The sequence below is a fragment of the Ornithorhynchus anatinus genome, chromosome 2 (genome assembly GCF_004115215.2).
Source record: "Ornithorhynchus anatinus isolate Pmale09 chromosome 2, mOrnAna1.pri.v4, whole genome shotgun sequence".
Classification (NCBI taxonomy): Eukaryota; Metazoa; Chordata; class Mammalia; order Monotremata; family Ornithorhynchidae; genus Ornithorhynchus; species Ornithorhynchus anatinus.
Window position 1 is genome coordinate 43,404,484 of NC_041729.1, and position 72,089 is coordinate 43,476,572.

General features: G+C 40.8%; 1 long non-coding RNA gene across 1 annotated transcript; it reads right to left on the reverse strand.

Moving 5' to 3' along the window:
• Nucleotides 1-7,754: 7,754 nt before the first annotated feature.
• LOC114817893 lies at nt 7,755-25,897 on the reverse strand. The gene is made up of 2 exons (XR_003765741.2): nt 25,764-25,897; nt 7,755-8,155 (listed from the first exon to the last, which is right to left on the reverse strand). It is a non-coding gene; the product is annotated as an uncharacterized LOC114817893 (long non-coding RNA).
• Between the last annotated feature and the right edge of the window lie 46,192 nt (nt 25,898-72,089).

Here is a 72,089-nt window from a genome sequence, read left to right on the forward strand (position 1 = left end):
AGGAAAGATTAGAAAGCCAGTTTTAGACTGAGTCTCACACCCCATAGCACTTAATCTGTATTTCATTTGATTGAATGTCTCCATTTTTAAATGTAAGCTCCTTATGACCAGAGGTCCTGCCCAATCTGAATTGCTTGTATCCACCCCAGAGTTTAGTACAGAAAAGCAGCATGGCTCAGTGGAAAGAGCACAGGCTTGGGAGTCAGAGGTCATGAGTTCGAATCCTGCCTCTGCCACTTGGTCAGCTGTGTGACTGCGGGCAAGTCATTTAACTGAGGCACAGAGAAGTTACCTTATCCGTAAAATGGGGATTAACTGTGAGCCTCACGTGGGACAACCTGATTGCCCTGTATCTACCCCAGCGCTTAGAACAGTGTTCTGCACATAGTAAGCGCTTAAGAAATACCAACATTATTATTATTATTATTACAGTGCTTGGCACATAGTAAGCACTTAGATACCATTATTATCTAACAATAATAATGGTGGTATTTAAGCCCTTACTATGTGACAAGCACTGTTCTAAGTGCTGGGGTAGATACAAGGTAATCAGGGTGTCCCATGTGGGGCTCACAGTCATAATCCCCATTTTACAGATGAGGTAACTGAGGCACAGAGAAATGAAGTGATTTGCCCAAAGTCACAGAGCTGATGAGTGGCAGAGCCGGGATTAGAACTCATGACCTCTGACTCCCAGGTCCGTGCTCTTTCCACTAAGCCCCGCTGGTTCTGTTCAATTATCTACTTAATTGTATTCAGCCAAGCATAGTGCTCTGCCTCCTAAGTGCTCAATAATACCATTGTTTGGCACCTGTGGAGCTATCTTGGAGGCAAGAGGAAATGCAACATTGTAAAGGAGGTGAGAGAGACTTTGGGGTTACAGGTTCAGATTTGGGAGTCATCGGCATCCATGAGAAAATGAACCATATAAACGGAGAGAGTCCAAGATCACTGGAAGAAGAGAGTGACTAGTTAAGAGGCAGAGAGAAGGGGTGGGGGTCATGGGAAACTGGAACGAGCTCTTCAAAGGAGTGAGACGAGAAAGGGACTCAATTCAGCCTTGAGCCACCTCTTCAACTAGAGGGTGGGAGAGAGACGAACCAGCAAAATAGATTGAGGAGCAACCAGAGAGGTATGAGGGGAAACTAGGTTAGCAAGTGCGCCTAGGAGGAAGGGATGATCCATGGTGTCGAAACTGAGAGAGCTCTCCCATATTACATCCATAAAAAGGTTGCCTTTGGCTGCACCACTGCACGTTACCTACAGTGCCACAGTTTTCAATCTTAACAACAAACGTGCTGCAAAACAGTGACTCTCTCTTTTAATAGCCAGAGGCTAGGGTCATCTTTCTCCTGCAGTTGTCTCCCAGCCATACACTGTATCTATCTATACACTCTATCTTCAAGTGTTTCTTCTGTCCACCTTTTCTATAATTGCTCCGATTCAGCTCACCATACAGCAGGTGTTTGGGAATGCAGCTGTTGTCCATTCTCTTTAGAGGTCCCAGCCGAAGAAAACGAGAAATGACAAGCATTGTGTTGTTGCTGACAGCCTGACTATACTCCAGGTCCTTATTGCTCATAATCCAATCTTGTTAGTTGATATTAAGTATTGATGTTGGTGAAACATGATTATTCATCCAGTTTTATACCAGACAACCTGATTTTCAACAAATACCATTGTTATGTGGCAAAGGTATTTTCTGAAGTCACGAGTTGGGTAGTAATAGTATTTAAGTACTTAGAGTGAGCAAAGCACTGAGAAAGAGTATGCCGACAGGAATTAGACATATAGAGTTTGACCAGAGATTTTCTAGGCTCTGAAGATTTCTGTAGAAAGTTCTTTGATACTATTACTTCATGATGCTAACAAAACATGCATCTATTGCTTCCAGCTGACAGTGTATTCAGTGGTCGCTCTATAGTAATATTTGTGGTATTTGTTAAGTGGTTACTATGTTCTGAATACTATGTTCTGAACAGTTTACTGTGCACTGGGAATGCAACACAACCAGATTAAACACAGTCTGTCCCATTTGGCACTCACAGTCTAAGGGGAAAGGGAAAACAGGTATTGAATCTTCATTTTACAGGGAAGGTCACACTGCAAGCAAGTGGCAGAGCTGGGTTTAGAACTCAGGTCTGACTCCGAGGCCCCTGCTCTTTCCCTATCTCTTGGTAGCTCCAGATCTTGCATCCATAAAGAAGACTGGGCTTGACAGCTGCCCATCTACCCGCAGTTTGGGCTGAATCTTTATACATTGTTAGTGCCATACTCTATCTTGGAGACTCTCAAAAGAACACAGTGGCCTTGTTTTAGTTTTCCAATTGCCCGACAATCCCTAGAGCCAGAAGACCCGAGTTCTAATCCCAGTTCTGCTGCTTGCCTGCAAGTGTCATCTTGAACAGGTCACTTTACTTCTGTCTCATTATCTGAGGATTCAATACATGTTCTCCCCTTCCGCCAAGCCCCCAGTTGCCAAGCATTATTCTACATGTGGCAACAGTTACATGTTAATCGGGTTGGACAAGGTGCCTGTACCACATGGGCCTCACTATCATAACAAGAGGGAAAACAGGTATTGAATCTTCATTTTACAGTTGAGGAAAGTGAGGTACAGAGCAGTTAAGTTACTTGCCCAAGATCACACAGCAGGCAAGTGACAGAGCCAGGAAAAGAAGCCAGGTTCTCTGACTCTCAGACCTAGCCTGCATTGCTTCCCGTTGATTAACTGAGTGTCACAAAGCCTTCAGAGAGGAGAGGGAGATGGTCAGTGCTGTATTCCAGAGGCTGGCATAGAGCAGAATCCCAAATCTAATATGGCTGGATAGGTGAAGTTAAACAAATGTGAAGCAAACCAAAGACTATTTTGTACAATACATGCCACAAGAGCACAGGCTTTGGAGTCAGAGGACATGGAGTCTAATCCCAGCTCTGCCTCTTGTCTGCTGTGTGACCGTGGGCAAGTCACTTGGCTTCTCTGGGCCTTAGTACCTCATATGTAAAATGGGGATAAGATTGCGATCCTCCTGTGGAACAGACTGTATCCAACCTGATTACCTTGTATCTACCCTAGGCATTAGAACAGTGCTTGGCACAGAGTAAGTACTTAATAAATGCCATAATTATTTTCTATTACAAAATGAAAAAAAAATACAGAGGGAAGGTGTTTCTCAAGCTGCCTAGGAAATTATCTGCCAACTTATTTCATTGTCAAGTCTTGAATTTTATCCAGCTTCTATTAGCAAGGACTATAAGATTTGTGGTTCTGTTTATCTTTGGAGTTGGTGATTAAAAAAAATAAACAAGAAATTGCTCATCAAAGACACAGCTGCTGGATAAAACGTTCCTCAACCACTGATTCACATGCCAGGAGCAAAGATGTTTCAGTTCTTACATTTGCATCTTCTCTTAACCCCTTAGAGAAGACATATGAATACAGAAGTAGCTGATGAATGTATAGGGTTCTTTTAAAATGTCAGGATCTCTTCTGTTGCATCCTCTCTCCGATGAAATCTGTCCTCCTTCAGTCTTTTTCCAATCACATCAACAAGGTCAAGTATATTGCTATGGGCCACTGAGACTTAGTCACGGTAGTCCTCACTGTCGTCCTCACTGTCCTCTTTAAGGACCTAAAGATGCAGACATTATGCCCTGGATTCTATTGCTTGCATACTGAAGGGCTATGAAGGTCTTTAAAGCCACAGTAAATCAATGGGGGAAATTATAGCCTTAGAAGACACAAAGAGAGTAAGGAAGGAAATAGAAGGTTAGATGTTCCTGTAAATGGTGGTTCATTAAAAAAAAATAAATAGACCCTCTTCCTGAGCATTTTACACCTGTCGGGGGCAGCCTTTTTGAGTTGTTCCATGCAAATTTTACATTCATGTCCAGACCTTTCCCTAATTGCTGTGCAGGCAAATTAATGTCTTCCTTTGTAAGTGATTTTTCTGGCCTACTGGGTACTGATGTCAATAGAAATTCTGTAGGTTGGGGGGTGGGGTGGGGTGGAGAGAGAGAGGGGGGCCGGGGGGAGACTGAGAATAAGAAGGAAATTGCTGACATCATTAGGAGACTCAAAAGAACAATTCTGGTCTTTTGTAATGATAATCTGAAAAGAATAGAGTGGAGATTTCACTATTGATTATTCCAAAGCAAAAGTTCCTGATTTTCTTGCTAGTCACAAAACTAGCATGGTGTAGTGGACAGAGCATGGTCCTGGGAATCAGGGGGCCATAGGTTCTAATCTCTGCTCTGCCACTTACCTGCTGTGTGACCTTAGGGAAGTCATTTCTCCGTGTCTGTTACCTCATCTATAAAATGGGGATTGAGACTGATCCCCAAGTGGAAGAGGGACTGTATCCAACTTAATATCTACCCCAGTGTATAGGACAGTGCCTGGCACATAAGTGATTAATAAATACCATAATTATTATAAATAGGGTAAATTGGGGCTCCCAATCTAAGGGGAGGGAAGAACAAGTATTGATTTCCTATTTACAGATAAGGAAGCACAGAAGTGAGGTGATTTACTGAAGATGACCCAGCAAGCAAGTGGCAGATCAGAGATTAGAATTTAGCACCTCTGACTCCCTGGCCTGCGTTCTTTCCACTAGGTCATGCTACTAACATTCTTTTGCTGGCTCTATTCTGAGTTGAGTTTATCTTTGAAGGAAAGTTGGAGGTTCCTTCTGAATGTAGTGCCATCTATCATTCAATCACATTTATTGAATGCTTACTGCATCCACAGCACTGTACTAAGTGCTTGGAAGAGAACAACAATAAACAGACACATTCCCTGTCCACAGTGAGCTTACAGTCTAAAGCACGGGGGAAGACAGATATTAATATAAATAATAGATATAATATAAACCACTCTCCCTTCTAGTTAGTGTGTTCAACTCTGCGGCTGCTTTGTCCTCATCCCAAGCCTCTTCCTCTTGAAATCTTCTCCCTACAAGAATCCTAATTGCTCACCTAAATCATTCAGACAACCATACTCAAACCCTGGGGGACTGATGGGATGGGCCTTTTGAGACTTAGGTAGTTTCATCCATTGCTATTTAAGATGCATGAAGTCATAACTTTGGACCCTCTGGTTAGCCTTCCTCTCAACTTACCTCTGTGGATAAATATTAGATCGTCTTTCCTTCCATCTAGTAGGTTGTTAGCTTATGCAACAATTCCAAGTGATGTTTATTTTGCCACTAAGTTATCTGACAGGAAGTGGCTAGGGGTGCATTTGGGTAGGAGTGCTGGAGGGAGAATTGATTAATGGTACTTATAAAAACACCTTATAAACAAGCTAAGGTCACAATAGACAGTCTCAAGGGCCACTAGTGAAAACGGAGATAAAAATCTCAGCAGCGGAAACACTGATACATTCTCTTGTAGTTCTTAAGTACTAACCCACTGAGAGGTCTCAAGTGCCATCGGAGGCCTATTTCCTTTCTACCCCATTAATTTCCCTCTCGTGTCCCTGGACCACAACACTGAGAAAATCTTCCCATCATGCTTCAGTGGGGAAGCTGGAAGGACTGAGCACAACCCCCTAGACTACATCCTGCACAGTAAGCTTGGGTGTTTCCAAAATAGGCACCACACTTCTGTTCCAGGACAGCAGATCCCACTGAGGGTCTTCACTGATAAACCAGCCACTGCAGGTTTTTATGATTGGGTTTAAATTCAACTGAAGCTAATTGATATTACTCCATGACCACCAAGGGATTCTGGGTAGTTTAGGACATCATGTAATGTTGGAACAGCAGTTGCCAAAATAAGGAAAAGTGCCATCCGACCACATCGCTGAGTCAAAAGAGACTTCCATGTGAAGGGCAGCTCGTGGGAGCAGGTGCTTAACACACCCTTTTCTAGAGATATTTTCCTTCTTCTTAACAAAAACTCAGGGGTAGTTTCACAATCAGTCACTGGTCTGAAGCCTTCCTTACAACAGTGTATATTTATTGACACTGCCTACCTTTAAAACTGAAACATTATGGTCTGATGATCGTGAGTGTACCTTACCAGGCTCAAGACCAGTGTGGAGAAGGAAAGCTTTTAATAAGAAGGAACTTGACTGACTCAAGGCACGTGTAAATAGAGATGTGAATAAAGCACCTAGAAAGCTCTTTGGGAGTCTCATCTACAGAGTACAGCACCAAAAATGACATCAAGATTTAGACCTAACAAAAAAAGTACACAGGGCAATTTATTGAATTAATTTATATTAATGTCTCTCTCACCCTCTAGACTGTGAGCTCCTTGTGGGCAGGGAATGCATCTGATACTTGTATCGTACTTTCCCCAAGGGCTTCATACAGTGTTTTTATTGACAATTGAAACTATCAGGCGTGATTTCCCTAAAAACCTCCCCTACACCTCTCCAGTCCCTTCTTCCTTTTCCAGCTCCTTTTCTACCAAAACCTTCTGTGTCACCATGATTTGCTCCCTTTATTCACCCCCTCCTCCTCCAACCAGCCCCATTGCACTTAAAATAGTGCTTGGCACACAGTAAGTGCTTCAATACCATCATCATTATCTGTGGTTTTTTTATATTTATGTGTCTCTCTCTTGACTGTAAGCTCACTGTGGAAAGGTAATGTACGTGTTATGTTGTATTTTCCCAAGTGCTTAGTACAGTGCTCAGCTAAATAACTGATTAGAGTCTAAGCTTGTTATTGGAAGGGATTGTGACTACCAGTTCTACCTATTAATCAATGGTATTTGAGTATTTACTGTGTGTAGGAAGAACACTGTGCTAAGCAACTGGGAGAGTACTATAGATCTGAGAACAATGCTCCACCCATATTGCTAAATAATAATAATAATGGTATTTAAGCACTATGCCAGGCACTAAGCAATGGGGCAAATACTAGCAAATCGGGTTGGACACAGTCCCTGTCCCACCTAAGGCTCACAGTCTTAATCCCCATTTTACAGATGAGGTAAGAGGCACACAGAAGAAGGGACATGATTTGCCCAAGGCTACCCAGCAGTAAAGTGGCAGAGTGGGATTAGAACCCATGACCTTCTGACTCCCAGGCCCACACTCTATTCACTATGCCATGGCCTGATTGAGTGGAATGGCACACTTCTGCATTTCCCCAATGTTTAGTACAGTCTATTGCACTCAGTAGGTCCTAAGCACAAGCTATTTCTACTATCAGTATGGGGACAGATGAGGAGAACGGATGATGGCAAGACACACCAGCAGCTGTTCTATGGTAAAATAGGGAAACTAAACAAGATGAACAGCAGAAATGAGTTAGTCACAGTGAAAAAAAATCTCAAATGAAAGCCTATAGTAGTATAGTTGGGAGAGAGCAGCAGGAGAGATTAACCTGGCATCAGAAATTGTGATGGTCCTGGACCCTGACTTTGAGAAGATCTTAACAAGAAAGATGCTACAGTGACCCAAGGCTGAATCTTCACATGCACACACTGAGGAAGAGATTTCTGGAAGCAAATTGGTCTCATCAACAACACCCACACAAATTAAAGCCTCAGTCAGTAGCATCACCTTTAAATCAATGGTATTTAAGCATTTTCTCTGTGCAGAACACTGATTCGGGGCACTATTTGGGAGCACACAATACTGGCTGGTAGACATTATTCCTAACCTTAAGAAATTTATCTAGTCTTCCATCCTAAAAGAGAGAGAGAACTATAAGTGTTGACTACCACCTATCTCAGGGGCTTGTAAGAGTTAATGCAGTTTTCAGAAGTGTTTAATTTAGGCACTTAGTCTTTGAAAATTTCAGCTCGATGTAATAATTGAATTTATTTTTCAATTTCTGTTTCCAAGTACTAAAGCAAAATGACCCTTCCTTTAAGCAAGCAAGCCCACGCATTTTGAAAAGTCACTCCAGAAATTACCCAAACTTTTGTTAGATACACTCTTTACGGGCCTGTGTTGTAATGTTCTCCCTTACTCCTAGTTTATCCTGAAGTCATGAGTCAATGTTACTCCCCTGAGAGCCAGAGACAAAGTGAGACAGATGTGTTTATCAGCAAAGTACCAAGGACACAGTTTCCACTATCAGTATAACCCACAGAAGTGTCTTCCTCCCCATCTTCAGCTGCCTTCTTCAGACATTTGACTCTGGTTCTTGTGATTAACCAGCATGTACATTTCTTCTTCTTTCCACTTGGGTGACTAGAAATGGAAGAGACAGAAACAGAGAGTGCATTGTATAGGAAAAGCCAATTTGCTTCCTTGTTACACTCAAACCATTGTCTGATGACATTTTAGTTAAAGCCTCCATATTCAGCTGTCTGACTAATACCAGCCAAATCCTGAGAAGAGACAGACTACTCCTTAGGGTCCAATTTTTTTCTTCATTCAGGGGGAAAAATACATTTTTCCACTCATGGTGGTTTGGACTTCCCTTAAGTACCTCCAGTGGTTGCACCAGCAGGTAAAAACACAGTTATCTGGTGAATTTTGTGCTGTCTCATCAGCCCTGGGATTTATGTGCCACGTGTTAATTTTGATCTTACCATCCAATCAAACTTGAGTGCTTATTGTATGCAGAGTATTTACTGAATGCTTTGGAGAGCAGAGTTGGCAGACATGTTCTCTTCTCACAGAAAGCTTACAGTCTCAAGGGAGAGACAGACATTAAAATAAACTATGGATACCAATCACATTTGAACCCTTACTGATTGATTGAAATGAGTGCTTAACTGGGGAAGTCCTCTTGGAGATGTGATTTTAATACAGCTTGGAAGGTGGCAAAGAGTGATGGTCTGCCATCTAGACCTTTTGATTTTCCTGCTACCTTGGAAATTCACTGAGGAAAAAATATGGAGACAATAGATAATTTCTCAAATCTAACTTCAATGCAGTGGAAACACCTGAGATTCCTATTATCCAACAGGTGTGGTATAATACAAGGATTTATTTTGAGAACATCCTTTGGCCTGATGACAGGTTTACGAAGAATATTTTCATTCTGTAGGGCTTCTCTCACCCTATTCAGGTGGAAGCCCAGCCTGAAGCTATTCATCCCTGGTTCTAAATGCACATCCCAGTCACATATTTTCTAAACATCCCTCTCTACAGTTAAATCAAGGCAATCATCTCTGTATTCAGGTTGGCTGATTCAGCTGAATTACCATCTTCAGGCTCCATGGGCTCCTTGACAATAGAGAAAAAAAGTCACTACCTTGGCCCAGGCTACTTCATAGGTACCCAATCTCTAGCCTCTCTTCTCCACACCTTATTTCTCTCTCATGTCACATACACTTGGGTCTGTACCAGCTAATCACTTCGATTCCTAGCCCTCCTCCAGGCCCAGAGCATTTCCAAACCTATCCTTATTCTGTATTTCTCCTATCTGTAATTGATTTTTTAACAATTTTCTCCCCAACTAGGTTGTAAACTGCTTGAGGGCAAAGATTATTTCTACCAACTCTATTGTTTTGTACTCTCCTAAATCCTTGATAAAATGCTCTGCAACCAGGCTCTAATCCTGACTCCACTACTTGTCTGCTGAATAAGTACTGCTGATAGATTTATATGGGGGTTGTGTTCTTGCAAAACCCCATGTGGAGGAAACTCAAGCTGCAGCATTTATCCCATGTCTGATGAGACAGGCATGCTTTTTTTTTTTTTAAAAAAAAAAAAAAAAGGCATTAAAGCACCAACTTTATGCCAGGCACTGAACTAAGGGTTGGGGTGGATAAAAGAAAATTAGATTGGAGATAGTGTCCCTCATGGGGCTCACAGTCTTAAAACACCATTTTACAGATGAGATAAGAGGGACAGAAAAGTTGAATGACTTTCCCCGAGGGCATACAACAGGTAAATCGTGGAGCTGGGTTAGAACTCAGGTCCCCTAGCCCCCAGGCTCATTCTCTTTCCACTAGACCATGCTGCTTCTTGTGGGTCGTGAAGTAAATTTGCTTTGATCCAAAGGAATTTTACAGTCTCCTTTGGGATATTTCACTTCTCTTATTTTGGAAGTCAAATGCCAACCCACATCTATTTTTTTCAAAGAGCTGGCACAGTGTAAAATATTAATTTAATGTTCAAACTACCAAAGCAGAACATATTGAAATATTTATATTTGAAACAAAAGCATTCCTCTCCAGGTTTATCTAAAAACAGGGAATAACCTAGCAACCTCAAGGTTAATGGAGGACTTCATGTAACTGTTCCTAAATTGCATAATATCCAACAACAACATACAAGATATCCTTTGAGAAATACCAGGTGAGGGATTATTGCTAAAAAACTCCTCTTCCTAAATAATGATAGAATGAAAGGTCAACAGGTGGGTACTCTCCTCCTGCTTAGAGAAGCAGCATGGCTCAGGGGAAAGAGCACGGGCTTAGGAGTCAGGGGTCATGGGTTCTAATCCCAGGTCTGCCACCTGTCAGTCGTGTGACTTTGTACAAGTCACAACTTCTCGGTACCTCAGTTCCCTCAGCTGTAAAATGGGGATTAAGACTGTGAGCCTCTCGTGGGACAACCTGATTACCCTGTATCTACCCAGTGCTTAGAACAGTGCTAGGCACATGGTAAGTGCTTAAATACCAACATCATTATTATTATTAAGCAAAATGTAGACCTCACACTCTTTCCCCCTGAAATGGATTCAAGAAGCCAGTTGGTCTTCTCGCAGTAGGCAATGACAACACACTTCCTCTGCAAATGAATTTGAATTCACTTCCTAGTGTAGCCTGAAATTAACTCAGATTGAGGATACTACCAAATCCACAAGGCACAAGTCATTTTGAACAACAACAAAAATCTAGAATACTAGAGGAGAATGCCTAGTTATCCATTTACTATTGTTGACAAGAACCCAGAATTTTATATCATATTGACATTCCCTTTTTGCTTAAAACAGATAAGACTTTTTGGCCTACTCTGTTCCTGACCTACCCGCCTTAAATCTTAATTGGCTATTAAAACTAAAAATAAATAAGATTTGCTCCACACATTTTCCAAACTTTGACCATACTGTTCCAGCTCTGCCAAGTAAATGCTGTTAGTATACCTTATTTAGAGGTTGATATTTTCTTTCTCTGACCCTGACAAGTGAAAAACACCCCAAAAGATATTTTATATTTTATTATACAAAACATAACAGATCCTTACGGCAGAAAAATAAGTGGCAAGATCTCAAAATATTTCTTATTCTGACAACTATGTTGATCTAAGTCTAAACTGGGCATATCCTGACTTTTTTGTTTCACAATGAGGATTAACATGGTGGAAGTGAGTGGGCATATATTGGATGTGTGATGGTGGTTTATTAGTGCTTAAGACAGTTGAACACTAGACTATCAAGAGAAGCTGAGGAATGTTCATCTCTGGAGCTATTTGAGAAAACCATCTTTTTGGACTTCACAAACCTGAGGCAGAGGTCTGGATCAGATGTTTTTTCAATGTTCTTTCTAGCAGTCATTCTGTGTCTATGGCCTAGAATATAGAGCACAGATCTAGAAGTCAGAAGGACCTGGGTTCTAATCCCTCCTCTGTTATTTGTCTGCTCTGTGACCCTGGGCAAGTCACTTAACTTCTATGTGCCTCAGTTTTACCTCATCTGTAAAATGGGCATTAATACTGCAAGTCTCATGTAAGACATGGACTGTGTCCAATCTGATTAGTTTGTATCTACCCTAGTGCTTAGTACAGTGCCTGACATATTAAACACTTAAATGCCATAGAAAATAGCTCTGCAGTTCCCTGAATGTGAGAGGCAACATGGTATAGTGACAAGAACATGGGGGTATAATTCAATAGACCTGAGTTCAAGTTCCATCTGATCTCCTGGCCTATGTGCTTCAGTGTTATCACCTGTAAATTGGTGTAATACCACCTTACCTCTGTTCACAGTGATGTTGCAAGGACAAAATGAACTAATTGATGTGAATACTTTAGAACAATAAGTATAAAACAAAGTACTGTTTACTTATGCAAGGTTGTATATTTAAATATATACACATTGTTTCTACTAGAATTTGTCCAGCAAGATAGATATCATGTCTACATATCTATCTTGCTGGAAAAATTCTAGTGAAATAAATATGTAACAACTAGAAATACCAAGGTTTTGTAGGCAGTGGTTAATAATACCTGAGTTGTTGCTTAACTTATCTCTGCAATATGTAGGACTCTTCTTGCCATACAGAGTGACATTCTCTGGATACATGAATCAATATTCTCAGTGATCAAATGCTTTTGCTATGAAAAGCCTTTTAGTCGTGTTATGAGGCAGTCAATAATAGTGACTGACCTTTCAAAATCTGTTTTTTTTCTTCCCCAGTCACTCTAAAAAGTGAATCTATAATCCTTGATCAGTCTCCTGGAAATTGTGTGAGTAAGCAAAAATCTTTTTAATATAGTTGGCATTACAATTGAGTTTAATTTAATGGCTCTATTTTCCACTGGAATCAAGTTGAGAAGCTGTGAGAGAGTAGGCTGAGAAATGGCAACCCAGAAGAAACATGCTATGTTCAATGCACGCTGTTTGATCAAACCTGCAAAGCTGATGCAAAGAGGAGGGAATGTAGCACAAAGTCAGAGCTCAGTTAATATTTTTGACTCTGGGTTATTTAGGGTGTTGACAATTATCTGAGTGATTCAGACAGAAATGCCACATATCCTTAATTTTGAATCCTATTACGGAATGCATTGTCAGGATGTCTGAACACTGGATTATGTCATGCCCAGCAGGCCAAAAATACTTTCTCTGCCCACATTGTTGTCTCTTCACATCTTCCTCCCTGCTAACCTTGCCCTAAGAATCCTGTCTCAGGCAGGCACTTACTTTGCAATATTTATCCTCCAGTTCACTATGCCTCTCTCCCAGTGCGTTCTGCACTTTTCTGGGGGACATTTCTGCCTATATTCACTCTTGGCATGGAACTGGGTATAGTACTAGTGGGAAACGATTTAGGCAATTAAACAAAAAACAAACCCAAACTTAAAAATCCTATGCAAAATGCATTTCTTCATAAAGAACTAAAAGAAATACTTCAGGGATGCAAATGACTTGTTTGATAAAAATTATTTTCCTTTGTTTTGTTCTTATCCATCTCTTGAAGTGGAATATGAAATCTTATCAGTATTCCCCTTTACTCCAAGTTTGCCCTGGTTTGTTAATGTGGAGGTATAATACCCTCAAGGGCCTGGTGGCAGCTGCTGACGCTTTCAAGTGAAAAAGGGCAACAAAATGTGTGTCAAAAATATCCAGCTGGTCAGGGGTGTTCTTCTAGCTACATGAATTCAGAGAACTAAGTTTCAAACCTCCCCCCATCCCCAATCCCCACCACCCCTCACTTGTGCTGACGGCGGGTGACAGATTGCTAGAGACAACCAGCTTCTTTCCAAAGGGAAGGGAGCCAGAGCTGTCGTTAGCCTGGATAATTATCCTCCTGGATTTCCAGTATGTGTTAAATAGCCTGGTAGTGTCTACACTGAGAAACAGTGGGAAGATAGAGCAGAGGGCTGGAGTCATGTGATTTAGATTCTAGTCTCAGCTTCACTATTTGCATGCTGGGTGACCTTGGGCAAGTCAATTTCCTCATCTCCTAAAATGGGGAATAAATAATAATTGTACTATTTGTTAAGCACTAAGCACTGAGGTGGATACAGGGTAATCAGATCAGACAGTCACTCTCCCACATGAGACTTGCAGACAGAGAGGGACAACAGGTATTTAATCCCCATTTTACAGATGAGGGGAAAGAGACACCGAGAAGTTGAGTTGCCCAAGGTCACATAACAAGCCAGAGACAGAGCTGGGATTGGACCCTAGGTGCCCTGATTCTTTCTACTAGGCCACCCTGATTCTCCCTACTGCTTAAACCTAGTCCCACGTAGGACAGGGAGTGTGTCTGATCTTAATGTATCTAACACGACATAACAAATACCGCTATAATCATTATTGCCGACGGGCAAGATTTCAGAAGCACCGATATATTTACCGCTATATCAATGACAAAGGTGGATTGACTTTCCCTCCGGCAATGAAACACCTGCCCTGTGACTTTGCAACTGGGGACACCTCAAGATCAGAGCCACCTCTCCCCACCCCCCTCGACTGTGACCTTCTCATCACCCCCAGAAAGGAGTTGGATTCCAGGGTGGCGCCTGCAAAGGCACAGCATTCGGCTGCTCCAGCTCATTCCCTTCATGTGGTGCTGTTGTTAAAAATAGCAGGTTGATACTTGAAAGGCCGGGAGGCTGGGCTTCTGACAGCAGTTATGAATGCACCAGATTTTGTGGATACCTCATCACGACATACTTGCTGTTAAAATGAAGCCTTGTGCAAGAGTCAGAGAAGCCTATTTTCTTTCCTCTCCAGTGCTCCAAAATGGTATTTTGCTTGGACTAGGAAAAAGGCTCTAATTGATTAATGATCCGGTCCATAATTGTCTGCAGCACTCTACTATCTGCCATGTATATTGGCTGAATTACCTTCCAGGGTGTAATTAAAGAGAAAATAAAGTATTACTGGAGACATTATCAAGGCCATGACATTTTCCACACTCTCTTTTCAAAGCTGGGATAATTAATTGATGACTCATTATTAGATTAATATGAAAGATGGACCTGGATATCAATTTCAGGCGAAACCTACGGTATCATCAACCAACACACACTGGTTTAATGGTTCATAAACCAGCTGTTTAATTATCTTAACATGACAGGCCTGAAAAAGATAGCCAGGCTCATTTCTAGCAAAGGTTATCACCAGAACATGTATTCTGTTGGTGGATTTTTTTCCATTCCTGTCTCTTCCTCTATTTCCTCTGGCTAGGCCTCTGAAATATAGGTCTATTTATAATTTGCCTTTCATGTAACACTGCATTTGGGCAGCTGAAATTCATCCAGGCATTTGAGAATAATCTAAGGACTGAATGGTGTTTGAATGCTTTGGCATTCCTGCTACTTTGGTTTGCTTCAGTGAATCTGTGAAGATGGAGTTTTCAGCTCAGTGACTGCAAAGGGCTGGATTGGTCAAAAAATCATAAACTCGATCTTTCTAAGCATCGTGTGTTTTAGTGCTGTGGAGCAGCCCTGTATTGCACCACATATAGAAATGTTGGGAGGTGAATTCTGTGCTGCTGTAACCTTGGTAATATATATTCTGAGCCCCACATAGCATGGGCTCAGGCAGGTGTAGAAAGGGGCAACAAGATGGCTCTACAAAATGGGCAGCAAAACTCTCCACAGGTTCCCACATAGAAAACAATAAAGGTGTCTGTTGATGCCTTGACATAGAACACCGCGATGGGCCAGGTTAAAGTAGACAGGCTATATTGTATTGTCCTTTAGGCAGGGTCGCCTTCAGACTTGCCCTCGCTTTTCAACTACTACAGTCCAGCACGCACACTTCACTCCTCTAATGCTAAACCTACTCACTGTATCTCGACCTCATCTATCCCGGTGACAACCTCTCACCCACATCCTGTCTCTGGACTGCAATGCCCCCCTTCATATCCGACAATTACACTCCCCACCTTCACTGAAGTTGCATCTCCTCCAAGAGGCCTTCTCAGATTAAGCGCCACTCCCTTCTGCATCACCTTGACTTGCTTCCTTTATTCATCCCCCTCCCACCCCAAAGCACTTATGTACCCATCTGCAATTTTATTTAATGTCTTTCTCCCCTTCTAGACTACAATCTCGTTGTGGGCAGGGAATATGCCTGCCTGTTAGCAGTTATATTGTATTCTCCCAAGTTCTCTGTACACAATAAGTACCAAGTAAATACAATTGATATACATCTGTCCACCTCAGCGTGGGAAAGGTGCCTCCTCCTCCCTTGAGCAGTCACCCCATCTTGCATGATGTTGTGTATGTCACACCAGGCAATATGTGAACGACTGCCATTTGCAAGTTTGCTTGGGACTACCAAAACACCCAAAACTAAGACATTTTTTCAGGTGAACACCTGACTCATCTCCTTAATACACAGCTTCATGTTTCCCTCCCATGGCCCTGGTAATACAGGCATCACTTCTATCTCAGGTGGAGGGAGGCTGGATGTGTTCCGGTTTTTGACCGTGGGTACCCACTCTGGCTTGTACCCCAAGCTACTGCCTCCCTCACTGTCTGAAGGCAGCCCTGCCTTTGAATAAAAAGGAACCCACCAGGAAAGACTGGTAAGGGTTTCTTCTATTAGCCATACCTTTGATAATATTCTTGTTATTAATGATAGTAATGATAGCACTAGGTGCTAAGTACTGGGCTAAGCATTAGGATAGATATAAAACAATCAGTCCCTGTCCTTCACAGGATTTGCAGTCTAAGGATGGAGTGAACACATATAATATCCCCATTTTACAGATGAGGAAACTGAGGCCTAAACAACTTAACTGATTTACTCAAGGTCATGCAGAAGGTAAGTGACAGAACTGGAATTAGAACTTCAGTCTCCTGACTTCCACTAAACCATGTTTTCCTCCATCTTCCCCATTATTATAGACTTCTCAATAGTTTCCACAAGCCCCTCACATTTCAATCTGCTCCATCATCCCAAAACCATTTTGTTTGCCTCTGCTTCTCAGTCCAATAAACCAGACCCACCCAGGACACCAAATTTCTGTTTACTCAGACCAGAACTGAAGGTCACAGAGGATTAAGGAGGACTAAAGAAATATTTTCCTTATTAAAAAATATATGTATACATAAGGCAAGGTGATTTTCCCTTGGAAATGGACAACTCCCTCCACCCCCACCCCCAACCCACAGCAACAATTAGATCAAGAGACTGATTGCCATTAACAAGCTGTCTCATGTCAGAGTGGTCAGCACAAGTTACTTAATTTGGGGGCATCAACACATACAGAACTGGCAGTCAACACAGTGCACCCAGCAATGACGGTGTAGGGAGAGTTCATAACTTTTGTTATGAGAAGTTATTCATTTCCAAGGGGCAAGATGATGCTAAGGAGGACAGACTGGCATATGATTGTTAAGAGGCAAGGATCCAAAAAGGACTCCTGATATTTGCATTACTGTAGGCAATGGGAATAGTTGTCTCTATGGAGACGGTGTATGGCATAAGAGGTAATTAGTGTCATGGGAATATGAAATTCCTTGATTTGCTCCTATATATCAAGGCAGAAGACAGACCTAAGGAAAGTGATCTTACCTTTAAAGAAAAGGCCATTCACTGGGAAAGTCAAGAGATTGGATCTTAAAGGGTAACAATCATTTATGAACCAGGTGTTGTTGAGATTATGGTGAACTGGAGAAGAACAATTAGCAGGTAGTCTGCACTTGTTTGAAGCCAGCCCAGTGGAGAAGCTGTAAATTAAGTCTTAGTCTTGCTTCTGGTAGGATGCCTCAGATACAGGTTTGATTTCATACGATAATGCTCTCCCAAGGAGAGAGCCTTTTACAATCAGCTGATTGAGTGGAAGTGAAATAGACCCTGAAAGATTGATAGCTATATACTCTGATTCCTATACCCCATATATTTTTCCTAACCTGAATACTTTCTTCCTGCACAGTAGCTATCAAGGACCCCTTAAGCACTTTGATAATAATAATAATGTTGGTATTTGTTAAGCGCTTACTATGTGCAGAGCACTGTTCTAAGTGCTGGGGGAGATACAGGGTAATCAGGTTGTCCCACGTGAGGCTCACAGTTAATCCCCATTTTACAGATGAGGGAACTGAGGCACAGAGAAGTTAAGTGACTTTCCCACAGTCACACAGCTGGCAAGTGGCAGAGCCGGGAGTCAAACCCATGACCTCTGACTCCGAAGCCCAGGCTCTTTCCACTGAGTCACGCTGCGTCCCCCCACTTGTACTTACTTACACTCTACTGTTTTCCCTATCTGTAAACTATGTTTTTCTCCCCAGTTAGTAAGTTCTCTGAGGACAGGGATCATCTCTACAAATTCAATTGAATTGTACCCTCCCAAGTACTTAGAACCATCAGTCATATGTACTGAGTGCTTACTTTGTCCAGAGCACTGTATTTAGCACTTGGGAGGGTAGTTCTTGGCACATAGTAAGCGCTTAAATACCATCATTATTACAAAGTAAAAATATGAGAGAGTTAGTAGACATGTTCCCTGCCCCCAAAGTGCTCAGTAAATACCAATGATTAACTCAGCCTCTGGTTTCTAACAATTCAACCTGAACTGAAATGCAATACGTAGGATGATACAAAGTCACAGAACACAAGCCTAGGAGTCAGAAGGTCATGGGTTCAAATCCCAGCTCTGCCACTTGTCTGCTGTGTGACCATGGGCAAGTCACTTGACTTCTCTGGGCCTCAGTTACCTCATATGTAAAATGGGGATTGAGAGAGTGAGCTCCCATGGGACAGGGACTCTGTCCAACCTGAGATGCTTGTATCCACCCCAGCACTTAGTAAAGTACCTGGCACATAGTTAATGCTTAGATTCCATAGTTATTTTTAATTACTATTTCACTGCTGCTCTCTTGGAGTTCTAACTCCCATGTTTTTAGTCTCCAGACTTATTGTCATCTCTGAAAGAAAATGCTGCTATTTCAGAAATCAGCTGTTTCGAAGTTAACACAGTAAGGTATGTGATTTTTCAGAAATAACAAGTTGTTACCCACCAAGTCTTGTGTGTGTGTGTGTGTATAGAAGGCATGGTATTTCAGAAAACTGAGCTAGGCATTTTCCTCTATCTGTAACCCCCAATGTACTTAGAATATCAGACTTTGCTCCTATAGGGCCGGGACTATATCTTTTACTTACATTCTTTCAAATGACTAAAATCAGTGCTCTGTACACTTTAAGCACTCAAATACTAATGAATGGGTATTTGTTGCCTAAGTAGTCTAAGATACAATCAGTCATGCATCTGAAAAAAAAGTATTTGAGCACAGCATTGTAAACATGTGAGAGTACAATGCAGTGGGTAGACATGAGCACTGCATTCAAGAGCTTACATTGTGATGTGTTGTCCTAAGCCACCCTCACCCTCTCTCTCAGTGCCAAAGTAGTCAACAGTAGGCATTGTGAAGTGGCTGACAGAGAGAGCAAGGGCAGCCTATGGTCGCTGAACTGGAAAAGCCTCTGTGAGCCTCTCAGTAGCAAACACTGCTCTGCTTTAAGCTTAATGACGATCCTGGTGATGGTGTGATCGTGTCCATGCAAATGCTTACTTAGTCCACGGTATTACAGTCAGGTGCCTTTTCCAGCCTCTAATCTTTCAGGTTGAGCACTACTTTGACCCCATTGATTAAGAGGGGAAAGGTATATTCTACTTAAATGCACTTTTATTTTCCAGTAGGGTTATCGGTTTGCACCAAGACACCCTCACTGTTTCACCCAGTTCCTGTGCCTGGAGAATTACACTGAGAGGCAGAGAAAGTGGGTGTTGCCTGCGGTCACAGGGCACCTTTGAAACCTACTAGCAAACCATCATGGACTCCTAGCATATTGCAATCTACACTGTGAACATTCAAAATATTGGTGATAAAGTTATTACCCTTTTACTGTAGGTGCTGCCTTTATTAACCAAAGTACAGTCAATTCTCCTGTAGCACGAGGGGTTAAATATCTTGATGAAGCTTGAATTAAGGGCTTGTTATGACCCTCACACCTTGACTATTATCATGCCCTCATTCTTTTGACACTGTTAGGACATTCTATTCAAACTTTTGTGTTGTCTGAAGAATATTCCTTAGCGACCCCCCCCCCCAATTTTTTGTTAAATGGTATTTGTTAAGCCCTTATATGTGCCAGGCATCATACTAAATCCTGGGATAGGTACAATATAATCAGGTTGGACACATTTCTTTTCCTACCAGGGCCTCACAATCTTCACCCCCATTTTACAGGTGAGGTAACTGAGGCACAGAGAAGTGAAGTGACTTGCCCACAGTCACACAGCTGACAAGTGGCAGAGCTGGGATTCGAACCCATGACCGCTAACTCCCAAGCCTGGACTCTTTCCATTGAGCCACGCTAAGTAAAGTGACTTGTCCAAAGTCACACGGCAGACAAGTTAGGGAGTCAATTAGAACACAGGTCCTTTTGCTACCAGGGCCATGCTCTATTCCCTAGGCCAAGCTGCAAACCCTAAGGCATTCTATCCAAGAAGCATAGAAAACACAGTAAGTTATGGGAGAACTGAGTGCACTTTTACTGGTCTCAATTGTCCTTCCGGCATTCCCAAGGGAAAAAGTAATTATTATTATCCGTATTCTATGAATGAGGAAACAGAGGGCCCAGTGACTTCCTGAATGTCACACAGTGAGTCAGGGATAGAGCCATGATTCTGGCCTGGGTTTTCAGACTTCCAAACCAATGCTTTTCCCCATAGACCACCGTAGTATTTCAAAAGCACTACTTGCACCAGACAATTAAGCTACCTCATGTTCAGAGATTTGAGCTCCTTGGAAGAAAAGCTTTACCTTAAGCCACTCCTCTGTCATTTTGTCTGACCATTTTTCCCTCATCTTAACGAACATTTAGTAACCATGCAAAACCGTTGTTTCCACAATAGTAACCAGTTCATTTTCTTCTCTCAAGTTTGTAAAATTTTCCTCTTCATTTTGAGCTCTAACCCCACCCTACCATGTTCATGATGGATAAAAGTGAAAGTGGTTTGTCTGTCTTTATGCCATCAGAGAAAAACTCTCAGCCTCTAAGAAGTTTCGATGACATCATCCTGGTGAAAGATTTTAATTAATTGTGAATTCAAAACCTGTTCATATATTTCTGTTTATTTCAGCTGTCACATTTGCAGTTCTGTTTCACTGACAGAATAAGCCAATATGAAACAGATTTACTGAATGTGGTACCAAGAAACACGTTGTCCTGGTAACCAGTGTTCTCCCCACATTCACTGATGCGGGCTGATGGAAGTATAGGCTTTAAAGTTGAAGAAGATGCTGACAATGCTGCTTGCCTTAGCCAGGGCTTGAACAGATGGACATGGTCATGGAATAATAATCAAACATACCCTGCCTTGCCAGAGGTGAGTTTGGAACACTTTGGACTAACAAACACAGAAGAACAGTAAATAAATGGGCTGAAGTGGCCCAACAAACATTAAGAAGCAGTCTTTTTTCATTACAAACAGCTTAATGAAAGTGATTAAGTTCGTTGGCCGGAGAAGTTGTTAGTTATCTGCTTTACCAGAGCTAGGGATGGACCTTGGTTTAGCTTGAAATTCTGCAGTAATTATTCAAAGCGAATGGCTCAAAGTATGCAAAGTTTGCTAGCTTCATACATATTTCATAGAAGCTTTTTGATGAAAAGCAGAACAAACCATTTAAGTTTAATTGCATCCAAATAAAGAAACATTTCCCATGGCTGCTGAATAATACAATGCTCTTTTTGTTCTGATATGTTCAAAAACAAGGGCATTTTATACTAACAAGGGAGGTAAAGGAGCTGCCATTTATTTTTACCCCTAAAACAAACCTCATACAAATTTAACATGGAGGGTTTTTTTTTGTTTTGTTTTGTTTTTTTAAAGCCCAAGGTAAATCCATAGAAAAGCAATTTGATGTTTGGACTGTGAAACTAGTAAGAGACAAGTCTGAAAGTGAAGGGAGACCAAGAGTCTTTGCTCATGCAACACAACACATTTCTATTCCTTTAATTTTGCTTTTGCTCTCAAGGAAATGATAGAATTCCCCAAAGATTTTCTATTTTATATGACTAAAATTCTACCTGTTTTGCTTCCCTAGGGAACACAAGCAGTTACTAACAAGTTAAGAACTATAACTATGAAATAAACTTGATATTTCTTTAATCTGAGGAAAGCCAATAGGATGCTACTAATGTGTACCATTTTCATGAGCCACTTTCTCACTGAAATAATTTTTTTGCTTTTATTTTTCTATTCCATTAATATTCTTGGAGAGGGAGAAAGAGAGAGACTTGGTAATAAGTTAATGCATTGGAGGAAAAAATCAAGCAGTGGAAAAAAGGTTGATTATACACTTTAATACAAGCATACTTTGCCCTTTTCTAAGTTTAATAAACCTGCCTTTATTGATATTCAGTGGACCATGGGACTGGGGGTGATTCATGAAGATGCTAGGTCAAACCCTGGCAGCCCTAGTTTCTGGATCTTGTAGTCTGATTAGATATAAAATGTATAGTGAAGCAAAAAATATACTGTCAACATTTATTCCACAGCGGCAGAGCCAGTCATATCCTCATTGAAACTGCCCCATCTGACCCTATCCTCATTAGGCAGGGTTGTGGAGTCAAACTTGTTCAAACTAATTTTATACTCCCATAAGAAGAAAGCATCTCATAGCTGGAGTCATAATACACTTCTAATCCACAGAGAAACTTTTCTTAAAAAGGCAGCTATGAGCATCATCAAAAGTCTGGTACATTCTTCAGCAACTACTGATATGTGAATGATTGTGCTCACGAGAAGAGATTCAAAGGACTAGTAGCTGCTCCCAGAGTTAGTACAGTGCTATAAATTCAAAATAACTTCAAGACTGAGGCTATGTATCAGCTTGAACCAAAGAAACACGAAAAATCAAAGGTTTTAGTCAGCAATCAGAACTTAATAGTCTTTAAAACTAGCCAGTGATGTATTGGTAGTCCCCCCTGCCCCAAAACAAATGTAAAAAAGACTTCTATCATGGCTTCTGGGGTGTCTGAGAAGCAGCATGTCACGGTGGATAGAGCATGGGCCTAGGAGTCAGAAGGCCACGGCTTCTAATTCTGACTGCCACTTGTCTGTTGTGTAACCTTAGGCAAGTTGCTTCAGTTCCTTGTGCCTCAGTTACCTCATCTGTGAAATGGGGATTGAGACTGAGCACCCCGAATGGGACAGGGACTATGTCTAACCCAATTTGCTTATATCCACCTAGTGCTTAGTACAGTGCCTGGCACACAGTAAGCACTTAAATACCATAATTATTATTTCTCAGATGCTTTCAGAATTTGGCAACAATGGAACCTCCACTTTTAAACCAAATTGAAGGCTCATAAAGCTCTACTGATGTCCATCCTTCTATATGGCTGACCTAGGCATCCTACTGAGGACACTAGATTGTAAGATCATTGATGGCAGAGATCATCTCTACTTTATGGTAATCGATTAAATGCTTACTACAGTGCTCTAAGTGCTCAGTAGATTCTATTGATTGAGGACACATCCAATTTCTCCAGCATTACTTCCTAACTGTTCTCAACCTCAAATGGCAGAACCTGATGACCAACAATCAAGTTCAGGACCATAATCAGTTAACCATCACTGAGGCAACTTCATAACAACATAGCTTTGCAGGGGGAAAGCTATGGTGCCACAGGATGATAGCCAAATACACCAGAACCTGATGCATGATGAACTCAAAGGCAGCACACACAAGCAAAGAGGGGAGAACAATTTAAAGTTACAATCTCAGGCAAAGTCCATATCAACAGTTTAATATATGTGCCACAAATGATGTGTGACATTCAAGAGGGGCTGTGCTTCCTAGCTAAAAACTGGGGAAGCATGTACTAATCCAAGGCAGATTTTAAATGACATAGAACAAATCTCTCATCATCAAGAGTGTCATTTTTAAATACGAAGACATATTGCATCGGAATATATCCGAGCACAGGAATGTGTGTGTGTGTGCATACATAAGTGAATACCAAATTACAAACTGTTGGCCTTCTCTTTTTCTCACCCTACATCTCCGGCCATACCTTTTCAGCCTCCTTCATGAGCTCTTTTCCTGTTGTAGTTGCCCCACAAGGCTCTGTTCTGGGTTGCCTACTCTTCCTACTCTATACACACTCTCCTGGGGAGCACGACCATTAAAATGGCTTCAGTTAGCACTTCTATGCTGATGACTCCCAAGTCTATCACTACAGCTCTGGATTCTAATCTAATCATCCCTCATTTTCTCTTGCCTCCAGGACATCTCTACTTGATTGTTTCCAGGCACCTCAAACTTAAACGTGTTCAAATCAATGAAAGGTATTTTTTGAGCACTTAATGCCTGTAGAGTACTGTACTAAGCACTTGGGAGAATAGAATAGAATTGGTAGATATGATTCCTGTCCACAAGGATCTTACGGTCTAGTAGGGGGAAGACAGACATTAATATGTTACAGCTAGGGGTTAAGTTACAGAATGGGGGACCATCCATGGTATTTATTGAGCACTAACTGTGGGCAAAGCACTATACTAAGCACTTGGGAGAGTACAACAGAGTTGGTAGACACTTTCCCTGCCCACAACGACTTTACAGTCTAGAGTATGATCTTATGTATGTAAGTGCTGCAGGGCTAGGTTGAGTATCAAAGCACTTAAGGGGTACAAAAACCCAAATGCTTAGGAGTAGGTGACACAGATGGGAGGGGGAATGACAGACTGTGAGGCCCATGTGGACAGGAACTGTGTCCAAACTGATTATCTTGTATCTCCCCCCATGCCTAGGCACCCTGAACATAGAGAAATACACACGAGAGAAGTCAGGGAAGGCTTCTTTGAGTCTCTCATAAATCCTCTATTTCACCAATTCTTTTGATGACACTACCATTCCACTCAGTCTTAGAACCTACAACTTGGGGTCATCCTTAACTCCACACTCTCTTTCTGCTCCCACATTCAAACTACTGAAAAATAATTCCCTTTCCTCTCCCTTCCCTCAGTTCTTACTACACAAGATTTTCCACATCCACCTAGACTACTTCCCTCTTGGTACAAGCCCTAGTCATATCTTGGTTGGATTTTATATCAACCAACTCATTTGTTTCCCTGCCTCTAGACACATCTCCCATTACCCATCTCCTCAAATTGGCAAAAATGTTCACAATTGGCTTAAACACACTCTACCAACTCTTCCCCTCTTATGCACTAGTCATCTCCTCTCACTTGTCTCCAAATTTTTTCTTCATTCCTCCTAGACCAGCCTTCTAGTTAATAATGTTGGTATTTGTTAAGCGCTTACTATGTGCCGAGCACTGTTCTAAGCGCTGGGTAGACATAGGGGAAGCAGGTTGTCCCACGTGGGGCTCACAGATCCCCATTTTACAGATGAGGGAACTGAGGCACAGAGAAGTTAAGTGACTTGCCCACAGTCCCACAGCCGACAAGTGGCAGAGCTGGGATTCGAACTTATGAGTCCTGATTCCAGGGCCCGTGCTCTTTCCACTGAGCCACGCTGCTTCTCTGACCTCTCCATCTTGCATTCTCTTGCTCACAGTCTTCACCAATCTGGAACTTCTTCCCACACCTGTTCCCCCCTTCTTGTAGAATTCCTTTGTAAAATTCCACCTTTCCCAACAAGACTTCCCCACTTAGTTCCCAACACCTCAAGTCACTTCAATCCAACAGGTACTTTTATCACATAACTATTTCTACTCTCCATCAGTACTTATATAGAGAGATATCTATCTAAATATCTATATATAATTGATTGTACAGTCTGTTTATTCTGATTATCCCCTTGATAAATGTATTTATAGCTGCTCTCTCATTGGAATGTAGACTTCTTGGGGGCAGAAAACATTTCTAATATTTCTCTTTCTATAGCTCTCAATGAACCTGGTGTACATCCAATAAATTCATTTACTATTACTTCTACTGCTCTTGACCTTCAGACCTTCACTATCACAATTTCACCTGCTAGTCAATAGGTAAAGTAACTGAGACATTAAATAAATGTAAATTTATATGATTATAAAATACATTTCACGCTTGCAGGTATTTCTATCTTCAAGGTAGATATTTGTAAGAAACATCTCTTTCTAGAAATTCAGGGGATACAAAAGAATTTTTATACACCTCTCTTGGACACTACCCACCCAAAATAGAAAAAAAAATTGCAAACTCACCATTTGCCCCTCTGGTAACATAATTCTCTTTCCACTTCTGACACAACTCCATTTCAGACTCATGTCTATCCCAAAGTCTTCTTACTTTACATGCCTGAACCCACTGAATCCTGCTGTCTGTAGTTTTATACCACATGTGTCTTCTTTGGAATTGGTCTCCATTTGCTGTCTTTTGCAGGTGTAACCTATCTCTAGGTTTTAACAGGTGGTTCCCCAAAGACTAGTTAGTGAATAGATGTATCTTGAGAGCTTGGAATTAAGCAGGCAAGGCTTCCAAGAAAAAAAGGGATTTCAGGAGCTTTCTGAAGATGGGGAGAGCTGGAAGATTGAAGGGGAGAAGGGATCCCAGGTGGAGGGACAGCATAAACAAGGAGACAAAGGGAAGGCAATCAAAGCACTACCTCATCCCATCCTAAACAACTTTGTTCCTCTTCATAAAACAGTGGGAAAAAATAGTGTAAGAAATCAATGCTTTTAGGAGATATTTCCCTAATACAGCTAATTAAATTCATTTTCAATCAACATGTTACCATAAGGAGACTGTGATGTGCTAAGACTCAATCAGCAATGCAGATGCACTAGTAGAATGAGGAACATCTGTGGAATCACTGAACTTGTAGAGATGGAGTGTAGAGATTATTTTTTCTTCCATGCAGGTATAAGTAAAGGAAGAAGAAAGTGAGAAACATTCACCTGGAGACAATAAATTCTGAATTGAATATATCCGGCTAGAACCAGGCAAATAATACAACAATATTAAAAAAAACACCATATTTCTATATTGTCTTTTATCCATGGATGGTGGGAACCCAGTGTTTTTAATGAGAAGCAGCACAGCCGAGTGAAAATAGCATGGACCTGGATTCTAATCCTGACTCTATCACTTGTCTGCTGTGTGATCTTGGGCAAGTCACTTAACTTCTCTGTGCCTCAGTTACCTCATCTGTAAAATGGGGATTAGGATTGTGAGCCCCACGTGGGACAATCTGATTACCTTGTGTTTACCCTGGTGCTTAGAATGTGCTTGGCACATAGTAAGTGCTTAACAAATACCAACATTATTATTAATAATATTATTATTATTATTCTGGCAAACCTCATGACTGGACTGAGACTTGCCAAGCAATTATGAAGGCAGACTCCATTGTCACCATTATCTTGCTTCTTCTCTCATGTACTCTTGACTGATGCCCAATTCTAGGTGTCTACAGAGGAAAAGTGATTTGCAAAATCATTATCTATTGAAGAATCTAGGGAAGGTAGGTAATCAGTCAATCACTCACTGCAGTCAAAGTCCAATCTTTTCTCTCAATGGTAAGTCATCTGCCTACCTCTCTATTCCATTTTTCTTATGTAAACACAGAAATCCAAGGCCAAGCTTAAAAACAAACTCTTCTTACTCAGGACAGGTGAATGATTTTGATAATGCTTCTCAACTACAGCTTTTCTTAACAACAACAACAAAAAATGACATTTTAAGTCAGCATTTAATAAGCAGCTCCAAATTCTAGGAAACAGCTGGAGTTATTGGAGCAGAAGCACCTTTCTAATCTTTAAAACATTTTTCATTTACTGGAGGGAAAAGAAAAGTTGGCAGCTTTCTTTTGTGCTTGTAATGAGGAATATTTACCTGAAGAATAAACATGATGATGCTATTACAAAATGTGGGATATTAGAATGAATAATCCTATTGAGTGTATTGAAATGAACTGAGAGACTTGCCAGCCCCTCCTTAAGTGATAGTTTAAGGTACATCTAGCCCGGTATTTATGAAAATTGCTCTCTTCATTACCAATCCACTTTATTTTCCGGGGGTTTTCAGCTGAATGGGGCCAACTGAAGGAAATGGTGTGCATTAGTCCAGCAATTTCAGTCACACTGAGAGAAATGGGTGTGTCTTTTAGATGTCTTTGAATGAGCTATCAATAAGATCTGGTGTGGAGAATAGAAGCTAGGAGGAAATAAAACACTTTTCACTGCATTTTGTAATATAGAGACTCGGCATGGCCTACTGGATAGAGCACAGGCCTGGATGTCAGAAGGTTCTAATCCCGAATCTCCACTTGTCTGCTGTGTGAACTCGGCCAACTCACTCAACTTCTCTGTGCCTCAGTTACCTCATCTGTAAATAGGAATTTAATTCTTGTTTTCCCTTCTACTTGGACTGGGAGCCCCATGTGGGACCTGATTACCTTGTATCTACCCCAACACTTCATTCATTCAATCGTATTTGTTGAGCACTTACTGTGTGCAGAGCACTGTACTAAGTGCTTGGATTGTGCAATTTGGCAACAGGTAGAGACAATCCCTGCCCAGTAATGGGTTCAAGGTGTAAAAGGGGGAGACAGACAACAAAACGAACAAGGAGTCAGGTATCAATGCCATCAAGATAAATAGCATCATAGATATATACACATCATTAATAAAATAGAGTAATAAATTATCTATACAAATATGCACAAGTGCTGTGGGGAGGGGAAGGGGGTAGAGCAGAGGGAGGGAGAAGGGGGAATGGGGAGAGGAGGAGGGGCAGAGGGAAAGGGAGGGCTCAGTGTGGGAAGGCCTCCTAGAGGAGGTGAGCTCTCAGTAGGGCTTTGAAGAGGGGAAGAGAGTTAGTTTGGCAGACGTGAGGAGGGAGGACATTCCAGGTCAATGGTAGGATGTGGCCAGGAGTCGACAGCGGGATAGGCGAGAATGAGGCACCGTGAGGAGGTTAGCGGCAGAGGAGCAGAGTGTAGGGGGTGGGCTGTAGAAGGAGCAAAGGGAGGTGAAGTAGGAGGGGCCAGGTGATGGAGAGCTCTGAAGCCATGGGTAAGGAGTTTTTGTTCCATGTGTGCTTGGCAAACAATAAGCATTTATCAAATACTGTTATTATTATTATTATCATTATTTAGAGAGCAAGGTATTTTACAGACAGTGCTTAATTTGCAAAAAAAAAAGTTACCTATAATTCAGTCTGAAGCTCAAAGTAGCTTCAAGTATATTTCCATGCTAAGCATTATTTAAAAAGTGAGACCATTATTTATGACCCTTGACTGTAATTATACTTGTCTTTCAAAGAAGTTCCAAGAAAACTGAAATTCCTCTATAGAAAACACATTGACAAACATTAAGCTTTAAGTTCATTTTGCTTAAATGCCCCAAATTTAATTGAGTAACCACTTCCTCAAGGAATTCTAAAGAAGATTTAGGTAGATGGAGTTCAATGTGCTCCATGAATGAATGCACACATGGTTCTCATAGGATTTGAGATTGGTCAAGAAAACCATCAATCAATCAGTGATATTTACTGAGTGCTTATTCTGTGCAGAGCGCTGTACTATGTGCTTGGGAAAGTACAATAATGGATGATAGACAGGATTACAACCCTTCAGGAGATTACATGCTAGTGAGCCAGCCTATTATACTTGGTTAGTTAAACAGGCAGGTTGATCATCTTGTAGAATGTCAGAAGTTACCATGACTTCTAAATTCAAGAAAGAAAAATAATTTAAAACAAAAATCTTTTTGAAATAATAATCCTCAATTAAAATAAATCACCTGGTTCTTATTCAGTAAGTGAGGAATATTATTAGGCTAACTAATCAAAACACTTTACTTAGCATGACACTTTTATTTTATTGAAAAAGAAAAGTAAACAATTTGTATGACATTTCTGTGAATTTTAAGAGTGCTTAAAGCAATCTGATATGGCCATTAACTGTTATTTGCTTAATAATGGCACCCTGTTGTTTGGAGCAATGCTTTTCCAGATTATACAGAAAGCTCTAGAAAATAAAGCTTTATAAAATGGCTTTCATTAAATTCAGGTAATAGACACCATATTCTTGGGGGAAGGATTGATAAGAAGTGGAAAAATACCAAAGATCTATCTGATGAGGTAGAAGGAAAAATAAATACTGAGACAAATAGAAATTCTGCATATATTCACAAATGGATTTAATCCAAGGATTCAAATAAGGACAGAAGATAAAGAGTTTTGTTAAAGGATGAGAGAATGAGGCTTTCCAACTTTATTGTACTCTCCCAAGGGCTTTTAACAGTGTTCTGCACACAGTTAGCACTTAATAAATATGATTGAATGATTGATTGATCAATCATCTTTATCCTTCACAGAATGGAAACAGATTCTGGGAACTTCTGGGAACTGAAGGATGACAGATGGTTTGATAATTCATCCCAAATTAGCTTGGACAGTCTCAGGCATTGAAGGAGGTGAGACTATCTCATTACAACAGTCAAGCAAAATAAGTTTCCTTTTTTCTCCTCTCACCGCTGCCATCAGGAAAAGCCAACCTACTTAATGCCTGCTGCCCAAACTCCCGTGCCTTTCTCAGATGTTGTGGGATGTGGATGAGAGAAGCAGAGGGTCCTTGTGGATAGAGCATGAGCTTGGGATTCAGTAGGACCTGGGTTCTAAATCTTGGCTCTGCCACTTGCATGCTGTGTGACGTTGGGCAAGTCACTTAACTTCTCCGTGCCTCAGTTTCCTATTCTGAAAATGAGGATTAAGACTGTGACCCCCCCCCCCATGTGGGTTATGGACTGTGTCCAACCTGTTTAGCTTCTATCTACCCAAGTCCCGCTATGGGTCGGATGTGACTCGACAGCATAAAACAACAACAACAACCCAAGTCCTTAGTACAGTGCCTGGCACATAGGAAGCACTTAGCAAATAACTTTAAAAACAAAAAACAAAAAAAGAGAAATTGAATCTCTGGATCCATGGTATTTATGGAGTGTTTACTGAGGGCTAGCCACTGAGCTACAGAGTTCTAGGAACTGTCCTCCATACTTTCTATCTACCAGATCTATTGTATCCTCTTAAAAAGTAAAATGTTCTCTACAAAGTACATGCTCAACACATACCTTTGTTTGATTAATTACAAAAATAGTAAGACACATTTTGGATCCAGACTTGGGGGGTCCTGACCTAAATTTAGCTCAGAGCAGTACACTACTAGATGAATCAACAAAACAAAAGCCTCCCCTGCTTGGAAGTGATGCCTTAGGGAAGACACTGAGTAAGGGAGAAGAGAAAAAGGGAGAGGGAGAGGGAGGGCAGGAAGGCAACAAAGAGAGAGAAGGAAAGACATGGTTGTCAGGACATGCCCTCTTGGGCCACTGTTACAGCACCTTGCCCTAGAAGCAAAGTCCCTAGGGGCTGGGGAAATGTTCTCTCTCAGCTGTGTGCCTCAGTCTCAACAACTGCTTTCATAATCGGTCATCGGTGAAAGGAGGCAGGTTGCCCTTTCACCCTATCTGGATGCCAGTTAACACAGTATGACATTCGGGAAAGGTCCGGAATGGAGATGGGGTGAAAACTGGAGTGTTGAAGTCAGGCAAGTGTTGGGGTTGGAGTCAGATTCCCTCATAGAACTTCAGAATGGGATTAGCTTGATGTATAAAATTGGGCTGACTGCCAAGCAGATTTGGGAATAAAGAGGAATCGCCTTCCTCCCAATACCTATGCTGGTGCAAGATAAGGCCACAGCCTTCCTGATCCTTCTCAAAGCTTGTAGGAATCACCATGGCACTCATTCTTATATGGGGGACTTTAAAAAATGCAACCCCAGTGCCAGGCCATGGATTCAAATGTTGGACTTGAAACTTTTAGGTATAGTCAAGCTTACTTCCAGAGTTTTTAATATCTCTGGCTTTCTCTACAATGTCTATGCCAAGATTTTTTTGAAGATGATTCATATCTCCTCTCAGCATGGAAGGGAAACAGTTTTGGCTTGTCAACAGCATAGACCTCCCATAAGATTAAGACTGCAGGATCAGGAATCGGAGATCTTTAGCTCTTCATACCGAACTCCTCCAATTCACATAATATTTCACATTACCACACAGGGTGGAGCCTGGAAATACTGTAGTAGAAAGAACAGCATTCCAGAATGAAGCACCCAAGAGAAACAATATTTACATCAAAAGCAGTTTTCCACAACATTTTTCCTTTTCAAACTTGAGCTTTTGCACCATGTGATCCGATCTTTCTAAGACTGTAAAATGACCCACACGAAGTGGAGTGATTTGCCCCTATTCCTTTAATGCTAAAATACAAAATAATTGTTTCCATCTGGCAAGGTCATTCTTTCCCATAGACAGCACACGTCTTCAACTACACTGACTGAAAAGGGAGATTTAAACCCAGATCAGCTTGAACTTCAAAAAGTCCTCTCCCTGAGCACAGAAATTGACACTGAAATCTGTTAGCAACAGGAGAATTTAGATGTTTATACCTTTTACCGGCATCTTGCTTAATGACCAGGAGTGTGATAAATTGGTATTTTCACAGATATATTCACAATAATTTGGTGCATTGGAAAATTTTCACCTAGAAAGATTTATTTTTTACTAGCGTACTTTGGTGTCACTAGTGTCACGACTCTTACTTATCTGTGTGACCTTGGACAAGTCACTTAACTTCTCTGTGTTTCAGTTACATCACCTGTAAAATAGGGATTAAGAAAGTGAGCGCCATGTGGGAAAACCTGATTACCTTGTATTTACCTCAGTCCTTAGAACAGTGCTCGGTACACAGTACGTGTTTAACAAATACCATTATTATTATTACTGACATCAATGAAAGAGACCATCACATCAAGTAAAATCCCAAAGAGAACACTGCATTTGAGTTCTAAATTGCTATACAAATGAATTGGGATTCTTTTTAATATTCTTCTTTACCTTGATGAAAATGACACACAATAATGTGTCTTAGGACCTAACATCTTTCTAGACCTTCTGAAATTCACAACATTGTGTAACATGCACTTCATCCAATGGCTCTATAAATAGTATTTCTAGTCTTCCTCTCAGGTCTTTAATTACATGTTTGCATTTCCTCTGAATCACAGAGGGCCCACTTCTGCCTCTTCTGACCTGTACTATGAGTTTTAATGCGGCTGAATGCAGTCTGTCTGAATTTATGCAAGCACTTCTCTGAGAAACTATTTTCAAAGCTGATTTACATAATGGTTGTGGTGCAAAATGTGTTCCCTTCCAAGTGAAGGATCTAGAGGTTTGTCACAAATCTAGCCTATTGCCCAACTTAAAAGCCTATAAAGCTGCTAAGTGTATGACGAATGATTGAAGAAATACTGATTTCTTTACAGTTCAAGGGAGAATCATCCCTTGGGGAGCTTTTATAGACTTCCCAGAGCTGTAATGACTTCCTAGCAGAGATTACTTTGAAATGGTTTCACTGTGTTGGATGTTGGTGCCATCCCCATAGCAGTGGGGGGTAAAGACCAGACCCGGCATTCAAGGCTGTGCAGTTTGGTGGTATCTTGTGCTAAATCGGCATGGTAATGAGACTCACATTTCTGCTCAGCTAGATTTTCATCTTGTTTGATTTGCTGCTGAGTAAACTAGAAAGGTGTCCCATCACTGGTACTTGCTGAGAACCCAAACTTTCCATCGTCCCTATGAATCGGCCTTGATATTTCTTTCTTTCAGACTGCTCAAATGGAGCAGAAATGTCAAATGAAAGATAAATATCTGTGGGTGTTGCCGGCATTTTTGTATCATGAAATCCTTCAGAAATGAACTTTCACACCCTTCGGGAAAAGAAAAGAAGAGAAAGGATCTCAAAAAGTATTGAAATACTTCAGTTACATTTTTGGTTTTCCTTCCAAGCCCTCCTCTCTCTCTGCATTCATTCAAATGAACTGAACCCCACCCTGGAAATGGTGCTTTAATAAAGAAATGGTGACATCTGGGGACCACAGATGTGTAAAGAAATATAAGACCAGAATGTCACCCAGCACAAGAGAACTGGGTTTATAAAACTTAATAGAAGAATGTGACACTGGTAAAAAAAAAAAACCAAACAAAAAACTATTGGTCTGTGCCAAATTCACATGAACCCTTTCTCTTCCCAGTTTCACATATTCATAAATCCTAGGAGGACAAGCAGAGCAGTTTAATAATTGATAATTATGAATTGTTTATCGGCCAGTACTTGATATAAGACAACATGGTACCATAGTTTTGCATTTGGACAATACTTTTATATTTCCAAATCACAGCAGTGTTTTCTTTTTATCCTCATTATATCCCTGGGAAGAAGCAGATATCAATGTCCCTACTTTTACAGAATCAGAAACTGTGGGACAGAGAGATTTAAGGATTTACCCAAGATCCCACAGCAGGGCACTGGCAGATTTAAGACTAGAACCCAGGTTCCCTGGCTCCTAAACCAATGATAATAATAACAATAATACCTGTTAAGCACTTTTTCACTTACTATGGGAAAGATTCAAGATAAGGTGGACACAGTCCCTATCATCCTATATGAGGCTTACACACTAAGAAATAGGAAGGAGGATTTAATCCCCATTTTTCCAATGAGGAAATTGAGGTACAGAGAAGCTAAGTGACTTTCCACATATATACAGCATGCTAACCTTCTTTCTGTTCCTTGATCTCACCTGTCTTACTGCCAACCCCTGGCCCATGTCCTACCTTTGGCCTGGAACGCCCTCTCTCCTCAAATCTTCCAATCATTCTTCCATTCTTCAAAGCCCTATTGAACGTGCACCTCCTCCAAGAGGACTTCCCAGACTAAGCCCCACTTTTCCTCAGCTCCCACTCCTTTCTGCGTCACCACGATTTCCTCTTTTGTTCTTTCCCCCTCTCCCTGCCCCACTGCACTTATATATATATAAGTATATATATGTGTATATCTATAATTCTATTTACTTATACTGATGCCTGCTTACTTGTATTGATGTCTGTCTCCCCCCATGCTAGACTGTGAGCCCCTTGTGGGCAGGGATTATCTCTCTTTATTGCTGTACTGCACTTTCCAAGTGCGTAGTACAGTGCTCTGCACATAATAAGCACTCAGTAAATACATATGAATGAAAGTGGTAGAGTCAGGATTAGAACTCAGGTTCTCTGATTCCTAGGGTCATTCTCTTTCCACTTGGCAACACTGTTCATGTCACGCAAATCTGTGAAGCGTTCCATATTTTTATATTTTTATTACCCTATTTATTTTGTTAATGAGGTGTACATCCCCTTGATTCTATTTATCGTGATTAAGTTGTCTTGTTTTTGTCCATCTGTCTCTCCCAATTATTCATTCAATAGTATTTCATTCATTCAATAGTATTTATTGAGCACTTACTATGTGCAGAGCACTGTACTAAGCGCTTGGAATGTACAAATCAGCAACAGATAGAGACAGTCCCTGCCCTTTGACGGGTTTACAGTCTAATCAGGGGAGACTGTAAGCCCGTCAATGGGCAGCTATCTGTTGCCGAATTGTACATTTCAAGTGCTTAGTACAGTGCTCTGCACATAGTAAGCGCTCAATGAATACTGTTGAATGAATGAATTAATGAATGCTCACTTACCAAGCTGCTTTTAAGTAGTAACTTCTGCAGTTGAACAGACATCATTAGACTAGAAGAAAAAAGCTCAGCCACTACATATTTACTTCCTTGGTTTTCTTCTTAACAATAGTCTTAGGATCCGTAAGCATGGTTTCATATTTCCATATGTTACGGGGGAGAGTGTAGATATGTTAAGCTCACTTCAAGTACTTAGTATCCAGAGCAGCTGCTACCCTGATGTAAACAATCTGTCTCAATCCTGCAAACCCTATCACTCCTCTACCCAGTTCCACAAGTGTTTTGGATTCATCCATCATTCTGCTACTAAAACATATAGGATTTTTGGAGATCAGAAATGAAAAAGAATGTGAGCTTCTGATGGGGCAGATCACCAGCAACAAATCTGCAGTTCTCAAGATATCGCCACTCTATTATATATTGATTTAAGAATGTTCTACGGGAAAGGACCCTGTAACTTTGTCCCAAATCTACCGTTCAAGAAGATGAGTTAACACACTGGAAATAGGCTCTACACCAGTCAGTCAACATGCATTTATTAAGGATCCTATGGGAGACAGAGATAGTAATCAGAAAATCAATACCAATAAGATCAAATATATTCAAAAATTACAAGAGATAAAATAAATGAGATGAAAATGAGAGAATGGGACGTGGATTATGCTGGCAGACTATAAAAGAGGTGGGGTTAAAATCGAGGAAACTCTCCTCCTGTGGAGCTAAACCTCTAGAATCGGGAAGGATTCCTTTCATTTAAACTGGCTACATTTTAGTCCCACAGCACTTAGTATATATCAGCAATTTATTTATTTATATTAATGTCTCCCTCTCCTTCTTCAGTGGAAATTCCTGGTGGGCTGGGAACATGTCTACCAACTCTGTGGTATTATGCTCTCCCAAGCACTTAGCTCAGTGCTCTGCACACTGTAAGCAATCAATAAATACCATTGATTGAGAGCGATAATGAACTAAGTTCAATGTTTGAGCATGGGAGAAAAAAATTTAGTGGATGCCTTAAATTATTTCTCCCTAAGGGTATTTATATATTTTTCAATTACTTCCCCATGTTCCACTGAAGGGCAGCCAAGTGTAATTCAAACTTTCTGTACAATCCAAACTGGAACAAATTTTATTTAGCACATTTCGCTTGGTTTCTTTTGGAAAGTAGCAAAAACTGACCTGTTCTAAAGGGCCTCGGACATCCCAAATACCAGATGACTTCAACAGAAGCGTGACCTGAGTGTGAGATTGAGATTTAATCTGTATTCCCTGTCCCGAAGAATAATGTTTTACTAAATCAACATCTCTTCGTACCCAAATATCTCACTTCTGTTTGCAAAATCAGTTGCGTGGAAAGTTCAATCCATCAATCAATCAGTCAGTCAATAATATTTATTAAGTACGCACTTTTTGCGGGGCATTATACTAAGCACTTGGAAGAGTACAATAAAACACTTCCCTAAGATCAACTGGCCATAAATTCATTACTATTATTACTACTAAAAATAATAATTACAGTATTTGTTAAGTGTTTACTATGTGCCAGGCACTCTACTAAGTGCTGGGGTGGACGAGCAAATCAGGGTGGACACATTCCCTGTCCCACATGGGGCTCACATTCTCAATTCTCATTTTACAGATAAGGTAACTGAGGCATAGAGAAGTTAAGTGATAAGCTTATGATCACACCGTACACAAGTGGCAGAGCCAGGATTAGTTTTGTAGTCCAAATTTATCTCAAGGGTTCAGAAGGGCATGTTGAGACAGAGCTTGGGATTTGAAAGTATTTTTTTTTTGTACCTATAGGAAAGTTGGCAACTCTATGTGGAACAGTAAAACATCCAGAAGGTGCTCAATAAATGTCAACACTTAACAGCAGGAGACTAATCATCCAAACAAGAAAAGATAAATGGAGAGACCACTTTGATTTGTTAAAGAGCCACCCTCCCTCAACACTGCTACGTAACTGTTCAATATCTCCAGCCTTAGTCTATAAGAACAGTATTGAAGAACAATAGCCTCCTTACTCTTTCCTTTCCCAGCAGACTATGATGAAAGATGTAAAAAGTCCCAGAATCTTTTCTAATTAAAAAAAGTGTAATTGTGATATTTGTTCAGGATTTACTATGTGTCAAGGATTGGGATAGGTAAGGCTCAGTCCAAGCACAATCCCTGCCCCACATGGAGTTCTCAATCTCAAGGGGCTGGAGAACAGGCATTTAGTCCCTGAAGAGACTGAGGACCAAAGAAGTTGCAACTTGTCCAAAGTCACCCAGCAGGTAAAAAGGGGGGCTGATATTAGAACCCAGGTCTCCTAACTCCCAGTCCTGTGCTCTTTCCACTAAGCCATGCTGCTTCTCATGGCATTATTCCCAGAGTTCTCAAAGCCTTTGTGACATTTATTGGAGCCATTAAAATGTATGAAATTTGAATTTGGTTAGGGGGAGTCAAAGAACAGAGATTTAGTGGATATATTGAAAAGCAAGTGGATACGTGTCCCTGTGAAGTAAATCAGTTCCATCACCTTCAAGAGGGAGTAAAGCACATCTGTGAATGCGAACTGAGATTAGGACAGGTCACTTGGAGCACTAACAATTGTAAAGACTCAGCAAAGAAGTGGCTGCCAGAGTGTGTCTGAACACCTTATGCACACTGGGAGGCACTTAAAGGCAGGATGATCAGGTGGGGGAGGATTTCTTTATAATGTTGTCCAACGATTCTTGTTTCTACTCCATTTGCAACTAAATCACAACAATACGATTTTCAAAAATAGTTTCATTCTAAAGGTAGAGCAAGAAAGCCCTGCCATTACTGCTCTTACAATTGCACACTTGCTGCCAAAACTAAAATGAGAAGTTTCAGAGTTTTAGCTCCCATTTTTCTTCTCATTTGAGCCTCGAGAAGAAGGAGGGTTTCTCTGAGGAGGCAGCCAAAGGAAAGTTACTGCCGAGTGGAAGGGAAAGAAACAGAAACTCCATTTTAAGCCTTATCCCGTGTGACATTTGGGATTTCTGGAAGGGGAGCAGCACATTACCGGCATTGCTAAAATAGCATTTTCCATAACCTTCGGTATTTATCTCAGGGCTTATTTCAAATCATAATTGTGTCTATAGAAGATGCTCTTATCTAGCTAGCTAGTCACTATATTAGTTTTCCTTTAGATGTATTGTACAGATGAAAGATCAAGTCAGGCATGAATCTAATAACCTTGACAGTTTTCTATCGGTTGAAGGAGATATAGATTTTTACCTATAAAATATTAGTGCTTAAAATCAAAACCGTGGAACTAATATGTGATTCCAGCTGTCAAAGTTGGTTCATTTTAATAACAGAATTCCCGGAATCAATCTCCCTGAAGAAGTTGTTTGTCATTTAGGTCTCACTGGAGATAATAAAATTCCCCTCTACGGGACCACGGCATTCCAGGTATCGGAAACCAGATGGGCAGTGAGCCTTGGTGGTTACTTTTCCATCTAATGCTAATGATCTGCCTCCAAACCACTTTCTAATAAAGATTCGGTTATCTAGAATCCCATTCAATTTTATCCAAATCACTCAAAGTGTTTACTCTTTGTTAAGCCGGGCCTGGGGCTTGGGCTTTTCTTGTAAACTCCAAAGGTCTGAGTACAATGCGTAGCACCCAGGGGGTGCTCAATAAATACCCCTTTTACTACTTTCCAAAATGCACAAAGGTAAACCAAATATTCAGGCATTCTGAGCAAGTTTTGCACAGCTTTACTGAAGCGGCTTCAGCATTGCCTACTGGGTAGAGTGTGGGTTTGGGAGTCAGAGGGATCTGGTTCCTAATCCCAGCTCTACCACTTGTCTGCTGTGTGACCTTGGGCAAGTCACTTCACTTCCCTGTACCTCAGTTACTATATCTGTAAAATGGGGATTAAGACAGTGAACCCCATGAGGGACACGGGCTATTTCTAACCTGATCACCTGGTATCTATCCCAGTGCTTAGAATAGTGCCTGGCACAGTGTAAGTGCTTAAAAAAAACATATTTAGCCAAGCAACTCCTCCAATGACAGTGTCAAAGAAACTCCAAAGTTGGGATAGAACACCGTTAATTAGAGGCCGGGAAGGAAGTGCAGGAACAGGAGGGGACACCATGTGTATATGGTGTAAGTCATATAAATGTGGTAGTTATTTGTTATTAAATGAAAGATAAGGTGGCTGGTTTAATTATCAATATCTGAGTGACAGGCCTGTCAGTGAAGTGCACCTGGTGCTCAAGTGTACAGCTCTACAAGACCAGAAAACTCAAGTTTTCTGGCATGGGAAAGTCCAGATGGGCTGGGAGACTAAATGTATCTCCCAAAAAGAGGAAAATCAAGAAAAAAAATCAGGAATTGGTAAAAGTAGAATTTTTTCTTCTTGCAAACTATATTGATTCTTGCAAATTTACAGAAGACTTAACTAGGCTTGCTTTCCATTTAAGGATCCACCACCTAAGAGTTTGAAAAAAAAGTTTTACTGTAGATGCATGCGTTATTTTGAAAATTTAGGACAATTTAAAAAGACTAACTGTCTTTGGATTTCTCATATACCAAAGAAGAATGTCATATCCTGCCGCTAGTGAATAGTATAAACTTGAGAACTTCCTTACCCTCCTGAGGTCTAAGAGACAAATGTGCCTATTCTTCTATGTCTCAACTGATTGCTGGGGTGGGTAAATGATAATAATGATTCCTTGAACTTTTATTTTTCCAAAACACTTTCACATCAATTATCTCATAACACTGGGGAAGTGGTTTCAGCTCTTTGGGCAAAAGCCATTAGACAAATCCACAATGGAATACTCATGTTAATGGAATAATGAAATAAGGAATAATAATGCCTATTATTAAATGAACTCTGTAAGCATATTTCAGTGCTTGGTTTGTTTTGTCTTCTCTCTTTCCTTTCTCTGCAGTCTTGATGGCATCCTCCCTTTGATGTTCACTCTGCCAACCTTCCTTTTCATCGGGTGCTTGTAACCTCAGTCTTTAAATCTGGTCCCTTCAATTTCCTGTTGCGGTTCTCTCTCGAGACCTGAGTGTTAAGCTATAGCTTCTTGCATACGTCTCTCCCCCTGATTCTTTCTCCCGTGGACTCTCTATCACCTTTGCTTTTTGCCTTCAGATCACTGCTATTGGTGTGAATATCTGAAATAGAGTCTCCTGTTGGCTTCCCAACTTGGAACCCTCTCACCAGGGCTTTCGAGCCAAAATTTAGAAAGAGCACTGAACTTTCAGCCCAAATGCAGAGACTCCATTGCATGGGCAAGTCAGACCCTTTGAATTATGAATGAATCCCGTATCATTCTGATTTGTGTTTACCCTGGATAGATAGCTGATGGTAGAAAGTGGAATAGCTTAGCTATTAGAGGGACTGCTGCTGTGCTGTGCTATGCTGCTGAAGTGAGCAGGATGATGTGAATAGACTCTAATTCTAAAGCGTGGTTGCTAAAAAGGCCTCATACTGCCGTAATAGGGATTTAGGGTAGAATAAATATGCTCAGTTTGGCAGATGTGTCTCAGGAGTCTAAGTTTCCGATGCAATTCAGCTTGGAAGCAGGAGGGTGGACTTCCATGATATCCAGGACCAATCTGGGACTCTTCCTTCTCTCTGATGCTATCGAGCTAGAGAAGCCGGCAATGTTTCCACCATAAGAAAAGAACCCTAATGAGAATGAACTACTGAAATAGTGAGAAAAAATTTCCAAACAGGAAGCAGGGCCTCAGAACTTCCTGTGATTGCACAGAATGACCATTTGCCAGTTCCAGGACTCGAGTCAGCTTTTTTCTCTTATTTTTCTTATGTTCTTTTCAAAAAGTTCAAACTTCTAAACCAAAAACTAAGGCTCCCATCTCATTTCACTGACCCAAGCACCAAACTATTCTATCCCAAAGCTTTCTCCATAGCCTCTCAATTCCACAGTCCTATATTTTATTCTACTCTTTTGTCCAATAGGAATAATTGATTATGGGGCAGGGAAAAAGAGTCCAGAGATATCAGATAACCTGATCAGAGGTCACCCAAGTGTGAGTTTAAGACTTGGACCTCCTGACTTTGGGTTTATTACTTAATCCACTGAACTATGTGACCTCAGTCTAGACATATGGGTTTGAACAAAATGTGTGCAGAGAGCAAATCCTTCCTGAATTATTTATAATGAGACCAAGGATCATGTAACTAGCTAGCAGAGTAAGATTGCTCCTCATACCAAAAAAAAAATATATATAGGTTAAGATAAAAGCCATAAACTTCCTGAAGAATTTCTGTAGTGAAATCACTGGGTTGAGACCACTGATAAGGGAGCTTAAGACAAATGCAGAATAATGAACATTTATTATAGGTGGTGTAGAGATGAACTATCTTGAAACTAGTCTTGTGACTCAAGGTCATGGGGCTCATCTGTTTGCTCATGATTTCTATTTTTGAACATTTCGTTGGAGCCTGGCTCAGAAATAATGCTAGGTGATCGTGGTGGTGGTGCCAGCCTGAGAAACTCCTAAAACCTGCTCAGAAGGTAATGGCAAGCATCTTGGAGCGAAAGGAACGTCAGCAGACCTGTTATCATCGGATACCACCACCAACATGAGAAATGAGCCCAGAGGAAGTTGGGTATAAAAAGCAGAGAACTTGAAGTTAAAGAGTTAAACTCAGAAGTTTGGAAAACTAATGGACAAAGAATCAGTGAGAATGGAATGGCTGTCATTTCTCTAATTCACCCTCTGTAAATTATAGATAACTTGCCTTCACAACAAAGGTCTTAAAAGCTTTCGTATCATTCTCCATATGACAAAGGCTGAAAAGCTTTCACAGTTTCAGTCCAGAGAAAATTATGAAGTAGCTCTGTTCTGGAGGAAATTGTCTTGAAGTCAACTTGAGTTTTTTCTCTGCCCAGGATAGCTACCTTGTAAAACAGAGAAGGCATCTTTAGGGCAGACATTCCCCGAACAGGGTGTGTGAAGTTGCCGTCAGTCTAAGAAATTCAGGACTTGCAGCCACAATCATTTATCCTCTTTTGGGCAGGCCAGTAAATTCACTGAGTCGGTTACAGGAGGGATAGAGCATCTGTTTCACCTTACACTCGAGAGTATCAAAACATGAATTCGAAATATGAATAATAATGTTGGTATTTTTTAAGCGCTTTACCTCATCTGTAAAATGGGGACAACCTGATAACCTTGTATCTCAGCATACAGTTAGAACAGTGCTTGGCACATAGTAAGCACTTAAAAATACCAACATTATTATTATTATTATTATGAATTCGCACTGTCCATCAATCCCAGCAATCAATTAATTATTGGCATGTACTGAGTGCTTACAGTGTGCAAAGCACAGTAGTAAGGGCTTGGGAGAGTTCAATACAAAAGAGTGTGTAGACGAGATCCCTGCCTACAAGGATTTTATAGACTAGATGGGGTGCTTTAATCTGTCGGCTAATCGATCGATATTTGAACAAGAAGGGGAGTTTTTCCTGTATTTTTCTTCTCCATTTTTTTTCCTTACAGGATACTTACTTTTATTTATACTCTCTATTTGCTCAAACTAAAAAAAAAGCTCTTCTTTCTGCCAATCAATCCAAATGATGCTAACAAGCAGTGCTTGAAGTACAAATGCAAAATAGTTGCCAGACAATGGAAAATAGTAAAGATTTCTAATTGAACTCCCCACAAAAGGCTTCCTCAAGGACCAAAAAATGAATGCAAACAAAATAAAATCCATTTTATGTCACATTTGTAGGAATTCAGGCACTTAGTATCTGGGGAGATTTGGCAGTTCTAAAAATGAAGGCTTTTATTTCTGTTAAACATGAATTCTGATCAGATAAATTTGGGATTGCTCCATACATACAGTGCTGAGCCTCAGAACTAGATGGGAAGGCTTTTCCCCAAGTTTGGAAGCATTTGAAATTCACAGACTCTGGATTTGGGGGTGACTGATATGGATTCAGGAGAGCAGTGGCTGTCATCACCCCTAACTGTCCTTCACTAAATTAACCATTTTGTATTTCAAAGCAATAACTTTTCATATGCTTAAGAGGCATGTATGAAAAACAAATTCTAGCCCCCCGCAAAACTGAGTCTAATAGGAGTAGTTCAGAGGTAAAACCTTCCTTATCAATCAATAATAATAGCAGTTGTGGTATTTATTAAGCACTTACTTTCTACCACGTACTGTACTAAGCTCTGGGGTACATACAATACAATCAGATTCATTCAATCATATTTATTGAGTACTTACTGTGTGCAGAGCACTGTACTAAGTGCTTGGAAAGTCAGACACAGACCCTGATCCACATGCAGATCACAGACTAAAGGGGAGGGAGAACAGGTATTTCATCCCCATTTTACAGATGTGGAAACTGAGGTATAGATAAGTTAAATAACTTGCCCAAGATCACACAGCAGGCAATTGGTGGAATCAGGATTAGAATTTGGGACACCTGACTCCTTCTCTTGTGCTCTTTTCACTAGGCCCTGCTGCTTTTATATTTTTTAAGCACCTACAGAGTGCAAGGTATACAATAGTAAACAATAGTTGCCATTGTTTTTATGAGATGTTATTCCCCTTGACTCTATTATTGCCATTGTTCTTGTCTGTCCGTCTCCCCCGATTAGACTGTAAGCCCGTCAAACGGCAGGGACTGTCTCTATCTGTTGCTGACTTGTTCATTCCAAGCGCTTAGTACAGTGCTCTGCACATAGTAAGCGCTGAATAAATACTATTGAATGAATGAATGAATACTCAGATATCGGGAGTGTACGCTAGAGGTAAAATAGTTAGGCCCTCTCTTCAAGGAGTTTACAGCATAATAGGGGGCACGGATTCCCAGAAAGTGATCTGCAACTGTGATCCACCTCTCTTGAGTGAACACCTCCAGTGGGATTGGTGAAAAGGGAAAACAATGAAGTCACTGGAAGAAATAAAATGCACTTTTACAGGCATTATTCCAGAGAAGCCAGGAGTGTGTAGATCTTTCAGGATAGGATCAGGTTTGTAGTATCAATTTAGAAACTGATTGCTTAAAGGCCTTAACCAAGTTTGCCAACTTAATGCATTACTAATGGTATAATATTATAATTGGTCTAACAATATTAATTATTATGATATTTAGAAAGTTCTATTTGTCAATCACTGTGCTGAGTTCTAGGCTAGCTGCAAAATGTTCAGAAGTGACAAAGACAGATCCCACACAGGGTTCACAATTTAAGAAATACGGAGAAAGGATATTCAATCCCTACCTCATCAGTGGAATTTATTGATCACTCACTGCATGCAGAATACTGTACTAAGTGCTCGGAAGAGCATAATACAACAGAGTTGGTATGTGTGTTCTCTGCACAAAGGAGCTTATCTTGTCTCAATGATAATGAACAGCAATTATATCCCAAGTCTGAAGGAGAAAATTTCTGTCCATTCTGGGCTGTTCAGTATTTCTGAACATCTCGTGCTTGAGAAGAGAAAGAGTAAACCATCATTGATTGTGTAGCCAGGGAACTTAATCTAAGGAAGTCATATCCTGAGGGAAAGTTGATCTGGTGCATATTTTTTGCCACCAGAGACCACTTAACCTTCACGATTAAAATATCTATCTATATACATCTATACATCGGGAAACAGGGTGGCTCAGCTGAAAGAGCATGGGGTTGGGAGTCAGACATCATCGGTTCGAATCCCAGCTCTGCCACTTGTCAGGTGTGTGACTGAGGGCAAGTCACTTAACTTCTCTGTGCCTCAGTATGCTCATCTGAAAATGGGGATTAAGACTGTGAGCCTCACATGGGACAACTTGATTACCCTGTATCTACTCCAGCGCTTAGAACAGTGCTCTGCACATAGTAAGTGCTTAACAAATACCAACATTATTATTACATTATTATTACAGGTATATAGATGTAGATAGCTATTTACATTGGGTGAGAAGTGAACTCGTGTCAGCCCTGTTGGTGATATGCTATTGTTTTCTCAGTTTCAAAGGACAAGTACTTGATTGATTCATTTTCCCATCTTAGCTTTCATGCTGTAAATCTTCCCAAGTTCATGGTTAGTAGCTGAATTTAAGTAACCACTGAATGCTGTCTGAAAGTGAAAGCAGTTTCTTCATTGTGTGGGTAACAGGCTCAGCTTTTAATAGTACCCCACACCCATTACAAGGTTGAGGAAATTGATTCCACTTACGTTTTGCAGATGAGTATTCCATTAATGGTTTCTCTGACCTTTGCATCTCAGATATTTGGCTTTGCTAATTCCAGCATCATTAGCTGCATAAGTTTTAAAATCTTCTTAATGCCAAAAAGCAGTAATGGTTATCTGCTATCCTTGCTTAATGAGCCATAAAATGAAATGGCCGATGATATGTTTCTCATACAATCAGCCCAATGGTTAAGTAATGGCCAAAACTGTCGAAAGGAGGCAATAAATCTTGTCACCTAGACAACAGCTCTAGGCATTGACTTTTCTAATAACAATCGATTAACAGTAAAAAGAAAAGAAGTTTTACCTCATTTTCCCCTCCTTTCATTTGGGGGAATGTTACCATTGATCTTTGTTGCCTTTAATTACAGTAAAAGTTAATAGATTAAGCAAAAGGAACATAGAGAGCATAAAGTTAAATAGTGCTTTTATCCATTGGCAAAAATAAAAACAATTTTTTAGCATCAAATTAGGTTTGGTAAAGGAATTCTGATTTGTTTTCTACTTGATACTGGCAACCTTCTAGACCTAAGGGAAACGATAGAGCAAGTTGGAACTGTTACTCCAATTATACATTAAAGATTAATCAATCAATAGGGAAATGCCTAGAAGAATTTTGGGACATGTATTCATATGGCACACTAAACCACTTCCTTATACTGAGCCAAATGCATTCATCCTGTCAAACAAGAGGTCAATTTCAATAGTTTTTAGTTGAAGAAAATAAAGACTTTCTACTATTTAATAAAATCTGTTCTTTTTATAAGACTGAGCTCTGAGTTCCAGTGCTCTGCCTCCCACTTCGATGAATCCTTTTCAGAAATCACCTGAATCCAAATAATTTCCAAGCATCAGAATCTGGAAAAAAGGAGACCAGAGTATTTTATTTAAATCCACCTTCCTGTTTTCCAACACAAATCAAGGTGGAGAAAAATGCAGCCCCTAAGGCAATGAAACCATTTATGAAAACGATAATATTACGGTGTCCTTCTGTAGCCCTGTTCTTTTCCAAAGAGCTTTTGAAACAATGTTCTCATTTGTCCTCACAATTTCCCTAGGTGAAAAGCAGAACATTCTCTAACTTCCAGTGAAGAACCTGAGGTAAATGATTGCCCCAAACTTGTACAGGAAGTCAGGTTCACAAACTGCTAGCCTCCATTACCCTTTCTGTTAGATCCTGCTGTTTCCTTAGGCACCGTGAGGCACTGGAGGAGAAAAGGGGATTTACAATAACTGTCCTGAACTGATATTCAAATAATCCTTTTGTGAGTCAAGATAATAAGACCTCTGGGCAACATGGAAATGGGATCAATCTGAATTAGCTGCTTTGTGCTGCAAAGCAGAGGCAAAAAAGATACCTGTCCATCCAACTGCTGGATTTTCCTGACTTTCTTCCGCTTTTGTGATATGCTTACTCAACCAGTGGTATTTATTGAGCACTTAGTGTGTCCAAAACATTGTACCAAGTGCTTGGGAGAGTACAAGAAAGCAGAAGTGGTGGATTCATTCCCCGCCCAAAACGAGTTTACAGTCTAGAGGGGCGCTTCAAATCAAGAACATGAAGGAGAGAACTAAATATGAATAATATAAATTACAGTAATTTCCTTAGATAGTACTCACTGAAGACCTATGATTAATAATAAATGTGGCATTTTTTAAGCTCTTGAGCTTAAAGCTTTCTTTAAGCTCTTCCATACATAACACTAAGCACACAGAAGCTAGCAGAAAGTGCACAGGCTGGGGAGTCAGAGGATCTGAATTCTACTCCCTATTTGACGATTGCTTGCTGTGTAACCTTGGGCAAACCGCTTAACTTCTCTGTGCCTCAATTCTCCTGTCCTTCTTCCTACTCAGATAGTGAACCACATATGGAACAGGGACTGTGTCCAATTTAATTAACTTGTGTCTACCTCAGCATTTAGGGCAATGTTTGATAAATAAAAACTGCTTAACAAATACCATAAAAAAATCCCCAGGGTGGATACAGGATAATCAGATTGGACATCGTCCCTGTCCTACATGCGGCTCACAATCTAAAGGAGGGAGAGAGAGCAGGTACTTGATCCCCAGTTTACAGATGAGGAAACGGAGGCACAGAGAAGTTAAGTGACTCGCCCAAGGTCATACAACAGAGAAGTGGAGGAGCCAGGATTAAGGACGATATTCTTGTGTCTCCTTGTCTTGTGCTCTTTCCCTCAGGCCGTGCTGCCTATAATGTGCAAAGTATTGAACAAGGCATATGGGGAGAGTGAATCAATGATGAAGTCATGATCCTTGCCCTTGAGGAGTTTATAATCTCAGAAGCACTTGTGACCCTAATTGGATCATTTTGGTAGAAATGGTCACCAGAGAGCATTACAAGCACTAGCAGTGGTGGAACCTATATTCTGAGGAAGGGAGACAAAGTGGGGGGAAAGAGGCAACTGTCTCTCAAATGCATTTCCCCAGAGCCGGCTTCAGGTGATAAGCCAGAGAGTTAGTGTCTCAGAATGCAGTGTCAGAGGCAGAAGCATGGTAGCAGGGCAGCTTGGCAATGACACTGGAATTTTTTCTTCACCACTTTTGAAGCCCGGTACTTTTGAGATCTACTAATTGAGAGGATAAAACTTGTTAGTCTGTCTTTAAATGTTTGACCTTCATCATATTCATCCTATTACTGACATAGGTTCTATTTGACTCCCACCATAGACCCATTCCATCACTCATCACCCCATTATATTCCATCACCCCATTTGCCTGGTATAAGGCACCTAGGGTCATGGGAGGCGGGTTGGGGTGGCCATCCAAATGAAGGGGGCAGATTTATTTTCCCATCTCAGGATGGGCCAAGTGTTTAAAGGTGGCCATTTGTTGGTAGCAAACAGCAATGATGTGAAATATGTTTGGTTAGAATGCATGGAAATAAATCCAAGCTTGTTCATGTCGGTCACACAGTGGAATACTGCACAAACAAAAAAAAATGGTGTTGGCTGGCACTCAAAGAACTCTCACTTGCCAAGTGTGAGCCTCCTGAAGTAACCTAAACAACCTGAGTATAGGTTGAGTTCAGTTATTACCCAATCTGAAGCGTGCTCACTTTCGGAGTGGATCTTTGTGATGTGGTGAATATGACCAGAGGTAAAACTGAACTGGATTTACTCTACGTGATCTGGGAGAAAAACATTAGGGATTTGAGAATAAAAGGATGTTTGGCAGCAGTGAGTCTAAGCTACTTAGATGTAGCCCAGAGAGTTAGGAATAAAAGTCAAAGAGCTCTAAGAGGAAGAGACATTAGGAAAATCAGTTTTAGGAAATGAAGCAATTGGAGTGCTGAGTGAGAGGAAATCTGGATCTTTAGAAACAAAAAGAATGGCTGGAAATGCTAGAGTCAGAACAATTCAAAATATAATCCTTCTGGAAAAGAAGAATGTCAGTTGGTGAAGGAATGTTCAGGGGAAGCAGTGTGGCTTAGTAGAAAGAGCACAGGCTTGGGAGTCAGAGGTCATGGGTTCTAATCCCAGTTCCGCCACTTGTCTGCAGTGTAACCTTGGGGGCAAGTCACTCAACTTCTCTGTGCCTCAGTTCCTTCATCTGTAACATGGGGATTAAGACTGTGAGCCCCATGTGGGATGATCTGATTACCTTGTATCTACCCCAGTACTTAGAATACTGCTTGTCACATAGTAAGCGCTTAACAAATACCATCATTATTATCCTTGAATCCAGTGAAATAAGTAGTTGGTGTGTAAACAGGTTGAGAGATGGAAAACCGGTTATTGTTCTTTCCTAGAGAAAAGTTAACAGATTGAATTTGCTTGTAAGAAGGGTTAATAGGAAGGGAGATTTTTACAAATTCACTGGGGCCCAAGAGGGACTAGGGGGAAGCTGCCCAACTAAAAGAAAAGGGAGGAAATTAATAACACATCTAACATGGTTTGTCTAATAAGCTCATTTTTTCCACTCATCTTAACAAGAAGAATGAGGTGAATAAATGCAGGCAATTAAAAAATAATGAAGACTGTGAAAAAGACCTATTGACTAAAAAGCAGGTAAGGGAATAGTTAGAAAAAATTGAATGTGTAAAAATCAAGCAATCTGACATTAATTCTAAAATAAAGAGGGAATTATCTTTCATATTTCTTGAAAAGACTTCATTCTGAAGAAATGCAAAAAACCAAGAAAGTTACAGACAAATAAGATACTAGTCCTTAACATGGAGGATCTGGGGATCTGGGAATTAATACCTGGCCAAGCTGGCATTCATTCTTAATGATATAATGGAGCAAATATTAAAAGAGAATGTATCTCTATAGCTGTGCTGAGTAACTTCCTACTAGAAAGATCTAGACAAATTGAGAGAGTTCACAGAACAGCAATAAAAATGATTAAAGGAACAAGGCGATTGACTTGAGAGGAAAAAGATGCTAAAGAGGAACTTGGCTTTGTGGTGAGAGAGGAGAAGAGGGCATGTGGAGACTTTATAAATATTTCAAAAGTATTGATGGCAAACCAAGGGAAGTATTAATTATTTTGGATATAGTTTTGTATCATAGAGATACTGAATGAAATTAAAGTGGGACGGTTTCTGCAAACCAAGTAGATTGTGTGTATTTTTTAAGTGGTCTTTGTTAAGCACTTACTATGTGCCAGGCATTGTACTCCACATTAGGGTAAATACATGTTAATCAGGTCGGACTCAGTTCATGTTCCACATGGGGCTCACTGTCTTAATCTCCATTTTACAGATGAGACAGGTGAGGCCTAGAGAAGTTAAGTGATTTGTCAAAGGTCACACAGCAGGCAAGCGGCAGAGCTAGGATTATATCCCAGGTACTTCTGCCTTCCAGGCCTGTGCTCTATCCACTAGGCAATGCTGCTTCTGAGAACCCTTATTAGATTATGGTATCGTTGTTCCAGAATTGATTGAAATTCCAAACCTGACATATTATGGATGCTTAAACATACCTATATATTGTAAAGAACCATAAATGTCATGATGAAAGCATGGTTTTGGACACCAAACACTTTATCTGGTGTTCTCTAGCTATGCGAGCAATCTTTTCAGAAGCCCTTATAGAGTGGAATATTCCCCAAGTTAGGTCCTGGGCTGGAATTCTGAGAAGCTGGTTAAAGGAAATAACTTGAAGCAAATTACTTGATTAAAAGTATTTATTGACCATCTATTTTGTGCAAAGCTATCAGTCAATCAATCAATGATATTTACTAAGCACGGTTATGAGCACTGGGAGAACATAATAGAGTAAGTAGACATTATCCCTGCCTTAGGAGAGCATAAAATCTAGAGGTGGAAAAGGGATACGAAAATAAATTTCAGGTAGAAAAAGCAACCGAGTATAAAAGATATGTATTCAAGTGCTGTGGAAGTTGGGATGGGGTCGATACCTAAATACTTAAAGGGGGACAGACTCAAATGCATCATTAATGAAGTAGGGAGAGGAAATAGAATAGGGAGATGAGAGATTACTCAGGGGAAGCTTCCTGGAGGTGATATGATTTTAGTATGGTTTTGAAGATGGGGAGAGCAGCGGTCTGATGGATTTGAAAGTGGAGAGAGTTTCGGTCAGGAGGGAGAGCATGAATCAGCTTTGATGGTGAAAGAGACAAGAGTGAAAGACAGTGAGCTGGTTGGTATTAGAGGAGTAAAGTGTGTGGGCTGGGTTGTAATGAGAGAGGAGCGAGGTTACATGGTGGGGAAAGAGCACTGTACTAGGTGCTTGGGGGAATATAGTAGAATCAGTAGGCATGATCTCCCTCCTCAAGGAATTTACAATCCCACAGGTAGACAGTCACAAAAATAAATTATAGTTAGGGTGAAGTAATGGAAAAAAACTTACTTATATAACTGCTCTGGGACACTGTGAGTGACCTAGACCTTACTGGGTGTGGAACGGCTGAAATAGTAGTAGGGTGGATATGATAGATTAGAAATTAACTTGTATCTACATCAGAGAAGCAGCATGGTCTAGTGGCTATAGCACAAGTTTAGGAGTCTGAAGGACCTGGGTTCTAATCCTGCCTCTGCCAAGTGTATGCAGTGTGACCTTGGGCAAGTCACTTGACTTCTCAGGGCCTTCATTCCCTCACATGGAAAATGGGGGTTAAGACTTTGAGCCCCAAGCGGAACATGGACCGTGTCCAACATGATTACTTTGAATCTACCCCAGTGCTTAGAACAGTGAATGACACATAATAAGCGCTTAACAAATACCATCATTATTATTATTACCAGCACCTAGAACAATGCTTGACACACAGTAAACACCTAGCAAGTGGGCAGGGAGTGTGTCTGTTTACTGTGGCACTGTACTCTCCCAAACGTTTAGTAAGTATTAAGTGCTCAATAAATATGACTGATTGAGTAATAATAATAATAACTGTTATTATTATAATTTGGATAAGCCTCCTCGGGGAGATAGGACCTCATTTGTCCTCCAAGCTGGGAGAAACTTATAGATTCTCTGCTCCTGTTATCAGAAGCTCCAGGACATCGGTTCTAGAAGTTGACTCTTGATTAATCAACGGTATTTATCAAGCACTTAGCACATGCAGACCACTGTATTGGGATATGGGCAGATGAGAAAACTGAGGCCCAGAGAAGTGAAGTGACTTACCCAAAGTCACACAGCAGACACGTGGCAGAGCCAGGATTAGAACCCATAACCTTATGACTCCCAGGCCCGTGCTCTATCCCCTATGCCATGCTGCATCTTGCCAGCTCTCTTCCATCATAAGGCCACTAAGCATGCTCAGTTCAGGACAGACACAGTTCACCCTTACAGTACAAATGATATAACGGCTCAGCTTATTGTGGGCAGGCATTATAGTCTGTTATAATGTTGTGTTTTAGTCTTCCAAGCTCTTACTACAGTGCTCTGCCCAGAGTAAGCGCTCAATAAATACTATTGATTGATTTATTGACTCTTTTGACATTCCAGGAAAACAAAGAGTGTGTTCAGATTCAGGGGATTCTGGTCTGCTAATATCATGAGAGGTTCTTAAAGTTCTTGGGGGGCATTTGCCTCTTCATACATTAATGTAGAAACAATTTTTAGCTTCCTAAATTTCAGCAGCTTCTAGATTCCACTGTCATACACATCATACCTATTTCCAAGTATCCCCAGCTAATCAGTGGTGTGGTTTAATGCTGATTTGAATATACAATGAGGGTTACTGTCCTTTTCCTATAGAGAAGGGAAGCAACCCAGCTCAACATTCATTAATTCATTAGTATTTACTGAGTGCTTATTGCATGCAAAGCACTGTTCTAAGCACTTGGGAGAGGACAATACAATAACAAACAGACACATTCCCTGCCCACAACTAGCTCACAGTCTAGTGTGATCCCCGATGCTGCATCAGGACCACATGCAGGTTTGCAGTGCCATAGATCGCACAACTCATGCAGACCACCACCAGCCTTTTCCTTTTCCCCCATGTACCACCCATCTTTTCCCTCTCAGGGTCACAGCTGGAGAATGCCCAATACTTTACCAGTCTCTGCTATGGGAAGGACAGTCAAACAGAGACCTCCCCATTCCATTCCTAGTTTGTCCAGTGGATAGCGAGTGTCAGGCAATCTGCTACAAGTCAAAACTCACCCATGCTGGGCAGCAGCAGCATGGGAGAGAGTCGAGGGCGGGAACTCAAGTTTACTGCTTAGAAGGAGGAGACAGTAAACCATTACCATATTTCTACCCAGAAAACTCTCTGAATACACCACCAGAAACAACTCGACAACATAAAATAAGACCACCCAAGGTGCCCCCATAGGAAAGCAAGGAAAGAGGAGAATTCAGTCCATCAGTCAATCGTATTTATCAAGCACTTACTGTGTGCAGAGCACTGTTCTAAGTGCCTGGGAGAGTACTATAAAGCAATATAACTTATACATTCCCTGTTATTTGTCATCTTCAGAAATGATGGCCTACTGGAAAACATGTAGCCCCACTAACCTGGGAGTAGAGTGAAGGGAGACAGTATTCCTTATTGGAAAAAGCGCAGTCCTCTCCTGAAAATCAGAATACCAGAGTTCTAGAGCCAGTTCTGCTATTGGCCAGTGTGACCTTGGGTGAATCACTTAATCACTCATTGTCTCAGTTTTCTCATCTGTACATTGGAGATGAAATACCTTTAGTAATAGTATTTATTAAGCACTTGCTGTATGCAGAGCACTGTTTAAGTGCTGGGAAACAGAGCATAGGTGGGAATTTATTACAGAGACACGAACCCTGTCTCTGGAGGGGCTTACAATCTATGAGTTGGGAAGAGCAGGTACTTGTCCTTTCCATCTCTTAGGTTGTGAGCCATTGTGAGACAGGGACTTTGCTATGGTTATCTTGAATCTATTAAAACCTAAAAAAAAACCCATAATTATAAAAGATAAACAAATTATCTCAATGTCACTGGGGCTTTCTATTTTCAGGGTTCCCTGCTTAAAAGTGTCAGTTTAACCAGAGTCTACTGTTTTAGAGAAAACTGGCACTAGAGGAAATGTATTGTGCACCCTACTCCAACTTGTCCTAAAAACCAACGAAAGCATTGTAGGTGGTTTCCATGAAACATGGAAGGTATCAGAGGCTCAGTGAAGTCAGATACAATTGGGGTGTGAGGTCCCTCAAGGGAGAAGGAATCTTGACAATTTGCTATTGTAATGTAGGTGGGCCTGAAGGTCAAATCTTCATATGTTTGTTCCATTTGTGAGTCTAAAAAGCATGTTTACTTTCATAAATGGAACAACCAAAGAAACATGACTTGGCAAACAAAGGAGTCGTGACGGTTTTACAAAGGGCTTGGAAAACTCAACAATATAAACCATCCGTCTTTCAGATTCAGTGTCGCAATCTTTGTGTCACTGCAAGAAAAACACTTCCATAGAGCAGGGGCAATGGGGGAGTGGACACATAGCCTGCCAGATGTCACATTTTCCAGATAAATGGAAATGTCTAATAGCCCTAAATGTTTTAAGCCAATCATCTTGAAACTGTCAAACTTTTTTCAGTTTTCACTTGTGCTGCCCAGGTCCAGTGAGTCCACAATGTTGATCCCTGGGGTATCTTAGAAGCAGCATGGCCTAGTGGAAAAGTAGCGAGGCTCAGTGGAAAGAGCCTGGAGTTGGGAGTCAGAAGTCATGGGTTCAAAACCCAACTCCTCCACTTGTTAGCTGTGTTAGCTGTGTGACTTTGGGCAAGTCACTTCACTTCTCTGTGCCTCAGTTACCCCATCTGTAAAATGGGGATTAAGACTGTGAGCCCCACGTGGGACAACCTGATTACTTTGTATCCTCCCCAGCACTTAGAACCATGCTTTGCACATAGTAAGTGCTTATCAAATGCCATCATTATTATTATTACTGTTATTATTACTTGGGAGAGAGAAGACCTGGGTTCTAATTTTGGTTCTACCACTAACTTGATGCGTGACCTTGGGCAAGTCACTTCACTTCTCTGTGATTCAGTTCCCTAATCTTCAAAATAGGAATTCAATATCTGTGCTCCCTCCTATTTAAAATGTGAGCCCCATGAGTGACTTGATTACCTCGTATCTACCCCAGTGTTTAGCATGGTTTTTGGCACATAGAAAGCACTTAATTAAATACCACAATTATCATTATTAGTCGGTTCTGAGACCTTCACAACAATTTTCTCCTTAATTATGCATCACAACACAACCCCTCAGTTTGTCCTAATCTCTCTGAGACTCTTTTATTATCTTTAATGGAACACCTTAAGGTTTGGGATGTGTCAATGTCAGCCTTCTCTTCTTAGTTCAGAGGGAAGAATGCTTTTTCTGGGTCCGGAGTTAAATACCTATTGACCATCTTAGGCCAGATCTCCACAAAACAATGTGGCATCTATTCAGTGAGTGCAGGGCCATCCAAACTGGATAATTCATTCCTCCTCTCCCCTAGATCTTTAGCCCAAATCTACTACTTCACTACTTCAGTTTGCACTTCACAACACGATATTGCAGATCTGGTCTTGCCAGTCTTGCTTTCCTGTTAGAGGGGTCATGCCAATACCTTCCTAGGGAGTAGTGGTTTCTTCATCAGTGTTCCCAAGTGCCAGTGAACTTGAAGACGGGATAAACTGTGGCTTCCTGCATTACCGAATTCCAAGGGCTTAGTACAGTGCTCTTCACACAGTAAGAATTCAGTAAATACGAATGACTGAAATACTTGGCTGGAGTCGATTCTTGAGAATTTTCTCTAAAGACTTTCCCCAGGGAAGCAACTGACAGATAACAAATTGCCAGAGCTCCCTTGAAAGCATTCTGTAATCTGTAAACCTATTCCAAAGCATTAATAGGATCTAGTAATTGTTAGAATTTAGCCCATACTTATCATCTATGGCATTTATAGAACACCTGCTGTGTGAAGAGCACGGCACTAAAGAGCACGGCACTACAAGCTTGGGAGCATTAACTGGAGGTATGTCATAGTCCCTGACACCTCCTGCAACAAGTCTTCTCAGATTAATTCCCAAATCCCAAAGTCAGAGTAACCTAAAAGCCATCTTAAATATACCCTTCTTCAGCATTTGTTTACATATAATGCGTATTCAGTTATGCATCCAATTATTTATTCTGATTTCACTGTTTGTAAATGTTTTGATATCTGTGTCCCCCATTAGAGTGCAAGCTTGTTGTGGGGAGAGAACCTCTTTCATCAATCAATCGTTTGTATTTATTGAGCACTTACTGTATATTAAGCACTTGGGAGAGTGCAAAATAAGAGAGTTGGTAGACATGTCCCCTGACTGCAATGAGATTAAAGTCTAGAGAGGAAGAAAAACATTAATATAAACAAATTATGGACATGTTCATAAGTGCTGTGGGGCTGAAGAAGGGGGTGAATAAAGGGTGCCAATCCATGTGCATAATGCAGAAGGGAGAAGAGGAAGTGAGGGCTTAGTTGGGAAAGGTCTCTTGGAGGAGATGTACTTTTAATAAGGCCTAAAAGGTTGGGAAAATGATTGTCTGTCAGATATGAAGAGGAAGGGCATTCCAGGCAAAAGACAGGATGTGGATGAGGGGTCAGTGGTGAGATGGATGAGATCAAGGTATAGGGAGGACGTTGGCATTAGAAGAGTAAAGTGTATGGGTTAGGCTTCAGTAGGAAATCAGGGAGGTAAAGTTGGAAGGGGCAAGCTGATTGAGTTCTTTAAAGTCAATGTTAAGGCTTCATGCTTCTCTTATACTTTCTCAAGTGCTTAGTGGAGTCCATCACACCTAGTAGGCATTTGATAAATATTATTGTTACTGCTATTACTAAAGATACTACTGAAGTGCTTAAAAGTATAGAATATGGATAGATGTTCAAACCAAAGTCAAGCTTTCTATCACCAGTAGGAATTTTTTTTTTTTTTGCTAGAGATGAAAACAACAAATCTAATGCAGCTTTGGAACCCTTTATTCTGCCCATGCAGTTAAGCCACTTTCCTAAATACTCTAGTTGAGACTTTAGCTATCTCGTTGCTGCTTTCTATATTTTTGTTTACATCATTTTCAGGATTTAGTCCAACTATCTATATCAGGAATTAAAACATTTTTAGGCCATTGCATTAAGAAGAATGATCAGCGCCAATCTCTGCTATGATGTAAAGAGCTTTAAGGTGATTTGGGTTAACCAATTTAGATTGTAGAGCTTTATAGTGTAAGTCTTTCAGTGCTTTACTGTGAATCATTTCACTGAGATTCTGGGAATTCCAAAAATTGATTTTGTTTGCCTTTTGATTAAACCAACGGGATTTGTACATGAAAATCCAATTAGATGATTGTTGGGGCAAAAAGATGAAGTAGAAAGTGGAATATAAATCTCTTGCAAACAGAGTAAATCTAGATTTCATCTTCCCCAGCTTCAATTGGTGACAAAACAGCTGATTCCGGCCACAAAATCCATTTAAAAGGAAACATCAATTTAAAGTTTTAGAATCATCAGAAGCACACAATGATACATGTCTGGCCATGGCAACATTACTGGTGAAAACTCATTACAGATGTGCAGAAGAGTCAATTCAAAATAAAGGAAGACACTATTTGCTCATTTCTCTTCACTTGTTTTCTTATAGCTGCAGAGGGATGGCTTTTTTTATTATTCATATACTACAATACAAAGGTGTTAGAAAAGCCATCTGCCTATCATTCATAAAATGCGATATTACCTTGCTGCACAGCTATAAGCCTTATTGGGAGTTATCCAAGAAACAGCCTATAAAACCTTATGATAATGACCTTAAAGCACACTTTCCAGGATAAAGAATCTTTAAAGCAGCTGTTCTCATACTTTATTGGTGTATTACAATTTCATACCCCAGATTATTAACTTGTCTGTGTCTGGCCAGGCTATATGGAGACATTCTCCATTATAGGAGTTAAAGTCACTGTCACCTTTTCAGCAGTTTTGATGAAAAAAGATAGTTTCGTCTGTGTGGTAAGTTGACAAAAGAAAACTGATAAATTAACCGCACACTGACACATAAATTACAGTGGCACGTTTCTATTGCTGGGGAAATGATATACCTCTTAAGGAACTGAGTTTCTTGTGGGCAGGGAAAACATCTGCCAACTCTACTTTATTGTTTTCTCCCAAATGCTTAGTAGAGTGCTGGGCACAAACCAAGATTTTCACCCAAAATGCAGAATGCTTTACAAATGTTGACTCTGACCTAGATCTCTTTTTTAATAACATTTGCATCTTATAAGCATATTTTACCCCTTCCTGCCACTTGAACCCAAACTGCACACATCTCTTCTAAGACCAACCTATTCACAGTGCTTCATTTTCATCTCTATCCACACTGACACCTTGCCCACACCCTCCCTCTGGCCTGGAACTTCATCTCCCTTCAAATCTGATAGACCCACCATTCTCCCCACCTTCAAAATTTGACAAAATTCACATCTCCTCCAGGAAACCTTCTCTTACTAACGTCTCATCTCCCCATCGGGAAAAAATCCCAAGTGTAATTCCTAAAATATTCTAATGATAAATAATAATAATAATTTTGGTATTTAAGTGCTTACTATGTGCCAAGCACTGTTCTAAGTGCTGGATAGATCCAAGGTAACCAGGTTGTCCCACGAGGGGCTCACAGTTTTTTTTATCCCCATTTTACAGATGAGGTCACTGAGGCACAGACAAGTTAAGTGACTTACCCGAGGTCACACAGCAGACAAGTGGCGGATCTGGGATTAGAACCCATGACCTCTGACTCCCAAGCCTGGGCTCTTTCCACTGAGCCATGCTGCTTCTTCTTTAGAATTAGATTAGAATAAGAAACCTATGCATATACTAGAACTTATCACGGACAGGGAACATGGCTACCAATTCTGTTATGTTGCACTCTCCCAAGAGCTCAGTACAGTGTTGTTCACACAGAAAGTGCTCAATAAACATGAGTAATAAATACGAATAACTGATTGATTGATAGCATGAGAACACTGTCAATTAGGAAAGTGACCACACTTCTAGACAATAGAAAAAACAATTTGAGGTCAGACATTCTCAAATCATTCACTGAAGATATCTTACAATTTATTTTCTCAGAAACTTTGAGCTTTCTGCTTAACTCAGTTGTTTTTTCATGAACCTTTAATAGCTTTACTCACTTGTATTTTATAATAAATGTTCCTAAGTAATATGTGCTATTTTCAATAGTGAACTGTTTCAACCAGTTTTTGTTCTGAATCGTATTTCCCAAGCTTCATTATAAATCCAATGACTGTCTTCCAATGGGGGAAAAAGTGCTCATTTAAAAAACAAAAAATAAAACATTTAATCCCAAACTAAAGTATTTGCAAATGGCACCACAGAAATACTCCTGTTTTCAATTAAATGAAAGAGGATTTGGAACTTGTTTATTTCTGTCATAATTAATAATAGTTGGCTCAAAGTTATTTGAGTTACTGAAAAATCAGATTCTTTTCTTGTGAAAGATCATCTTCCTGATTGGCCCAAGACCCTGATTGTCAGCTGCTATCTGAGTCGTAATTCCTCTTTACTTCTATTTCCAATCATCTTATTCTTCTTATCTGATATTAATCATTGTTTCATCTCTGTTGACAACTGGGGAACATCTTAATTTTCCCTAGGGAAGAATTATTTTACTTCATGGGGATATTATATCTTCTCTGTCATCTCTGCTTACTAAAACTTTCCCATTTATTCCTCAGCAGAAAGTAAAAGAAAGAGAGAACGAGAAGGCAGAGAGAGGGAAAGAGAAAGACAGAATCAATCATTTATTGAGCACTTACTGTGTGATGAGTACTGTACTAAGCACTTTATTCATTCATTCAATAGTATTTATTGAGCGCTTACTATGTGCAGAGCACTGTACTAAGTGCTTGGAATGTACAAATTGACAACAGAGACAGTCCCTGCCCTTTGACGGGCTTAAAGTCTAATCGGGGGAAACAGACAGACAAGAACAATGGCAATAAATAGAATCAAGGGGAAGAACATCTCATTAAAACAATAGCAAATAAATAGAATCAGGGTGATGTACAGCTCATTAAACAAAATAAATAGGGTGATGAAGATATATACAGTTGAGCGAACGAATACAGTGCTGAGGGGGTGAGAGGGAGAGGGGGAGGAGCAGAGGGAAAGGGGGGAGAAGAGGGTTTAGCTGCGGAGAGGTGAAGGGGGGTAGAGGGAGCAGAGGGAAAAGGGGAGCTCAGTTTGGGAAGGCCTCTTGGAGGAGGTGAGCTTTAAGTAGGGATTTGAAGAGGGGAAGAGAATTAGTTTGGCGGAGGTGAGGAGGGAGGGCATTCCAGGACCATGGGAGGATGTGGCCCAGAGGTCGACGGCGGGATAGGCGAGACCGAGGGACGGTGAGGAGGTGGGCAGCAGAGGAGCGGACCGTGCGGGGTGGGAGGTAGAAAGAGAGAAGGGAGGAGAGGTAGGAAGGGGCAAAGGGATGGAGAGCCTTGAAGCCTAGAGTGAGAGTATAGCATTATAATAGATATATTCCCTGTCCACAATGAATTAATAATCTAGAGGAACCTCCATGGAAATGAGACTATCTAGCAACTTTGCATCTTTCCCTTTCCCACACTTGAACATACTTTGCTCTTCCCCCTCCTTGCCCAGTTTTCCCCTTCAGGTAGTTCCAGGATTTCTACATTTTTGGGTTTCATTGAAACTTCACTGCCTGTCTCTGAGGGAGCTCCCTTAGCTGGACCTTCCTAGCTGTGGGCTGTGATTAAGGAGGGAAGAGCAATCTTGGTGAAATGTACTGAAAAAACACATCCCCAAGGATAATGTGCTCAGAGAAGGTCTTGCAGAGGATTAATCCCTTGGATATATTTGATTTTACCCGAGGCAAGACAAACTTCGCGCTCCAAATAAATATTTTCCAGGACTGCCCCAAGTGGACAGAGACAATGGCAGGGAAGTCTCAAACCCCGGGTTCCATTTCAGAACCTGCCGCCTGTGCCAGCTGAGGATAAAGATGATTGCTTGGCTCAAGCCTTCTCTTTCATTCAATCATATTTACTGAGCGCTTACTGTGTGCAGAGCACTATACCAAGCGCTTAAAAAGTACAACTGAGCAACAGAGACAATCCTAACCCAACAATGGGCTTACAGTCTAAGAGGCATTTCCTCTTTGCCCCTTTCTTAGGTTGCTTCACTTTCATTTGAAGTCTTACAGCCACCTATTCAATCTCATTCCCATCAGTCCTAACCAGAAGCCCTGACTTCTCAGCATGGTGTAGTGGATAGAGCAAAGGTCTGTGAGTCAGAAGTCCCAGCTCTGCCACTTGTCTGCTTTGTGACCTGGGGCAAGTCACTTCACTTCTCTGGGTCTCAGTTACCTCATCTGTAAAACGGAGATTGAGACTGTGAGTCCCACATTGGACTGCATCCAACCCGAATTGCTTGTACCCACCCCATTACTTGGGCTAGTGTCTGGCAGATAATAAGCGCTTAAGAAATACCACAGTTTTTTTCTCTCCTTATATAGACTATAAGATCTTTGTGGGCTGAGCATGTGTCTGTTATATTGTTCTATTGTACTCACCCAAGGGCTTAGTACAGTGTTCCGCACACAGTAAGCTCTCAGTGAATAATATTGACTGGCTGACTCACTACTATATTCTAGTGCATTACTCTGCACAAACCAGCCCTGCCTACCACGCTCTGAGAAGTGGCTCCTGGGCTCCCTTTTCAGGTTGAGTCCTGCCAAACCCTTACCCTGCTGCCTCTACCCTGTCTGGGTACAGTGAGTGGGAGGGCTTCAGTGGCAGCAAACCTGGTTTGCCCTTGGCACAGACCACCGACCATTTCCAGAGCTTTTGGGGTCTCTAAGATGTCTGTCAGTGGTATTTATTGAACGCTTATTGTGTGCAGATCAAACAGCCTCAGTTTCCTCATCTCTAAAATGGAGATTAAATACTAACCTCCTCCTTAGCCTGTAAGACCCATGTGGAACAGGGACTGTGTCTATTTTACTTATCAGACGATCAATCAATCTCATTTACTGAGTGCCTACTATGTGCGGAGCGCCGAACTAAGCCCTGGGGAGAGCACAATACAACAGAATTAGTGGACGTGTTCTCTGCGCACAACAAGCTTTCATCTTAGACCTTCCAGTGACAATTCGGGTTAGTCCAACATATGCCTCCTCACTTCGTCGTCTGCAATTTTTCTATAAAGAGATGTTAGTAGTAGCATTGAGAATGCTTGTGCTCAAACTCACTCCCAGGAGAACAAGGGAGGAGGCCTTCTTTCTAGATTAAAGAGCTATTAGGTGTCAAGCAGGGAAAATATTTGAAAATAAATAGGTTTATTTGTCAGGGTTACACTTTCCTTATTTACATTTTGGACTAAGATTGAAATAGCTTCTATTATCTGGGGACTGGTAAACATGATAAACACGGAAATAATTAAGGGCAGACTCTAAATTTTGGCAGCTCTCTTGAGCTGAAGATTTTTCCACAGTTGATAATGAGGGGAATGGAATAATCAATAGGATGGAATATTTAAATCCTACAATCTATGCAGGTTTTTTGTTTGTTTTTTCCATGGTGAAAGGAGCTAGGTGGCCAGAGGTTCATTAGCCCTGTAATATTCTCCTGAAGTCGCTGACTGAGTGTGGCAATAAAAACTGTCCCCTCACAATTCGGGAACCAAAGACAAAATAAATCATTTCCCTAGGCCTTGTGGTTGTTTTTATGTAGGGAAGATGAAGAAAAGAGCGAAGGCAACTGTTCTGTTACCAAAATAACTCCTATATAGGAAAAAGTGGAAATTTTACCCAGTGATCCAGATAGACTCTTCACCCTAATCAATCTCACTGAATAGATGGTATTTGAGATCTCCTCTTCTCTTATGCCACCACACACTATGATCTCACTGTCCTCCTCTATCATCTGTTACACAAGCCCATAACCTTGGCATTATCCTCGACTCATCTCTCTCATTCAACCCACAGTTAATTTGTCACCAAATCCTGTCAGTTCTACCTTCACAACATCGCTAAAATTTGTCCTTTCTTCTCCATCCAAATTACTATTATGCTGATCCAAGAACTTATCCTAGTGACTACTGCATCAGTCTGATCGCTGACCTTCTTGTCTCCTGCCTCTCCCCACTCTAGTCCATAGTTCATTCTGCTGCTAGAATAATTTTTTCTAAAAATATGTACGGTTCACATCTCCCTGCTCCTCAAGAACCTCCAGTGGTTGCCCATTCACCTCCACATCGAAGACAAACTCCATACCATCAGGTTAAAGGTACCCTGCCCCCTCCTATGAGACCTCACTGATTTCCTACTCAGACCGCACATTTCACTCTGGTGCCAACCTTTTCACCGTACCTCCGTCTTGTCTATCTTGCCACTGACCCCTCACTCACATCCTGCCTCTGGCTGGAAACTCCCTCCCGCTTCATATCTGACAAACCATCACTTTCCTACCTTCAAAGCCTTATTAGAATCTCTTCCAGGAGGCCTTTCAGAGAAGCAGCGTGGCTCTGCGGAAAGAGCCCGGGCTTGGGAGTCCAAGGTCATGAGTTCGAATCCCAGCTCTGCCACTTGTCAGCTGTGTGACTTTGGGCTAGTCACTTAACTTCTCTGTGCCTCAGTTACCTCATCTGTAAAATGGGGATTAAGACTGTGAGCCTCACATGGGACAACCCGATTAACCTGTATCTCCCTCAATGCTTAGAACAGTGCTCTGCACGTAGTAAGCGCTTAACAAATACCAATATTATTATTATTATTATTTCTTGACTAAGTCCTTCTTTCCATACTCCTTCTCCTTTCTGCAACATCCTTACACTTGGATTTGTACCCTTTAAGCACCTGATATTCTCCTCCCCTCATCCCAACAGCACTTATATACATATCTGTAATTAATTTTAATGTCTGTCTACCCATCTAGGCTGTATCCTCTCTGCACTCTGCACACAATAAGCAGTTGATAAATGTGATTCTTTGATTGGTTGCATTTCTTGGCTTTTTTTTCCTTAATCCCAGGAAGCTACAGTCCAACCCATACCAAGTTTTCCATATGACAATACCCTGATTAGCTAGGTCATGGTTAACTTAGGATACACTAGCTTCCGTAGCATTGCTTCCCAAGTCAGCAAGAGATAAGACAGTATTGTGATCTTAGAAAATTAAAAATGCGTTTAGCTGAAAGTGGATTTACTTTGATTTTTTTTTCTTTCAAAGCTGTCAGCATCGCAATGGTACTTATTAAGTGCTTACTCTGTGCAAACCACTGTACTAAGCCCTGGAGCAGATACAAGATAATCAGGTTGGACACAGCCCCTGCCCTACATGGGGTTCACGGTCTAAGTAGGAGGGAGTAAGATTTAATCCCTATTTTACAGATGAGGAAAATGAGGCATAAACAAGTGAAGTGACCTTCCCAAGGTCACCCAGCAGGTAAGTGACAGAACCAGGATTAGAACCTAGTTCCCCTGACTCTCAGAATGATACTCTTTTCCTAAGCCATACTACTTCCCTAAGCAAAAGGACCATTTCATAAACAAGACCTCACATTGCCCTAAAATGAAAAGTAGCAGGGAAGGAGTATTTCTAACTGTCCCTAAGGATATAATTTAGTCAAATCATTATAGTGAGATGGATCACTAAAACAGCATAACATTCAGGGGTCTATTTTTTTTTTTACTGACAGATTCCTATGTAAAAACTGATCTATATAATACCAAATGGAATGGAGGGTCAGTCAAGGTCTAGAGAATTCAGAGGAATGCTTCCACTTCATCCTCATTCAGCCAACTAACTTTTAGTAAAACATGTTTTCTTGCCTAAAAAAAAAAATATTGTATTTATTACCGTTCTTGTTGCATTTCACATTCACAGATGGCACTGTAGAAGGTGATATGGAAACACATGGTTGAAAGGACTCATGCATGAACAGCAATCCTTCCCAGGAGTAGAAGTAGGGGGTGGTGAGGCCCTGTTGCTTGTGTTCAAATTCCAATGAGAAGGGAGATATTTAAGTTGGGCTACTTTTTGTCAATGTCCAACATTGATGAGGAGGCCAGAAATGGTTGCCAGCAGGGGCTGGAGAATGAATAACAAGCAGGAGCAGGAGGAATGGTGGCAGATGGGGTGAATATGAAAATAGAGGAAAGAAGCAACCACCCAGTTCCCGAGTGGGAAAATGAAAAGTGGCTCCATTTGAATAGATGAGCAAGCCTATTTTTGTTGTTGTTGCTGTCATGATTTATCGCTTCACCTCATGGCCTCCTCCCTGTACCTCAGTCTCATCTATCTCGCCATAGACCCCTCATCCACGCTGTGCCTCTGCCCTGAACTCCATTCCTATTCATGTTTGACAGACCATCACTCTCCCCACTGTCAAAGCCTTATTAAAATCACATCTCCTCCATGAGGTCTCCCTGACTAAGTCCTCATTCCCCCTACTCGCCCTCCCTTCTGCATCACCCTTGCACTTGGATCTGCAACCTTTATTCACTCCATCCTTAGCCCCACAGCATTTACGTATATATCGGTAATTTCTTTTAATATCTGTCTTTCCCTCTAGACCATACGCTCCTTGTGAGCAGGGACTGTCTACCAACTCTGTGATCCTGTACTCTCCCAAGCACTTTAGCACACAAAAAGTATGATTGACTGTTTGATTGATTTTAGAAGACTTTGGCGGTAAAAGATCTACTTTATCGTTGATTGTCATCAGTTGCTTGAGAATGTCTCAGTCCTGAAGAGAGACCACATCTACAATGGCAAAATAAAATAAAGATTGTGACAAGCATTCATTCAATTTTCTTCCATCTTAACCCCCAAGATAGATTTCAAAGCAAATCTATGGCTTGAAGTTATAGTTGATTCAGCTACTGATAGTTTTTTATTGACTGTTTGCAATCGTCCATATTCCTTCTGCATTCAGAATTCTGCAATATCGGTTCTAGGACAGACTTCTGTCCTCAATAGTGATATGTTAGCTGACTTTAGGGTTTTGATTTTCTTGCAACAATTCTGAATTTAATTGTGTCTTCCAATTGTTGCTGCCATATTAGAGGCAAGGTTCAGAAGTTTGGGCTCAACTCATCAAGCCATCTGCCCTCTTACACTCACTATGAGCTCTACTGTGGATCAAGAATATCACGGACAATTTTTATTTGATTGCTGATATGCCCCAAGAGAGCAAGGACCTTTTACATCTGGGATTCTTACCTTAGTGCTTAGTACACAGTGCTTTTCCTGTAGAAGGAGTTTAGTTTAAAACACCGATGGTGACACGGCATAGCAGTACCTTTTGCTAATCCATTTTCCCTGGGTTGACTGTTATCAAACATTATGAAAGACAGGTGACCCAGTGGAAAGAGTACAGGACTAGGAGTCAGGAGACCTGGGTTCTAACCCAGCTCTGCCACCTTCCCGTTCTGTGTCCTTGGACAAGTCACTTAACTTCTTTGTGCCTCGGTTTCCTCATCTCTAAAATGGGGATTGAATACCAACCTCCCTCTTAGCCTGTAAGACCCATGTGGAACAGGGACTGTGTCTATTTTACTTATCTTGTATCTTCCCCAGTTCTCGGCACATAATGAACACTTAAATACCATGATTATTATTATTCTGAGTGATTGCTCAGCAAACCTCCGAACTTGAGCCAATCATCATCAGAAATTGGCATCTCCTTTTGGGTCTCAACTTGTCCGTGCAGATTATGTCCTTTCATTAATTAATTAATTAAATCATATTTACTGCTTACTCTGTGCAGAGCACTGTAGTAAGTGCTTGGGAGAGTATAATCTAACAATACACGGACATATTCCTTGCCCATGACAAGCTTACAGTATAGGGAGACAGACATGAATATAAATAAATTTTAACAAATAAATTACATATATTCAATGATCCATTCAGTCATATTTATTGAACACTTACTCTGTGCAGATCACTGTACAAAGCACTTGGGAAAGTACAGCACAACAATAAACAGTGACATTCCTTGTTTGCTGTCCAGGTCTCATTTAGAGAGAGAACCTGTGGGTGGTAGGAAGGTTGATGACTTTCTAAGAAATTTCTTTCGCCCAGAGGTTCCATGGCAGAAAAGTGACCCAGTAAAAATAAATGAACAAATCTATTTCCCCCAAGTGCCTTCACATTCACTCAGCATGAATGAACATTCTTATTTCAAGCACAAGAAGACTAGTACTTAACCTTTTGGTTGCTTTTAAAAGGTATTTTTTTTTCCTCTTGTCTTGATAAAGGTGACAACTGACAGCTGAAAGAGAGATTCAGGCTCCATCTGAAACCTGGAAGTAGGCTAGGAAGAGTTCAACAAGACTCCTGATTCAACCCCTCAGATGCAGGGAGATAGAGCCGGGGAAGTCAACCTTGATTAATCTTCGACAAGGTGGGAGAGGTGTTTGATGAAGGCCAGGTCAAGTTTGATGATGATGATGATGAAAATAATGATAGCAGTAACAAAAACAATATGTTTTAAGCATTTACTCTGTGTCAAACACCATTCTACATACTGGGGTAGAAATAAAATAAACAGTTAGGACACAATCCCTCTCTCATGTGGTCTCTCAGTCCAAGGGAGAAGGAGAACAGGTATTGAATATCTATTTTACAGAAGACGCAACTGAGGCACTGAGAAATGAAGTGACTTGACAAAGGTCACACATCAGTCAGGTAGTGGAACTGGGATTTGAACCCAAGTCCTTTGACTCCCAGGCCCAGGCTCTTTCTACTAGGCTGCTCCTGTTCAAATTAGAATCTTTAGTCAATGAGACTTTCTTGATCCCCTTAACTGAGTCATAGCATTTTAAATTCTCATATTTATTGGTTTAAACACTATAACATTAGAGCAAAGAAACCCCTGAGCATGTTTTATTTCAGGTTTTTCACCTGCAGAAGGGTAGAAATTCATCTGATATTCTTAACAGCTGTTATACTGTGGTTCTACAGTCCTTGACTGATGCGCTCTGAGCAATTCCAAACACGAAACAGCAACACAGTCAAACACTCATGTTCGAAACAAACATCTGGCTTTTATTCTACTAACTAAATTCCAAGGAAATAATTAAGTCTTTTTGTAGTTGTCACTTATTGAAGTACTTTGTCTGCTCTTTGTACAATATTCCCAGTCATGATTCAAATACATTTTGTGAAGTATTCAATTTAGCTCTGTCTAGCTTTAGTGGCAAAGCTAGTTTTCGGTTCAAAACAAGAATAGTCATACTTCTTGAGTCAGAGGTTAGTTTTAATTTTTTTACTTTGCGGGGGCATTTGTTTAGTACTTACTATGTGTCAACACTGTTCTAAGCTCTGGGGGAAAGTACAAGTTAATCAGATCAGAGACTGTCCCTGTCCCACATGGGGTTCGAAATCCAAGTAAAACGGGGAACAAATATTGAACTGTAAGCTAATTGTGAGCAGCCAATATTATTGCTATCTCTGTTGTATTGTACTCTTCCAAGACCTTACTGCAGTGTCCTGAATATAGTAAGTGCTCAACAAATATCACCGATTGATTTAATTGAATCTCCATTTTGCAGTTGGCAAAGCTGAGGCACAGAGAAATAAAATGACTTGTCCAAGGTCACACGCCTGGCAAGTGGCAGAGTCAGGATTAGAATTCAGGTCATCTGACTCCCAAACCCATTCTTTATCCATTAGGTCACACTGCTTCCCTATTTCTTTTCCACGATATTGAACCTGTCTATAGAAAATGAGCTGCTTCAGTGAAGGAGAACATGTTAAAACATAACACCGTTTCTTATTTTACGATGACGTGCCTGTTCACTCTTTTTTTCTTGAACTTGGATAATAAGGGATAGGACAAGAGAAAGTCTAAGATATGTCATTTAAAATAATACAACAATTACATTATTTGTTAAGAGCTTACTATGTGCTAAACACATATGCACTGGGGAAGATACAAATCAATCAGATCAGACATCTCCTGTTCCAGCTGGGGTTGCCGGTCCCTTCACTCCTCAGAAACTGCCTTCTGTGAGGTCATCATTGACTTCTTCTTGTCAAATCCAATGATCACTACTCCATCCTAATCCTCCTCCACCTCTCAGCTGCCTTAAACACCAGGACTACGCCCTTCAATCGATAACATTATCCAATACTCTCCTAATTCTCCTCCTATCTCTCTGATCACTCCTTCTCAGCCTCTTTCACGGGCTCCTTCTCTGACAACCACCCTCCAACTCTGGGAAGAATCTTGGCGGGAAGTCAAAGAAGGGTTTTAAGATTATTCTTAGTAATAATATCCACAGTAATAATAACATTTGTAATTGTACAGTATTTACTTTGTGCCAAACAATGTAGTAAGCATTTGGGTAGATACAATATAATCAGATCCGATGGAGTCCCTGGTCCACCTGGGGTTTAATCTAGAGGAGAGGAAGAATCAATCAATCAATCAATTGATGGTATTCATTGAGCCCTTACTATGGGCGGAGCACTGTGCTAAGCACTTGAGAGCACATAACATTATAGAATTAGCATTATAGAATAGAATGCCCATATTGAGCTTACAGTCTAGAGGGACCAGGGACCTTTTGGGAACAAGTTTTAATCCACATTTTACAGATGAGAAATTGAGGCACAGAGAATTTAAATAATAATAGCAATTATGGTATTTATTAAGTGCTCACTATGTGCCAAGCACTTTTCTAAGCACTATGGTAGAAACAAGGTAATCAGGTTGTTCCATCTGGGGCTCCCCATCTTTATCCGTGTTTTACAGTTGAGGTAACTGAGGCAAAGAGAAGTTAAGTGGTTTGTCCAAGGTCGCACAGCAAAGAAGTGGTGAAGCTGGGATTAGAACCCACGTCCTCTGGATCCCAAGCCTGTCTTCTTGCCACTAAACCACGCTGCTTCTCTAATTTACCCACTGTCACAAAGCGGGTAAGCAGCGGAGCTGCTTACTTCTGCTATTACTTCCTCCAATCCTAGTGCCAAAAGGAGAATTGGAAAAGAGGCAAGGAGCCACTAGGCTCCTTATGCAAAGAAAAATTGAGGATAAAATGATAATATTGACCAAATCCCTCATTATAGTTAGTATTTCTCTGTTCTCCACCAGGAGCCCAAATACCATGCAAGGTCAGGTCTCAAAAGGGCCTGGTTGTTCTTGAGCAATTTTTCCAGAGACTGCCTAATTTGAGGTTGCTTAGGGATGCAGTTCCCTGATTATGTTCCATCTCTGATTGGATAACATGGAAGCAAATGGAAACTCACATGTGCCAGTCACACTCGAAAAAGCTTGGCATGACCATCAGCCACAGGGTTTGTGCTGATTTTTCTTTTGTTGCAATGTCCAGCATAAGGAAATCATTTCTCTCCTCCAATTTTTTTTTTTTTTTGGAGGGGGGTGCTGGTATCATCCATCTGAAATGGGGAAGTGGAAAATTCTCTGGTTAAGGAGATTAAAAGCCTGCCTGGGGTCACTGTTCAGTCCGAAAACACCTCTCAGTGGCCTTTCTCACCAGGCTGTTTTGCCTTTTTATGTTCAGTGAGTGGCACCAGATGGCCGAATATTTCCAACTACAATAATGCAGTGGAAGGAACATTGTGCCTTATTTTCCTGCCTCAGTGGCCAAATCTTCCTGCCTCAGAGCTCGCTTTAATCCAAGCACAGGCGCTTTGGACTCTCCAGCCAGTGACGCCAGGGCCGGTCTTGAATGGGAAGTGCAGTATGTGTTGCTGAGTAAGATCTCCTGAGTCTGTTTCCCTTCCAACTGAATGTTTTTAATGGACCTATTTTTTTTCTGGCCATTGCTCTCATTAGCACTTAGTTTCCGGGGATAAAATAGCCAATAAACTTTCTTGAGTTTTCACTGCAAGAATAAAAATGCGCTTGAATGACCATCTTGTAGGATCTCTGTAGTCTGCTGAATCAAAGAAGAGTCCAGAAGAGTAGATTACCACATCTTCAGGTCCTTTTTCATTTATTTGGGTGATATAACAGGATGAATAAAATCTGTCAATAACTCTGCCTTGCTTCACTCTGTTGGTGACAGGACACAGGTCAGGAAGTTCATCCTCATCTTTGATATTATCTTCCATATCATTTGAACCTCTGACAGTTTCTCAGGGCAAGAACAATCTTGCATAGGAGCTTACAGCCCAGGTCAACTGATGCTTTCAAATGCTAATTAGTATGGTATATAGTGCTCTAGATTGCAAACTCCTTGTGGGTAAATATCTACCAACATTATTGAACTCTCACAAGCACTTAGTATAGTGCTCTACATTGGAGCACTGAATAAATACCACTGGTTGACTGACTGATTGATGGATTGATAATGCATAGGGGAAATATTAGCATTTTTACCATCTTCACAGGGTCAAACTAAGGTTCCTGCAGCACATTTGAGCCTTTCAGCTGTGTTCAGCTTCATCTTAAAGTGGAATCCGACATGTCTGCTTCCTCTGAATTTAGCCCCATTGTATTTCCTATGATTATCAATCCACCATTCATTCATTCATTCATTCAATAGTATTTATTGAGCGCTTACTATGTGCAGAGCACTGTACTAAGCGCTTGGAATGAACAAGTCGGCAACAGATAGAGCCAGTCCCTGCCGTTTGACGGGCTTACAGTCTAATCGGGGGAGACGGACAGACAAGAACAATGGCAATAAATAGAGTCAAGGGGAAGAATATCTCGTAAAAACAATGGCAACTAAATAGAATCAAGGCGATGTACATTTCATTAACAAAATAAATAGGGTAATAAATAGGGTAATAAATATAAATAAATATGAATATAAATATCACCATTCTTCTGATGTCTTCTCACAGAGAATTAGCATGGCTTAGTGGATCAAGCTTGGCCCTGGGAGTGAGAAGGCCATGAGTTCTAATCCCAACTCCACCAGTTGTCTGCAGAGTCACCTTGGGTAAGTCACTTACCTTCTCTGGCTTCAGTTCCCTCATTTGTAAAATGGGGAATTGAGACTGGGAGCCCCATTCTGTGAGCCCCATGTGGGACAGGGACTGTATCCAACCTGATTTGCATGTATCCACCCCAACTCTTAGTACAGTGCCTGGTATATAGTAAGCATTTAACAAGTACCATAATCATTATCATTATTATTATTCTCATGTCCAGAGGATTTTAGCTGCTGCCTTTTGACCTAAACTCATCCTTCCACAGGCAAGTTTCCTTTTCTTTGGACTTTTACTTTAAACAGCAACTATATGATCCTCACTGCCTCATTGGAGTCACTAATCAGGGAAGGCCTGTGAAATCCCTATACTTGGCCCAAAATGGAGGAGAAGCTGGGAAATAATGAACTGTGG